The following is a 72,089-nucleotide window of genomic DNA, read 5'->3' as shown; positions in this document are numbered from 1 at the left end:
AAAAGAGAAATAATCGGCCAATTGCAGCAAATGTTACACGAACACAATGACCTCATCAAACTGTTTAAGATTTCGTTGGAACGTATGCCAACAGATGCTCATAGCATAATCATACATGCGGACAAGAGACCAACAGGAACTCATGAAAGACAATATAATACACCTACAGTTAGGAAATATCAGTTGTTGTTGTTGGAGAAAATTTGGAGTCGCGTGATATTGCCATAAAACGTAGAACTGAAAACGCACTAAAGCGGATAAGTGAGACACATCGGTCTTACGACGCAATGCAATATCCGTTCATGTTATGCCGTGGAAAAGAAGTATATCACTTAGGCTATAAGATGATAAATCCAATGAATGGTTAGTACAAAAAATGTTTGTTTGCTACTTCATATATGTAATTTAAACTTTTAGGGGTCGAGACAAATAAAAACGTCAGTTCAATGAACTTTTACGCATATCGAATGATGATTCGACAAAACTATGACAACCATTTACTGATTTATCGACGATCCAACAGTATGCAGTTAATATGTACGTTAAAGTTGAGACAGAACGACTTAATTAAATTCGATACAAGATGCGATTAATAGTTATGCGGATATTACAGATGTTGGTCGACTCACTATTTTGCCTTCGACATACATTGGCAGTCCTAGATACATGCATGAGTACTCCCAGGACGCGATGACTTACGTGCGCAATTATGGACGACCGGATTTGTTTGTAACATTTATTTGCAATCCAAAATGGCCAGATATTACGAATCTGCTGCATCCCGGCCAATCACCAAGCGATCGCCAAGACGTTACAGCGCGAGTGTTTAAACAAAAACTCAGATGTTTGATGGACTTCATTACGATACAACGTGTATATGGTACTGTTCGATGCTGGATGTACTCAGTGAAGTGGCAGAAGAGAGGTTTACCCCACGCACACATTCTGCTTTGGATGGTGGAGAAAATTACACCTGACCAAATTGATGACATAATTTCCACTGAAATTCCTGATGTTGATTTAGATCCAGAGTTGCACGAAGTGGTGATGGCCAATATGGTTCATGGCCATGCGGACAACACGATCCATCTTCGGTTTGTATGTCGGACAATAAATGCTAAAAACGCTATCCACGTGCTTTTATTTCGGAAGCTCAAACTGGAAACGATGGATACCCTCTCTATCAGCGTCGCTCACCCGCTGACAATGGCAGAACATCCATCACTCAATTGAAAGGAAAGAATTTCTTGGTTGATAACACATGGATCGTTCCATATTCGCCTATTTTGTCTAAGGAATTCAAAACACATATAAATATTGAGTATTGCAGTTCAATAAAGACGACATGGCAGAAGATATTTTGCACCGCTTGCGACTCGCGACAAGAAATTTCGAGTTGCAAATGAACGCTGACATCAACAATGAAGCATTAGTCCTTATTGAAGATTTATGTTTACTCATGAGTGGAAAACTATTGATTGAAGTTCATATGCCAGCGCCAAGTCGTCAAGCAAGGGATGTGCTGAATCGCGAATTCGGACGCGAGCGTGCTTACGATATAACTCACTTGCAACCACAAGTACAAACAAATTTTCCACTGTTGAATGAACAGCAAAGCAGTGCGTACAATCAACTAATAAATGCTGTAGATAATGGAAACGGTGGCATATTTTCTCTCAATACGCTCGGCGGGACCGGTAAAACGTTCCTATTATCTTCAATACTAGCAGCGATACGTGGTCAAAGTGGTATTGCATTAACTCTTGCATCTACCGCACACTCAGCATTAAAGCTTCCATTAAACTTGCAAATACACGAAAGTCCTGTTTGCAATATTTCAAAGCGATCAGCAATGGCACAAGTTTTAAAAAATTGTAAATTGGTCATATGGGATGAGTGCACAATGACTCACAAACGATCATTAGAAGCACTCGACCGAACAGTGAGAGATTTGCGCAATAATGATCGTTGCTTTGGAGGAGTGATGATATTGCTGGCGGACGACTTCAAACAAACACTACCCGTGATTCCAAAATCAACAGCGGCGGATGAGCTAAACGCATGTCTGAAGTCATCGTATTTGTGGAGGTTTGTTAAAACCATTTCATTGACCATCAATATGCGAGTTTTGCTGCTGCGAATCGGCAATGGACAAGTTCCGATAGATCCTTGCAGTGGATTAATATCGATTCCAACTGCGATTTGCCAATTCGATTCAAGTAAGGACGAACTAATTAGCAGTGTATATCCAAATATCGCTCAAAATTATGGTAACTACGAATGGTTAGCCGCACACGCAATTTTAGCCGCAAAAAATATTGATGCCAACGACTTGAATTGGACGATTCAAAATCAAATTCCGGGAGATCTGCGTTCTTATAAATCTATTGATCGCGTTGAAAATGAAGACGAAGTAGTAAATTACCCAGTGGAGTTCTAAAACTCTCTAGATTTGCCTGGAATGCCTCCTCATCATTTGCGTCTCAAAGTTGGGTCTGTTGGTATTACGCTACGCAATCTTTATGCTCCCAAACTGTGCAATGGTACACGACTGATTGTTACGAAGCTAATGGACAATTTAATAGTGGCTAGCATTTTGAAAGGCCCGTTCGAGGGAGAGGGTTGCTTACTTCCCCGGATTCCCTTAACTTCAACAGATTTGCCCATCCAATTCAAACGTATGCAGTTTCCAGTGAAACTTGCATTTGCGAGAACAATTAACAAGTCACAAGGGCAGTCGTTAGAAGTATGCGGCATAAACCTAGACATGTCATGCTTTTCACATGGTCAGCTCTATGTGGCGTGTTCCCGTGTTGAAAAACCGTTCTCGCTATTTATTTACGCTCCGTGACAGAAAACTAAAAATGTTGTGTATCGTGCAGCCTTAAACTGAATACTAAAATTATATATTTTTGAAGTTGTATATACAATGAAGTAGTGAAAAATCGTTAATTTTCTATTAAAAATAATACCGGTGTATTAACAATTTTTGAAATGAAATTAATAAAAAAATCTATTTTGGGCAGAACGAATTTTGCAGGGTCAGCTAATGTGGCCATATAAATCGTTCACGAGATGGTCGGGCTAGCAACTTAATGGTGCTGTGTTACCGGAGCGTACCGGATCTGTATCCGAAAAACGACCATCACATCGATAACACTCCCCAAAGCCTTCGGGGCAGGATCGCCAGATATAAAAAATAATAATTTTCTATATAATTTTTAATAATTTATTTACACTTTATTTTTTTTTTAAGATATTTTTGATGACTGAAAATATTTTCATTTTTGATAATAAACAATAAACAATCTAATAATAAAAAATTTAAAATATAACAAATTATATTTATTACAAGTACATAAATAACCCTACACAATCTTATCGCTACAACAACAACAACATAAACAAGGAATTTCTTCGGTTTCTTAATAGTTTTTCTTTTGCATTATGAACAGTCATACCCAAAAGGCAAAGCACAAGCCAGTTTCTGACCGATATTTGGGCTCTATTGCCATCGAAAAAAATGCTATCAAAAAGATCTGAGGATGCAAAGTGGCATCGAAAGAACCAAAGGCTTCATCGTCTTTCCTTTGTGCTCTTCTTTCTCTTCACTTTTAGTACACTTCTAAGCATGTTAGGACTTTCTAGTTTTCACCACGTGAAAGAGCGTCTCAAAAACTATCGAAACCAAGTGGAAACATTTTTTGTTTAGTCATAAGCCACCTTTTCATAGACCGGGTCACATATAACAAATCTACTACAACGATGCTCAGCGCCTAGGGGCAGCTTGAACGCAGACCATATGGCCACAGTAGTAAAGCGCCATCAATTACTGGACGAAGAGATTACCTGATTCCTTACCTGTGCTTTGAAGGGTTTTTAGAGCCCCAATAGAGTTGGCTGGTTGGCGAAAGGGTGCCCAAATGGCAGAGGAGGCGATGCCCGTGTACACCGATGATTCAAAAGTAATGGAAGGAGAAGGTCCGCCGTACAAGGCACTGAAAATAAACAGATCCTACAAGCTTCCAGATCACAGTAGTTTTTTTCAAGCAGAAGTAGTAGCCGTAACCCAATCAGTATACACTATATAAAAATAGCTTAAACTGTAGTCGCATCAACTTTTATATTGACACTCAAGCAGCAATTAATTCAATAATCTCGCATAGCACAACACCTAAAGTTGTGTTAAAATGTAAGCAATATCTGGAAAGAGTCGGGTTAGGTAGACGCATACATCTTTATTGTGTTCTAGATACAAATAAAAAAGCGGATGAGCTAGCCAAACAGACCATCCCTCGAAGCTTGTACCGTAGACGTCCCAATTAGATGGGGTGAGTTTAAGTGAAGGCGAGAGTTGCACATGATCTGTCGAGCAGGAAAGGCGTGTGTAGGTCTTACAACATTAGACTCACTAACTTATTCTTATCATTCAAAAGAGAGGACTGTATACTCTTGATGGCTATTCTGACTTTGTCATAAGTGTGTAAATGGCTTATTTTGTTGTATTCATGTACACAAGTGTGGCTGCTTGCTTTATTGTTGTTGTGCATTTATTTAGTAGCAGCATAGTTGTGCATAGAACTGCTAATATTCGCCACAATATGTTTAACAAAATTCTGGTAACACTATGGACTCATTCAGTCTACGAGATATTCCTGCGGACATCCCAGTTCAACCTAACCTAACCTAATATATTGCTCAATCTCCAGCATTTCCAAACAGTAATTCGGGTACATCACTAGAAATCTCTTTTCGTAATGTAGGCGGCATGCGTACCAAGTCAAAAAGTGTTCTCTTACCTACATCTCGTATGGACTACGATGTCAAGGTTATCGACGAAACATGGCACAATAGGGATTTCTTCAAGCAAAAGTTTTCGATCCAATGCTATTGCTTACCTGTCGTAAATATAGAAATCACATCAAAACCGGTCAGAAGAAGGTGGAGATATTTTTAATGTTTCTTTGCGCGAGTAAGCATTTTTTAAGAAATGAATGAAAACTAATAATGCATAAAGGAAATGCTCATTATTTGTCAATGCAAGGTGTTTCTGATAATGTGTTCATAGCTGTATATACAGTATGTTTGTTTGCTGTGAACATGCATTCCTGTTTGCCACTTTGTTTTGCATCCGCAAATAGAATTTCACCTTAAGTTAAGATAAGCGAAACTATTTATTATCATCGGTAGCGTGATCGAACAAACAATGCTGAATAAATATAAATCGACGATCAAAATAAATAAAAAAGGTAATAAAATTGTTTTACAAAGTCTTAGTCACTCATTTGAAATCAAACATTGTATTTGTAAAATGTATTACAATGTTAACAAAATTAAGAAAATATATGGTCTTAAGTATTGTACAATTCAATTATAGATAATAATAATAATAATAGTCGCTTAATAAAAAAATATAAACAACACAATAATAATCTTATATGACGAAGTGTACAGTGGGTTAAAATCAAAACAGTGCCAAACAATTATTTTAAATCTATTTCCATTTGTTTTAAATTAAAAGTTACAGCAAGATTTAAAGAAGTGTTAAAAACAAAAAAGTTTTTTACTATTTCCAATGTTTCAAAATATTGCACCTTTGGCAGAAAACGAGCTGAAATTTCCTCCTTTGTGAAATGGAAAAAAATCAGGAAGAATAAGTCTAAAGTGAAAATTACGCCGATCACTTTATTGGCGGTGGCGGCAGCGTAGGATCTATAGCATAACGGCGCCAACGCGCCATGCTTCTGCGTCCTTACTATAAATAACTTGATTTTCTCATTAAAAGAAATAATATTTAGCAAAAGTTTTGCCTATACGTATATTAAGGGAAAACGAAGTTTTGACATTTTTGGACCTCCCACGGCAACCGGTTCTACATAGTGGCGTGATATGGGGTTTCTGCTAGGACCAATGGCTGACAAGTCGAGGTAAAGCAGCTCAGTTTATAGTGGATCATTAAAAAATGTCATCCAAGGAGAAGCTTCTTGCCGAGAGATTGTGCTTCATTCCATTCTTACTCGTCGTTGACGCGATTTCTTTAAATGATTTGTGACTCCTTGCTGTGCACGCCCAAAGACCACTAACGATCGCCTATAAATAGTTTATTAATAGTATGACTCTCGTGACACAGTTTTAACGATTAGCACCAGTGCTGGCTTATTGTTGATCGCGGCAAAGAACGCCTCCGGTTTCTTTTGGTTATTTCTAAGAGGTACAATTTCCGAAGTTTAACAGTATGAAATACGAACACCAGCCTACTGCGTTCATACCTTCGTCGATTTCACTTTCTCAGAAGCTCTAGGTGTAGCTACAAGGACTTTCTGACGAATATTTTGTCGCGCCTTGCTGCCGAGCTACATCAGCGAATCACCAAAGAAACACCTTGAAACGTTAGGGCGTAACTATTCAGCTAAGCATGCCGCCCTCGAAATCATAAGGTGTCTATGTGGTTATTGAAGAAATATCAAACCGGGGGACTCTAGTTTTGATAATGATCAAGTGAGTGCGCTATTAACGTTTCAGACGCTATTTTGTAGTTTCGAATATAAGGCCAAATGATTTTTCAAACCCTTCTCGTATGTATAACGGCAACTTAACTATGTGATGAGAATCACTTCAAAGTGATATTTAAAGCCTATAGTCTCCGGGTAAAAAACTGAGCATTGCAACCCTGGTTTGAAGTAATTGTAGAATAATTTTATATATGAATCTTTCCATGTTAACTGAACTTACTAACGGCCGTTTTCGTTTTCGCGCCAAGCTAAATGAGGCTTCGCATCTCAGTTAAGTCAAGGAAAAGTGTAAACAATAGACAGTTGTTGGGCTAGTTTTCATGTATTCACAGTAGATTTTTGCGATTTGTTCTACGAAAAAATTGACAACTATCGGTTGAACCGGTGGTTGGTCCCCCTGTGTTTATGAAAACAAAAATGTCAAATGAAGCTCTCCGAAAGATTGCTATAGTCCAGGAAGTGATTTGTTTTAACAGCTTGGTGAAATCGGTGATGCAAATTCCATTGGTATCTTGAGCTGGCATTAAAAGTGTCTGTTTTTTTTTAAATAAATTTTTAACGGTTAGAAAGTGTTAAATTTCGCAAGAATTCTAATAACTGGTAGTGATTCGCATCCGTGGATTCCCCCTTCGACCACATCAGACCAATTTTCGACATGAACGAACAGTCGTAGAGTAGAAAATAAAGTAGCGCCGCCGAGGCCGTACTGTATACTCAAAGATTTAAAAATATGTATTTTTTATGAATTTAAATTTGCCGCTCAAGTAGTTTTATATTCTTAATTTCCTTCTTCTGTGAAATATTAAAGTCACTATTTCGCATAACTTGAACGAAAACTTATTTTCTCCATTAATATTTGATTCTGACCCACTGTATGATAAAAACATATGTGTATAATTAAAAATAAATAAAAAAGCTCGGTTGTGATCTGCTAGTTGGCTTTGCTTTGGTCATTGTAAACACTTTTATCGTTCTGGCATTTCTGTCTGTTTTGCTGGGTTACAACACTAACCGCGCGTTCCAGTGGACAGTGTTCCAGATCGCGTAACATGCAAATGCAACAACAACTTGATCCATATTGGTAACATTGTTATTGCATTTGCATGTTAATTTTCTATAGGGATCTGAATCAATGTCCATTGGAACGCTAGGCTATTATTACGCAGCATACATGGGCATATTGCAGTAAACAGTCAACGAATTACTAATAATTTTCTAACAATGGAATCTTTTTTACATTGCTAGTGAAAATTTATATTTCATTGCAAATGTAGGAAACGCAAGTGAAAGCTACGGATCGTGAACAACTTTTTTCGTTTTAAATTTTTTCTTCGCATATTTTGTTTTGTTTTGACAGTTGTTAATTTGCTATTCTAAATGGAAAAAATAAACTACGGTTTTTGATGTTGCGTTTTTGCCATGACGTAGTAAATGCATAGCCTTATAATTTGTTGGCGTTTTGAGTAAAAATACTACACCAGTTTGCAAATACAATGATGCTAGATCATTTGCACAAAATCCTTAACTCCCCTATAGTATTTTTTTATCATTTTTATCAAACGGTTTTACTGATTCCAATTGCATTACATGTAAAATTTAATAGCTTGCTCACAAAACGTTACGGTAAAATTTCTGTGCGCTGCTTTAAAACGCATTTCAGTTAAAAATATATACTGCTAATGCAATTTTTTTCCAATGAAAAATTTTAACTACCTCTACATTTTAACTGATTATGTAATTAAGTTAATATTAGCAGTAGATTGTTGAAAAACTACTGCAGCCGCAAACAGCGAAATAAATCTAACGTAAATGGGATGAAAAAAATTAGAGAAAGTATCAATTTTTTTGTGATGCAATTTAATTTACATTACAAATAAAATGTTACTGCTTTCTGGTGCGAACACCGCTTCACAAAAACTTCAAACAATAACTTTGTTAAGGATAATGCAATTATATTTGCTCTACCGTTGATATAGTTCAAAACTACCTTCAACTAATTTATCAATTTGCTGGTATGAATGCACTTTGAAGAAATCATTAAGTTTATAGTGGTAATGTAATTTAATTAGCATTACCAGTATAACTTAATTAATACTGTCAATTACGTTTAATTGCTTTCTGAAAAAAAAAAACAACATAGAAAAGTTCAGAAAATCTGCCGGTATGAAAAAGAGTTTCTGTAAGCAGCAAACTTTTACATATGATGCAATTCCATTTGCATTACCATTTAAACTTCGCTTACTAAAGCAAAAATAATGTGTAAACATTTTAGTTAAATTACATTGCGTTCGATTTGCATTACCAGTTAAATTTCGCTGCATAATGCAAAAATAATGTATTAAAAAACTTAGTCAAATTACATTGCGATGTTAAGAAGCATTTAACTTTTCATATTTCATTATAAGACAAAAATATTATTTAAAATTTTCCTCAGCACTAAAAGTGTGTAATTGCAATATGCCCACCTATGTTAGGCAGTAACGTTTAGGGTCTTAGTAAGTCGACGCAAAATTGCCTACATTATATCTTATCTTTTAATGATAAGCGCACACCTCTGACGCCATCAAGACTTACATATATTGCAAGTCTCAACCTTTTTGGCTTTTTCTCGAAAAATTCGGGTGCCCTAATTATTTTTTCACAAACATTTCTCAACACTCAAATATATGTCGCTCTTGTTTGCTAATAATAAAAACTTGCGATCGAATTCAACATTTTCCAGTGTCTTTTCGCAAACCTCGACGCTATGTGTACGTAAAAAATATATGAGACCGAGTTTGATTTGAACTTGCGCAATGGTCATGCCGATGCAATTGTGCGGCCCAGCGCCGAATGGCAGATAAGACATGGGAGTGTGCGTTTTACGATTTTCCACGCTGAAACGCTCTGGATCAAAATGCTCTGGCTCGGGCCAATACTAAAAGAGTGGGAGAGAAGGAAAAGAGCCGTTATAATTCCCAGTTATAAGTAGAAAAGTTGTCAGATAATATAAAAAACTCACCCGCTCGTCATGGTGTATCGCCAAATTCGATATATAGACAGGCATACCGCGTCTTGCAAAACATTCAGCATACGGACGCAGCGGGTAGGAACGTTTCTTATTGATTGGCGTGCATTCGCGCTCCAAAATTGGCACAATCGGATATTTGCGCAGCGTCTCATCCACCACCATCGCCAGATAACGCATACCCATAACTTTATCATATGTAATGTTAATGACTTGCGCGCCACCTATTGTCTGACGTATTTCCGAACGTAGACGCGCTTGTAGCAAAGGTTGCTTGGCTAGCTCGTAAAGTGCAAAACACATTGCCGATGTACATGTTTCAATGCCCTTCAGTTCAAATGTGGCCGCTTGCGCTACTAAATAATCTTCTTGATGTGTAAAATGTGAACGATCTTGATTAAGCGCTGCTTCCATCTTAAGAGTCAATAACATTTCTATGAGATCATTACGTAGCTCACCGCTACGTTTGCGCTCCTCAATTACTTGCAGCACTGTGCGGCGCAAAAAATCTGCATGCGCTGGTGCGAGAAGGTTGCGTCGCAATAACGCAACGAATTTTGGCAGGAAAAATATCGCACACAGGTCGATTACCCGTCGAAACGTTAACGTATACATTGATCTACAATGTTTGCCGAGTTCGGTTTGTTTATTGCGTAAACTGTACGAACGCAAGCCGAATGCGATGCTGGCTATGAGATCTGTATTGTAAAGTTCGCATATCTCTTTGACATTTACTACAGCGTTATGTCGATGTTTGCCATTAGCGGTTAGACGTTGAAGAAAGGACTCGAGATCACAGCCAACCTGTTAGTGGAGATCGGACGAAAAATTAGGAATACACAAGAATTTGTATCTGCTTACGCTTATTACACTGTGCAACAACTTTTTCAAATCGTTTTGGAGACGGAATGACTCAAACTTAAGGTATCTCCAACTATGTAGTAGGACTTCCAAATACATATAACAGTAGTATGCGGGGTGCGGAGAGAGACTCTGAGTAGTATTATTATGTTGCTGAGCGATTTAGAGACATATGTATCTATGTATGTCGCGTCTCATAGAAGGGCAGCGTGATGTCGGTGAAAAAAAACTGCCAAAATATTTTATCCAGCATGTTATGCGGCTGTGTAGGCACATGCAATAGGTTCCATAATTTGTGCTCAGGTGGTAAATAGTTCAACTGAGTCATATATGTAATACTCCTATATTGCTACAAAAGGCTAGGTACATTCCCTAACATCAGAGTACCGATATATTACTGTTTAAACGTTTCTGTTTTTGTATTCAATAATCGAATGTACCTAAATTCCAATTTTTTCTTGTCACACTTATGCTGCTACAATCACAAAGATTTTATAGGCTGTCTTGTTCTGATTTCGAATTCAAAACACATTGCGAGCATTTTCTATTACCAATATAGGAGTATTACATATTAGAACGGAGTCTTTCCGATACCAAGCCACCAGGAAAGGAACAGCGGCCTTACTACAGTAAATGGAGCAGCTGGGGCGGACCGTTTTTCTTCAGAATATTTAATATTAAGCCGCCGAGCCCACTTTGTCGACAGGTGATCGCACCATTAAGTTGAGTCAATGATAATCATAGATAGGAAGGATGAGTGAATAAGAGCAGTAAGCGAGTCAGAATACAGGAAAAAGTGGGTGAGCGTATGAAACCGAGAGAAGGTTGGGGCTCCCTCTCGCAGTACAAGGCCACATTAAACATTTTCCAGCGCATTGGTTCTTTACTCCACCCAATCGACTGAAAGAGTGAGGGCTTGGCTTGGACCCGTGAGGCTATGGAAACAGTTGGAAGGCTATTTGCTGACAACAGCTTTGCTGCGAGAAAACCTTGTTATTACAATACAGCAACTGTTAAAAGTACGAAGGCGATAAACCCGATTTTAAGAGTCAAATAGAAAGCAGTCCTAGGGCCGTGGGGCAGACTAGCTGCATTGACAAGGCATATGGATCGAAAGCTGTTGGAAAAAGTGAGGAAATATTGGCGGTACGCCAAAAAAATGAAAGCACGACTGTGGAAGGGGGTGATTAACCAAACACGGGTAACCTTAAGTCTCCATCGTCTTTGGCGAGTTAAAAGCAAGGTAACGTTCTTACTACGGCTGTCCTCAAGAAGATGAAGGAAGTGACGAAGCCATCTCTGACTGTGGTGCTTATTGATCTCAGCAATCCCTTTAGACAGATATGTTCATAATCATAATCAAGATTTTGCGGGACAAACCGAGTAAACGGCATCTTTCGAAGCAGCAGGTTGGTATAAAGGGATGCAGCGATAGCGTGACCTTTAATTGGCTAGAGGGAGTTGTTCTGAACCTGAAAAGGCAAAGCCCAAGCCTATTTGAAAAGATGGATAGTCCGCTGATCCACACGATCGCAGAAGTCAAGGTATTGATCCCATGAGAGGTGAAGTCAGAGCTACTTCTTTTCCAGGTTTGGTAGCCTTAACATACCAATTATTAAAAAATTTCGCAAACGCTGGAGAGCTCAGAATCAATTTTTGTGGAAGAACTTTCACTTCAACAGAACTCCACATAAACTTCGTAATTTTTATTTAGTTCCAACAACAGCAATTTCTTCCTCTCTACTGTTTCGTCCCCCCTTATTCGATGTCTTAATTGTTGCAGAGTGTTCCAAGCATTTGTTCTACAGTGTAGGAACAATTGAAAGTACCTCTTGCATTAGTGCAAACATCTGCTTGATCTTACCGCTGGTGAAGACGGGCGACATCCGCATACGTATTTCACGCCATTCTGGATTCCTAACAAAGAATAAACTATTTGCCGCCAACTTGTCTACATGCTTATCACATTTTGAAAAGCGCATCGAAAAGCTCACAAAATCTTCAACCAAAATTTGGCTGACTAAATGAAGATCGCGTATGAGCAAAGCTGGCTGATAAAATAAATATATGCCCACCACTGGTTCGTTCTTGAAAAGCGGATCAAAATAGTAATCGCGCAACAACAAGGGGAATGAAGTCTGTTCCCAAAGCACTTCTTTCAAATTTCCCAACAGATGAACGGGTTGCACAAATTTAATACGACGACGCTGCCAATAAACATATGTACGACGCGACCAAACGAACACACCGGTCAACAATGTGACGAATACGAGCAGCACACTGGTGGAGTCCACCATAGTCGATGCAACAACAACACTTCACTACACTACAATTATGTTTAAATGCACTGGTTATTTTAAGTAAAATGTAATTTGGATTGTGTTGCTTTATAAAAAATTATATATAATCTAGTAGTTTACGGTTGAACGCCCAAACTAAATGTTTAAAACAAAGAGTTCACAAAACCACGCCACAACAATTACACAAACAAAGAAGGCGAAAGCGACGAGACGAACGCGCGTTCACCTACCGGCGTTATCAAAACAAAGTAAACGACTGGTTTTATATTCTCTCTGGTTGGTTAAGTTAGACCGCATGCATGCCGTCGCGACGACGCTCCAGAACAGGCCCAACTTTTGGCGTCTCAATTCCTGTTCGCGTAGGTAGCATTGTGTTGTATCAGCTGCAAGTGTAATCTTGGGGCCTTAACTGAGCGCTGTGTTTGTTGACGAATTGTGGTGCAAAAATAATATATACATTAGGGTGCTTAAATTTTAGAGATCATTTTTTTATCTTTCTCTTACTTGAAAATCGTGTTCAATATTGAAAAGAATTATTTTTGACTTTTCACTATAACAGCTGTGTTTTTACTACGTGTATATGCATCTGTACTTAAACTTTGTATGGTCTCCTATGTGCACAACTTTATCCACACTTATGAAATAGGTGTTTATAAAATCAGTGCTTCCCAGTTTCATTATGTAGTTATTATCGACTTTTTTAATCTGTTGTTCCATCTCTAATATTGCATTGAATATAATTCCCACTTGCACAATCACCACCACACATAATGCCGAACAGTTCCAGAAATCCCGACAAGACACAATATAGTATACCGATAGGCTAAAATCAAGACATAATAAAACCTAGACAACTCTAAGTCCAGAGAGCGTATAGCCGACGCCACGGTAAAATCCCTTAATTCCATCCAAAAAACATTTACAATAGAACGAAGCACTGAACTGAATGAAAACGTTAAAATTTCAAAATGAATTGAAAAGAATAAAGAGTTGCAGCTTTTATTGCGGTGTCGACAATATACCGAGTTAAAAACTGAAGCATGTTTCATTCGACGTTTTGTGTCCGCATTTTTTAATGGTTTCTACTATTGGCCAAACACACATCCATTTATGCATTTCGATGTGCCGAATGCGAATTCTTCGAGCGATTGCCCCTAAACGCTTAAATACAAAGCACTATTATAAACGAGCCGAACCCTTGCGCATCTTGCGCAACCAATATAAAAGTGTCTTACCAAATATAAACAAAAACCAGCTGTTCTATCAATCAATTAGAACCTACAGCTTGCGCTGCCATCTAGCGTATGATATCAACTGCCAGCAATGCAGTGCAAATATTCACAATAGTGTCATAGTACAAATATATTTCTTTATGTGCTCATAATCGTTTATTTTTAATAAAATATAGCAAAAGAAAAGCTCTACGACCAAAATTGCCCAAAGCTCGCTAATAGCCCTAATCTCCATTTTTACAACCAAACCTTTGTAGATTTGGATTCCAAATAAGAGCGAAAAAGGGACCCGTACATAAAAACAGCAATTAGAAATAATATACATGATGATTGCTACTTTCTACAAATTCTGTTGGTATACGAGCCAAATTTGCTAGTTAGAAATTTATATGTTTTTATATTTTGCATTTGAATGTAGGGTTTGGCCAAAAAATCTTCATAGCTTCCGATAGAATTATAGGAAAAATATCATATTTGGCTTACTTTAAAGGTATTTTACGTACATTTAAGAATCTGTGTTAATATCTATGGTGTGTTTGAATTTAAGTAGAGATATCAGGCATAAATTATAAGAAATTAGCCTAAAATGAACTTTTAAATACTATATTATAATTTTTAACAAATTTGTTATGGAAAAATTTTTTTTTTTTCTTTACATCTAAAATAAGCTCAGAACATTTTCAACACATTTCATTCAGACAGATTTTCATTTTTCGAATTCGTTTCTGTGGAAAAAAATTTTCAAAGAAAAACCTATATTTTCAAGCAATACGCAAAAATTCCAACAGAAGCTATAAAGACTTTTTGGCCAAACCCTACATCAAACGCAAAATATCTATTTTGCAAAAGTGGGGACCTCGAAATCGGACTTAGAGCTATGGTGTCCTCAGCAGTTTTTCTTAGAATCATCTGTAGAATACGTTTTTACTATACTCCTTATGGGAAAAAATCTATCCATACAATTTGACCCTCTCTAATATATATATATATATATATATATATATATATTTAGATTTCAGTTAAGTTTATTTAAAGAATTCTATCTTCAGGCAGGACAAAAATAAATTTACCAAAAAGTGTATCACCCTAATGTTCATACTTCTCAATACCATTATTTTATTAAAAGCACCCTACATGTGGTTTTTACATTCCACGATTTAATAAAGTTTTTAAACCCACCAAAAGTTAGACCCATGTTGAAATAAGCATTAGTAGTATGGAAGTCGCGATATGAGATTTTTTTGCGATAAATTTGAATCGTTTCAACAAACGAACGCTGCACAAAAATTTCAGGAAGCCCTCATCAGCAGCTTCTAACTGATATTCGTATTGAAAAAACGCATTCGGAGGTTACGCAGTTCAATATGGTGGGTTTTTATGACCCTGGTAATGAAGGTGTAAAAAATGTATTCCAAGCAATAAATTTAGGCACTGCCTGATAAAATGGTGTAAGTTTAATCGCATTCTATGCAGTTGTTTCTGAGTGATGCGCTACTACGCAAACAGATAGATAGACCAAAATTCCAGACACTGTTGATTTTATTTTACTTATTAAATGTTTGGGAAAAATATTAAACAATGCGACAACGGCTCGACAACGGGACGAAAAAGGCGCCATCTATTTCAATTATACCTTGCAAATCTCCTAAAGCCTTTTCTACCGGGATTATTTTTGTTCAGGTGGCCTATTAATTTAGGGTCAAACTGGTACACAAGTTTGGTCAATATTTTCGGAAGAAAGGTATTGAAATAAAGATCATCTTGAGGTAATACGCCTGCCGATACTTTCCATTTGATACCTAAATCGTACCCTGGTCCAATTTTGTTCTATATATCGAGATATCGCAATAACAGTTACTCTGTGTTCGACCTCTCGTCAACAGCATTCATTTGATAAATGTTCAAGAAGGGCAATAGACCCTGGTGACTTAGCGTGTTCTAAACTTTAAGCTAAGCCCTGATGAGCACAGCGGTAAAAGTGGCAGCGATTTTTATAACGGAGTTTCTGAGTTATGCGCCCGTAAAAATACAGACCCAGAGAAAAAAATACTAATAATTGTAGAATTGGTTCTGATTAAAATGTTTAACTACGGTTTTTAATGCGCAGACAAAGATCAGCTTCAATTTTATTGTTTTTTAGATTTTTGGTCAGCAGTCCCTTTTTGCTTAGCGAAATTGGGTTTAATATCCTTAAAAGACCCGTGATTAATTTTAAACGAATTTTTTATACTCCCTTATATCTAATTTATGCTCCCTTATATCACAACCCACTGTATTATTTGTGCCAGGGCGGCAATAATAATTGATAACTTTGATTGACGGTCTTCAATAATTTCCGCTAGAGCGGTCTCTGATATTTGTTGGAGATGTTGGCCAGATTTGAATTCAAAGTGGCAGCAACTTTAATTTTAAGTAAATTTGCTAACATTTGTCATATCTCCTGTTATTTCGTCGATTTCTTTTGAACGGAAAATCAATAGAGAAATCAACAAATAAATCGGAATATCCGGACAAATAGCTTCCAAAGCTAAATAATGCTTATTCGGGGAAACTTTTAGCGTTACATCAAGTATTTTTATAATATTCGACATTTTATTCCGGTTTCGTAAACTACCTTCCGTAACGCCCCGAATATTAACTTAATCTGTCATGATAAATTTTACATATAATTAATAGCAATTATAAAGATACAGAATCGATTTCATTACAACTGTCTATTGGTTTTTCATCTACTATATCATGTAACACGCAAATAGGAACTTGAATAAATATATTCTAAGCGTTTATGTGGTAGGGTGGATAGTGTTTGCATGCCTTACCGAAGGTGCGAGGTTCAACTTACGGTCATGTAATATCAAAACACTCTACCAACTAAGTAGGGCAACCCATAGAGTGCATTTCTACCTAATTTTGGGCGGAGATTTTGACGTTAATCTTCTTGTACTTGACTCTTATACCTCTAATTTGTTGAACTAGTTATCTGCTTTTAGTCTTTCTGTAGTTAACACGTCTATTCCCACAAGATATTCTAACACAAGTACCCCAAGTCTTTTGGACTTTTTTATAGTCTTTGACCTTTCCCTGTTACGGGGTTTGACCAATTTGCATTTATATCTGATAATTCTACCTTATTTGACATAGCTGAATTGATCTACAACAAGCTAGATTCGCACTCTGCTTATAAAATGGACGTGGTTTTTAACCATATCACACGTTACGTGTATGGACAGCAAAAGTTCGGCTATATATCTCGATAGAAGTCTCGCCTTTTGGGAACTCAAATTTCTGACTATTTTAAATCCTGGAGCTGCATTTTCCTTTATCGTCGAATTCTTACTGCTCGTACAAATGATCTAATCGTACTTATAAATTTCGTCGACTAGCCTTTTTTTCGTAAACACTATACGTACCTGGAATTCTATTCCCAATTCTATAAGAAATAATTTAAGTGTATGCATAAGAATGTTATCTATAACTATTTCTCAGAAAATACTTAGGACATGCTGGACTGGCTATGTTTAAGGGTAAGATACCGACATAAAAACTAAATAACTTTATTTTGAATAGGCTTACGTTATATACATACATACTTTTTAATACATGCTTATCAGTATTTTGTATTTGTTTAATTTTGTACTACAATTCATATTTGCCTACTTTGTTGTTCTATAGAATTTCTATAATCTTGATGTACTAATAAACAAAGCAAAGATAAGCAATCAAATTTTTGTGAACCACCAGAGATCCAAGGTTTAAAACTAGTTAGCTTTAACTGTGGTTCAAGCATCCCGATTTAAAACATGAATGCCTGTATTCCACTTGTCCCCAATGTCTAGCCTCTGGTAACATATATCAAATATCACAGCGTATATTTGAAGCTCAAAAACAAACTTCTAATGAAATCTTGATAACCGCGGCTTCAGAAGTACCATGACGGAACGAAAGAGGTGACGACAGAAAAACAGTCGATATATGCTTATTTTATATGATTTGACATTTCAACTTCTTGCGCAGTAAGATTTTGACATCAGACCATCGAATTACAAAGAAATGGAAACGTGGAAACTATATGTGTATGGCCCTGCTACCACATTGTATGGTTCTGCCTTGAGAAGTGCATTGAACAGCTGTCATCCGCCCTGTTATATATAAAATTAACGGGAATATATTAAATAATTTATTGTTTTGCACAGTCTTGCTTATCTTTATTTCAGGGTTTGGATTATTTGTTGAAAAGTTTTTAATAAAATAAACTAAACTGAGAACTTAAGGCTTTGTAATAATTAGGCAAATATACTTATCAGCTAACTCAACTGGAAGGCCCTTCAATAAGTCAATCATATACATACAATGTATGTCATACATGTATAGCAGGTATGTCGTTACATTAGACTGCGTCGTAAAACAAATTGAATAAAACATTTTTTTTTAAATTATTGTATTTTCAAGTTTTAGTCTTTACTTAATTGGCTATTATTTCTCATTATATTTAGTGACTCATTATTGCAAGGACTCTTTCCTGCCAATTTGTTACAATCTAAGTCCTCAATACATAATCCTTCTAAAGACTTTACTCGACTCGGCGCCACGTATGTTTGTCCCTCCTCGAACTCCGAAGTATTTTGATGTCACTTCTAGCGGACTGGCTGTAATATTTGTTCCAAATATGAGCCAAATCGGAGCACAAATACGATTTTTTGCAATATTTCGACCCATGCGCCACCTATCGGAGTTTTTAAACGGTATTATTTAGGCTGACTTGACAGGCTGCACGGCTGCGCAGCCGTTGTGAACGAATTTTGTAATTAAAATTTAAGTAACTTTCCAATAAGCTACAACCTTGAAACTTGGAATATAGTTCACAACCCGATACCAATGCAATAATAAGAAAAAAATCGTCGCTAGGTGGCGCAAGGATCCAGATATTCACAAAAATCGTATTTGTGATCCGATTTGGCTCATATTTGGAACAAAAATTTACATACAGTCCGGTAGAAGTGACATCAAAATATTTTGGAGTTGGAGGAGGGACAAGCATACGTGGCGCAGAGTCGAGTAAAGTCTTTGGAAGGATTACGTATTGAGGACTTATATTGTAACAAATTGTCAGGAAAGAGTCCTTGTAATAATGAGTCACTAAATGAATTAAATAGAATGAGAAATAATAGGCAATTAAATAAAGACTAAAAACATGAAAATAAAATAATTTAAAAAAAATGTTTAAGGTAAACCGTTTTATTGAAAACAATACTTACATGAAATAATAATAATACTAAAAGCTAGAAAATAATTAGGTAGGTCCTGGGTACTAGTCATCACACTCCTCATCAATCTAGGGCGTTCAGCAGACAATTAAATAAAACCGTGGGACGCGTCAAATTTCTATTGATAGTCATAAGTAAGACCAACTGAACCTTAATCAGGTTATGCTACGCCTCACACTTTTAGAAATTTCACGCTCCAAACGCTTTTTTTTAATTGTATGATCAACGCCCAATATTGATGAGGAGTGTAATGACTAGTACCTATGACCTACCTAATTATTTTCTAGCTTTTAGTATTATTATTACATAATGTAAGTATTGTTTTCAATAAAACCGTTTAACTTAACAATTTTTTTAACTATTTTGTTTTATCTTATTGTTGCATTGTCATCGGGTTCTGAGCTATATTCCAAGTGTCAAGCTTGTAGCTTATCGAGAAGTTACTAAAAATTTTAATTACAAAATTCATTCACAACGGCCGGCCGTTCAAGTCAAGCTAAATAAAACCGTTTAAAAAGTCGCACCTAGGTTTGAAGGTTATGTTGAGCGGGTCTCGGAATATTTGATTAATAAACGATAATTTCGTCCTCAAAGCTGGGATTGTTATTCTTGTAAGCGCTGGTCTTTCAGATGAACAAATCACTAAAGGACGTATCAACCCCAAAGTAAAGGAAAGAGAGGAAAATAAATTAAAGTGAAGGAAGAGAATGGAAACGAAAGGAAGAAAAAAGAAAAAAAGAAGTTTTATGGTGTATTATTGTTCAATGTGGTGTAATAAGTGACCACTGCGGTTGTTGCACTTCAACAACTGGGCGAACTTTAGTATTAACTCAATTGCAAAGTATTACAATTTACATCATTAGTGTTCCTTTATTCGTTAACATAGAAAGGAAAATATCGACTGTTGAGTAGAATTTATTTCTATCTCAGCTGCTGAATAACGCTCTATTTTAGAATTAAATTAAACACACCATACCTGAGTTCAAAATCAATACATTTTGACTTAAGCTGTAGTGTTTATGAGAAAAATTTTGAGCTAGGGTGTTCTTCAGCCGAATTCTGAGATAGGGCTTTTTGAAACAAATTCTGAAATAGGGCTTTATTCAAACGTTTTCTGAGATGGACGTTTTCGAAAGGGCAGCCGATATAGGGTGATATTACACTCGGCACTCGATATATAGTACTTCAAGGAATGAAAAATCAGGAAAAATAAGGGCCCGCTGATGTCAATACTTTTGTTCAGAGTCAAAGGAATTATCCAAACAATAGCCGCATATTTTTAATAAAAGAACAAACTAATTGTTCATACACTCCTCCACTTGAAGGTACTCTCATCAACAAACCATTGAGCAATGAGAGCATTTCAAAGTTCAAATTGAGTTGACAAACAAACAACAAAAAAAACGTAGACGTAGTTACGTCTGTAGTGGAGATAAACAAAAGTGATCGTTTTGCGGTTTGCGCTGTCAGAGCGAACCACAAGCCCCCCAAATTACTCTTTTCATTGCAAAAGCGAATCGCAGAGCATTACTTACACCGGTTCCTATAAATAAATTAAAAGCTACGTTAGCGATGACAAAGAACCGGTTTTTTATGTCATATTAAGCATGTGGATATGTAGTTAGTATGTACGTAGGTTAGTTCATAGAAACATTTATTTTAAATTTATTATATAAATTTGAAGCTTTTATTATTTTGATTATTTTAGTAAAATCTTTTCTTTTTTTGTAACAAATTTCATATAAAACAAGTAAGGAAGGCTAAGTTCGGGTGTAACCGAACATTATATACTCATCTGAGAGCTTTGGAGACAAAATAAGGGAAAATCACCACTTAGGAACATGAACCTAGGGTAACCCTGGAATGTGTTTTTATGACATGGGTTTCAAATGGAAGGTATTAAAGAGCATTTTAAAAGGGAGTGCGCCATAGTTCTATGAAAGGTGTTAATGAGTATTTTAAAAGGGTGTGGGCCTTAGTTCTATAGGTGGACGCCTTTTCGAGATATCGCAATAAGGGTGGACCAGGGGTGATTATAGAATGTGTTTGTACGATATGGGTATCAAATTATTGGCATTAATGAGTATTTTAAAAGGTATAGTTGTATATGTGAAGGCGTTTTCGAGATATATACCAACATCATCTGTCGGGTACCGCTAATTGATTTATATATATATGTAATACCACTAACAGTATTCCTGCCAAGATTCCAAGGGCTTTTGATTTCGCCATGCAGAACTTTTTCATTTTCTTCTACTTGGTAGGTGTCACACCCATTTTACAAAGTTTTTTCTAAAGTTATATTTTGCGTCAATAAACCAATCCAATTACCACGTTTCATCTCTGTTTTCATATTTGGTACAGAATTATGGCATTTTTTTCAATTTTCGTTATTTCCGATATCGAAAAAGTAGGCGTGGTCATAGTCGGATTTCGGCTATTTTTTATACCAAGATAAAGTGAGTTCAGATAAGTACGTGAACTGAGTTTAGTAAAGATATATCGATTTTTGCTCAGGTTATCGTGTTAACGACCGAGCGGAAGGACAGACGGTCGACTGTCTATAAAAACTGGGCGTGGATTCAACCGATTTCGCCCATTTGCACAGAAAACTGTTATCGTCATAGAGTCTATGCACCTACCAAGTTTCACAAAGATTGGTAAATTTTTGTTCGACTTATGACTTTAAAAGTATTCTAGACGAATTAAATGAAAAAGGGCGGAGCCACGCCCATTTTGAATTTTTCGTTTATTTTTGTATTTTTTTGCACCATATCATTACAGGAGTTGAATGTTGACATAATTTACTTATATACTGCAAAGATATTAAATTTTTTGTTAAAATTTGGCTTTAATTTTTATTTTTTTTAAAGTGGGCGTGTTCGTCATCCGTTTTTGCTAATTTTGTTTTAGCACACATATAGTAATAGGAGTAACGTGCCTGCCAAATTTCATCATCATATCTTCAACGACTGCGAAATTACAGCTTGCAAAACTTTTAAATTACCTTCTTTTATAAGTGGGCGGTGCCACGCCCGTTGTCCAAAATTTTACTAACTTTCTATTTTGCGTCATAAGGTTAACGCGTCTACCAAGTTTCATCGCTTTATCCGTCTTTGGTAATGAATTATCGCACTTTTTCGGTTTTTCGAAATTTTCGATATCGAAAAAGTGGGCGTGGTTGTAGTCCGATGTCGTTCGTTTTAAACAGCGATCTGAGATGACTGCCCAGGAACTTACATACCAAATTTCATGAAGATACCTCAAAATTTACTCAAGTTATCGTGTTTACGGACGGACGGACGGACGTAGCTAAATGAATTTCTTTTTTCGCCCAGATCATTTTGATATATGGAAGTCTATATCTATCTCGATTAGTTTATGCCGTTACGAATTGCCGTTATGCGAACAAAGTTAATATACTCTGTGAGCTCTGCTCAGCTGAGTATAAAAATGAAAACAAATTATCACCCGCGCACTATTTTTGCGATTACTAAAAGTTCTTTTTCCAACACGTGAGAGAGTGCGAGTGCCTTTATTTTTGCTTATCGCCTCTACTTTGACTCTTGTAGCTTTACCTTCACGCTGCGATCGATGACGTGTTTTTTGAGCGATAATCGCTCTATATATTTTGTTTTGTCGACTCATCATTGTTTGTAATTTTAAAATGTAGTTCGTTGCCAGCATGTGAACGCTTTTGTGCGGCAAAGTAGGCTGAAATGTACCCTACACATATGAGCGTTATCAAAAAATAAAATAATTGAGTGACAAGAACATAAAAAATTTACCTTACTTAAAGTTCAATAAGCCTACCTCTTCTTTAATCAAATTTTTCAAATCGATATTATCGGGTCTTCATTGGGATTCTTATCAGATCGTCATTCGACTATTTTGGTAATACAAATTTTCGAGATTAACTATATCACTTGGGTTAGTTTTGCATTATTTATGGATAAGTTGCGTTTTCTTTTAATAGCATTTCGAAATATATTGGCGTTATTATGGCAGAAGATATCATAGTATGGATGTGACCCGAACTTCCCGATGTGCCGGAGATTTTTTGCACAATTGATGTATTATGTTGATTAAGGCAATAATGTCACACATCACTTCATGAAGAGGTGTTCTGGACTGCAAAGAGGCATTGGAAAAACTTTGCTCGGGCCGGACCATACATCTAAACTGATTCGCGTTCATAAAGGGATAGAAGATAACGAAAACGCCGATGAGTTGGCAAAGTAGGATGCAACACACGCTGAAACGACGATAGACGCCCCAACCCGTTTGGGAGAAATTAAGAGGTGACAGGAGTGGCATATGATAAATCGAGCAGGAAAGGCGTGGACAAAGGCGCGGGGCTGCACAATGGTCGGTCTTATATGGAGTTGGTGGCCATAAATACTCCAGTAGAGATATCAACGTGAAACTTTGGTCACGGCTTTACAAATATGTGAGAATTATTTTTTCAAAAAATTGGTGTGGGTGATGCTTTCATACCGACCCACAACCACACACTTTTCCCGCATGCATACAAAAAGTAAGTAGTTGTGGGGGGAAAAGTGGTAAGATGTGTCTATCGCAAATATAATGTTTAATAGGATTAAATAAAGAAATTAAAGTTATTAAAAGATCTTGCATACGTAACAATAACAAAACAACAAACACACAAAAGTTCACATTTGCATATCGTCGATTGGATAAAATAATATCGTATGTTACATGTGAGCACATATAACATACGACTATAAATTATCATGGTGACGCTATCAGAAAACTGTCGCAAAACATAGTTAGTGGCAGAAAGTGTCCGCTGATCAACAGTTTAGAATCTTAAAACTTTGGCTACCCTGCAAAAATTGTTGGATTACGTGTTCCATTTTCTTCATGTTGGAGTTCTCTAACAATACTCCTTCGCAATGCGTTTGCGGACCACCATCAGCCGATAATTGCTCGTTTTTTAACGGCCGTGATCACGACACGATGACGATCGAACAGAGTTGCCAAAAGTAAAATATTGCATACAAATAACTGATAATAAAATTTTACTATGGTAACTCTGATAAAATGCAACCGCGCGCTGGTTTTATGTATACATACTATAGTATAGAGAAATATTAGTTTCTTTATTCACGCAAATGCTAAAAAACATAAGAATATTCGTATTAAAAATATAAAAGTTGTATTGCCCCTCTTCATTTACTTTCATTTTAAATTAAATTCACTCCGATAATTTTTTCCGACACAATTCCTCTTTAGTACTTTGGCATAAGATCCTCTGTGGGTGCACCATGGAGTACTACAGTGAAAGTACTTTGGAAAGTACTTCACGTAGGTACTCTATGGAATACTCACAAACAAAGCGAGAGTGGGATCACCTACTCCTCTCCTAGGACATCGCAATGTTAATTGGAGCACATTTTTTGTATGAATACAGATTAGTTTTGGAACACTCCTATACTCCCAAAGGAGTATTCCTTACATTATTTATGGAGTACTCGCGTTTTTTGAAGGGTAATAATAAGACATAAGTCCCAACGTGAGAATCGGTGAGGAACCCAACTACAACTTTTGCTGAAATTGAAATATTTGTGCAAATAAACGCTAATAAAGGTACTGGTTAAATTTTAAATAACAAAAAAAAAAAAAAAAAACACCACAAGCTAAAGACATTAAGATTATTTCAAAATAAAGCAAAAACCTTTGACTTCAATATTAATTTTTATTTATTTCAATACAATGATATTTTATGTATTTTTAAATAGATTAAATTTGCACTTTATTTTTAACTTGCTCACACTGCAAAAGCCAACTAATACCATAACCTCACTTTTGAAGCTATTCTTAAAGAGTAAGGTTCGAATCCAACAAAAACAAATATACATTTTTAAAGCCTGTTCTAATAAGAGATACCAACGGCACATTTCGTGACAAACTTTTCACTTTGATTTTTTTATTTTTGCCCAATGGAACCGACCACTGTGGGCCGCAACATTTCTAAGATCATGTGCAAAGCCTGCGATATTAGACCCAAAAAGTGGCTTATATCTTTATTTTTTTATTTTATTTAAAATTATAGTCGACTGCTAAGATTAATAGATTCAATTACAAGAAAAGAACGTACATAAACTTACAAGCCAAGAATTAAAGGAAATTTTATAAATATACGCATTACGATTTGGGTTGTAATAAACAGAAAGTAACAATGTTATTTAAGAATTTATATAAGTGTGCCCAGTGGGGGGCCTTCGTAAGGAGCTCAGAAGGGAGCTTACAAGGTGCTCAGAAATGAGCTCTGTGCCCATAAGGGGGCTGACACGACGTGCTCATAAAGGAGCCGGATGCCCAATAGGGGGAACACGCGAACTGCATGCAATGAGGTTAATTATTTATTTATTTCATTTAAAATATCAGGCTAAACACAAGAGTATGGCAAAGAGAGAAAACTTAAGGCTCACGATGGGCATACTATGTTAAAACTGCCTTTTGACGTCACATGCTTCTAAGTTAGGTGCCTCGTCAGTAACAGCAGGTGTAGGAAGCGGGAGCTGCAGGGAGAAACGTTTGAGCACGTTCTGTGTTCGTGTCCCGCGCTCGCCAGGTCAAGGCTCCAGTTATTAGGGGTGGCAGAGTTGCCAGATCTAGAGGCAGCAATTAAGCTAAGTCCTAGAAAACTTCTAGTATTTACCAAGAGGGCGGAGTTATTCTGTAACATAAATAATGATGCCTTATTGGGATTCTTCCATTTAGTCGTTAAATAAATTCTAACATTATGGACACATTCAGTCTATGTGAGCTTTTTATTGACCGGCCAGTTCAACCTAACTTGATATACATATAATGGTGTTATTTAATAAAAAAAGCACTTCCAAAACCGATCTCGAAATATACCGGAAACCAAAAAATGACCTTAGAACAATATTTTTTGAAACACACATAACGTTTTGGTTCTCAGCCCAAACAGTCCGAGAAAATACGAACGACAAGTGCTAACATATCAAATAGTAACACTTATCCAAACACCCTAAAAACATCAATTAACGTAAAACAGTCGACAACAGTTGTTTATTGCTAGATAGTCTAGCATAATCAAACATAACCATGGCTACTGATATGCCAATCAAACAACCATAAAATCGGCCAACACCAACTGCCAACCGGCTGGTCAACGTATCAACCGCGCTATCAACCCTAACGGCGGTCAATGCCTCAATTCAATTTTCTCTCAGCTCAAAAAGTATTTAAACGGTTCGCTCCACCTAGTGACTTAAATGAAGACTTCCTTTATTTATCACTCGTTCCTAAATATGTATGTTTGTTTTGGAAAATGTGTGTTAGGGAACAGTTTTAATGATGGATAATTGTGTAAGTTCAATGCGCATGCGCAACGGTGTCCACAATAACATTTTGAACCGGAAGTTGCCGTTTTTCATGCAAATGTCATTCGCTCACAACGCCTGCACAAAAACAATTTAAATGTCAATGCCAGTGTTGGCGGGTATTATTATTATTATTTTAGTATACATGTAAATATATATTAAAGTGGTTGCATGTCACTGGCATATGTGTAAGAATAAGTCGTAGATATAATAAATAATATCCATTTGGGACAATTAATGTTTATGCCTTCATATTGATTGATAAGTAATTAAGTAATGATTAGAACGGAAAAAGTGCTGAAGCGATAAAACAAATGTTAAACAGGCAATAAAAATGTTTATCTTTTTATAGGAGTTTCTTTTAAAGGACGATACTAAAAAGGTAATTTAACGAACTTTCTGATTATGATAAATGTCATATGAATAATTTGTTTTAATATTTTCCTTTACTAATTTTAGATAGAAATGTCCTGTTTAATTTAAATAAAAAAAGACGTGAGTATCAAGTATTCGTGAATTTTAAACATCCTAAGACAACTGATGTGTTTAAGTAAACTAGAGCTCACCCAGGAGTTGAAGTTAAACCTCAACATAGGCAACTTTGCCAGACAAACATGTGACTCGCCGATAACAAATCGATAACGCACCGGTTTCAGGTTCGGTTCAGGACCCAGTTTCGGTTTTGGGTTCTGTTGTGCTTCAGTTTCGGTTCGAATTCGATTCCTTTCTTTTCCTTTCCTTTCCCTTCCTTTCCTTTCTTTTCCTTTCCGTTCCATTCCTTTCTTTTCCTTCCTTTCCTTTTCTTTTCTTTTCTTTTCTTTCCTTTCGGCTTCGGTTCCAGTTCGCGTTCGAATTCGATTCCTTTCCTTTTTCCTTTTCCGCCCGTCCGTCCGACCGTAAACACGATAACTTGAGTAAATTTTGAGGCATCTTAATGAAATTTGGTACGCAAGTTCCTGGATACCCGTCTCAGATCGCCGTTTAAAATGAACAAAATCGGACTATAACCACGCCAACTTTTTCGATATAGAAAATTTCGAAAAACCGAAAAAGTGCGATAATTCATTACCAAAGATGGATAAAGCGATGTAACTTGGTAGGTGGTTGACCTTATGACGCAGAATAGAAAATTTTTAAAATTTTGGACAATGGGCTTGGCACCACCCACTTTTAAAAGAAGGTAATTTATAAGTTTTGCAAGCTGTAGTTTGGCAGTCGTTGAAGATATCATGATGAAATTTGGCAGGAACGTTACTCCTATTACTGTATGTGTGCTAAATAAAAATTTGCAAAATCGGTTGACGAACACGCCCACTTTAAAAAAATTAAATTTAAAATTCAAATTTAAACAAAAAATGTAATATCTTTACAGTATATAAGTAACTTATGTCAACATTCAACCCCAGTAATGATGTGGTGCAACAAAATACAAAAATAAAAGAAAATTTCAAAATGGGCGTGGCTCCGCCCTTTTTAATTTAATTTGTCTAGGATACTTTTAACGCCATAAGTCGAACAAAAATTAACCAATCCTTTTGAAATTTGGTAGAGCATAGATTTTATGACGTTAACTGTTTTCTGTGAAAATGGGCGGAATCGGTTGATGCCACGCCCAGTTTTGATACACAGTCGTCCGTCTGTCCTTCCGCATGGCCGGTAGCACAATAACTTGAGCAAAAATCGACATATCTTTAAAGAACTTAGTTCACGTGCTTACTTGAACTCACTTTATCTTGGTATAAAAAATGAACGAAATCCGACTATGACCACGCCCACTTTTTCGATATCGAAAATTTCGATAAATGAAAAAAATGCCATAATTCTATACCAAATACGAAAAAAGGGATGAAACATGGTGATTGGTTTGTTTTTTTGACGTAAAATATAACTTCAGAAAAAACTTTGTAAAATTGGTGTGATACCTACCATATTAAGTAAAAGAAAATAAAAAAGTTCTGCTCGGCGAAATCAAAAGCCCTTGGAATCATGGCAGGAATACTGTTCGTGGCATAACATATATAAATAAATTAGGCAGATGATGGTCTGGGTCACCCTGGTCCGCAATTTGGTCGATATCTCCAAAAAGCCTTCACATATACAACTGAGGGTCACTCCCTTTTAACACCCTAATTAATACCTGTAATTTGATACCCATGTCATACAAACACATTATAGAGTCACCCCTGGTCCGTCTTTATGGCGATATCTCCAAAAGGCGTCCACCTATAGAACTAAGGCCTACTCCCTCCTAAAATACTCTTTAATACCTTCCATTTGAGACCTATGCCATACAAATTCCAGGGTTACCCTTGGTTCATTTTCCTACATGGTGATTTTCCCTTATTTTGTCTCCAAAGCTCTCAGCTGAGTACGTAATGTACGGTTACACCCGAACTTAGCCTTCCTTACTTGTTTTCTTTTCTTGCCTTTCCTTTCTTTCATTGCAGGTGGGCCGTTTAAGGAAGTGCTTGATTTGAACTGAAAATCAAGCTGACCGATTACTAAATGGTCTTCCGAAATATCGTTGCCACAATGAAGAGGAAAGGGGATGTTATCCATTGCTACTATGGTTGGAGAATTTAGCTTCTACAGGTATTGGAGTGTCTCATACATTTTTGATTATGCTAAGAATAGTATCATTTGGTTTACGGGGTTAAATTATATTCCGGGAAATAGATCACGGGGATCTTTTGAATGGAAATGTTTAAAGCTGGAGACATTGGTGCTTTATCGGTAACCGTATCGGTAACCTTTTAACAGCTGATTCGACCAACCTTATGAGAATCAATGCAATCGATTATTGGTGCCGCTAAGGTCGTAACCGTATCGTAGCCAACCAATTGGGTTTTGGTTTACCATCGTAACGATAAACAGCTGATTACGTTAGGGATACGGATACAGCGATACGACATACGGCACCAATGACTCCGGCTTAAGGCGGGTAGTAGTAATCTGTATTCTTCTCTTTTCCAGCAGGATCTCGAGTTTGCTAGTCAAACGCTGAACAAACACTATACTTTTGATGCGCAAAGTTATCCAGGGAAATGGTATTTTCGATTCTGAACGGAGAGGGGAAAGGGGACGCTGATTGTGAGGCTAAAGGTAAAGTTGGGGGTGAGGCTGAAAGTTTGTTTGGGATAATTTTCAAAGGCATATGTAGATGGGGAGGAGAGGTAGAAGAACAAAAGCGTACGAGAAAGGGTATTAGGACATTTCTTCTTATATTGTGAGGGAGAATTATAAAGAGAAGAAGTGGAGCGAAAAAAGAAGGGAAGAGGTTTTAGTAGAGCGAGTTGAAGAAGGGCGAGAAAAAGAGAACAGTGAGCGCAAAACTTCTTGAAATTATGTAGGTTAATCAAGGTAAGGGTAAGACATCGTTTTTTCTCAAGAATTGGACAAGGAACTTTTTTGAAAACTTATTTATCTGCTACTGGCTTGAATTTTTTTAGTTGAGTTCTTCGACCAAATCATTATAAGATACCTTTTTCCGGGAAAAGAATATGGGATAAATTTTTTTGGGAGAAAATAGCAATGAGAATTATTTGAAATTCTTTTAAAATAGTATGTTAGTATAAATAAATAAAAAAATAAATGTAGGACGCGATAACTTCCGAGGAGATTTTAGGCCGAGCTTCTATGTTAGTATAACATACACAAAAAGATTGTAAGTCAAAATGCAAGTATGCATCTGCTGAAGCCAGGGGTATAGTCAAAAATAGCCTTTGGTCAAAAATATTTAGTTTGACTTTGCTCGTGTGCATACAGTAGCGAACAGAAAAATAGCAGATTATATAAAATTTTGTCAATGCAACTCGTCCTCTTCTTATTTGCGATACTTAAAGAAAAAACTTCTTTAAAATTTGTAACTGAAATTATGCAAGCGATTACGAAAAACGTTTTTGGAAGAGTTCGCAAATTCGAGAACGTTTTACGAAAATTACGAGCATTTTATTTGGAGTTGTCTCAATTTTTTTTTCGAGTATGCAGAAAACTATGTAAACAAATATAAAAAACTTTCGAAAATACGAGATTGAAATTTTTTTGTTTTGAGTATGCAGTTTTGTAGTCCAATCAATTTTAATCTAACAAAGTATAAGTTTCAGGTCTATCAAAATTCGCATTAATTTTCGAAAATTTGTTTACCAAGTGTTTTTTTGGATTTTCCTTCATACAAAGTGTGATATATGTATATACAGCGCACACTCGATAACGTGAACTAATTCAAACCAAGGCAGTTCACGTTAACAAAAGTGTTCACATTTTGGAATGCCCAAAAAGACTAAGTAAATATATTTTTTCACATTTAAATTCACATTTTATTTTTGTTTTCATTACATATTAATTGAAAATTAAGTCATACGATGGTTTTATTTAAAAAAATCAGTCATCTTTTTTTGTAACTTCTGTTTTTCTAAAACTTGAAGCACAGCTTTCTCCCTTAACCGTCTTAGCACACACATATCATTTTGATCGACGTCTTCATGACCAGCCCATATTAACGCTTTGCTGAAAATTTCAACTGCTTCGGTCGGCTTAATTTTCTCCAGTTGCTCTGATATGCTGTCATCATCGGATTCGTCCTCTTGTTGATGATCGTCATCTGCATTGCCCTCCTCGATATCTTCGTTCCATTCAGCACTTAGCTAATGTTGCTTCACCAACACGAAACCAAGCCGCATCCAAAATATTTATAGCTGTTTTTAAGTTAATTTTTTTCAACGACTCGAGCAAATCAGACTTTGTCGCTGCTATTGAAGCTAGCAGGCTGTTTCTGTAATGCAACTTAGTGATTTTTATTTGATTCTGATCCATCGGTTGAATGAGGGGAGTAACGCTTGGTGGCATAAACATTGCCGAAATTTGCCCATTCTCTGTTGTCAGTTCAGCTTCATTTGGGTGAGAACGAGCGTTGTCGATTAGGAGGAGAGTTTTAATTGGCAAGGCTTTCTCCTTTAAAAACGATGCAACCTTAAAAAACAACCAGTTAACCTTAAAATTCGGACAAAACTGAAAAAGAATATTCACCTGTGAAACAAATGACTCATGTAACCATTGCTTGAAAATAGCCGACGTCATCCAGGCGGATTTCGAGCTCTTATAGTCGGTGGGACACTGAAAGTTTTTAAAGCAGCGTAGATTCTTCGCCTTTCCAATTACCAAAAGCTTAAGCTTGTGGGATCCAGTGGCGTTTTAACAGCATAAAAACGTGATTCGTTGCTCTAGAGCACTTACTGGCAAGTTTTTATCTCACATTCGGATAAACCAACGATAAAGAGCTCCCTTCATTTTGGGCAACTCTGAAGAACGTAGTGTTTTTCTATTTCCAGGTCCACAATATGTGTTGTTTACGCATTTTAAAATCACTTGCTTTTTCGCTTTAATGTTACAAATTTTTGATATAGCAACATTATATTCCTTTGCTAAAATCGTCACAGATGAGCCTTTTTTTAAAAAGCCGAGAATTTCAGCCTTTTGTTTTAATGTCAAGCACACGGGTTTTTAGAACTCATTTTCACCAGAAAACATAAGACTGAAATATTTTACTCCTTACATGCAATTACGAATAAAATGCCTATTTTATAATTAGGGGATTCCTCAATTTCAGAATTACTTGAGATCAATGTAAACTACATTCAAATAATTGTAACGTTTATTGTTCATGTTATAGGGCTTTTTGGGTTTGTTCACGTTTTAGAGTAGTCAATGCACAAAAATGCCTGTTCACGTTTTGGGGTGTTCACGCTTTAGAGCGTTCGAGTTATCGAGCGTGCGCTGTATATATATGTTTTAATGATTGAAAATCCGAAACACTCTTCGAAAACAAAAACTTTAAAAAATTAATGCGAATCTTGAGACAGTTGTAGGTCTACTTTGTTAGATTAAAATTTTTGCGCTACAAAACTGCACACTCAAATCAACAAAAAAAAAAAAAACAGAAAAAACCAAATAAATAGTTCGACATTTTTGAAAAATTTTCTCGTACTGTCGAATTTTTTGGAAAAATTTTTTTATATTGGTTTCCATTGCTTTAGTTACAAAATTCATAGAAGTTGTTTGTATCGAAAATAACAACAAAACATTGCCAATGCTATTTTTCTGTTCGCTGCTGTAATTGTAAAAAATGTCAAATCTAAATAATATTAAAAGAACAACCAAATAAAATTCTAAAACCCTTTGCTGCACAATTTTGTATTTATCAATGAATTCAACGGAAATCTCCATCTCTGTACTGAACGTCGTCCAAGGCAACCTCATGCGAAACTCACAACCGACTTTTAAGTAAATAAATATTTAAACGCTAAATAAGTAAATTTTCCCAAATTCGAGACATTTTAACGTTGATTTGTTATGTTTACATTGGCAAGTGATTCGTAGAAGCCAAAACACCAATGCTGCGCAAACAACAACAAACAAAATTTAGCCTTTAACGAAATGGAAACCCTTTCAAAGCCAATGCAATAATCAACAAAATGTTTGTAAAGGAATTTTCAGATTTGATGTTGATATGTGCGTATTAGTGTGCAAGTATATATGTGTGTGTGTGTGTTTGTGTTTGTGTTTGTAAACCCCTTTAATGGTGCTGCCGTTTGCGGTAATGTTGGTTTTTCGCGGCCTAATAAAAAACAACAAAACATTCCGATGTGTGAACGGCTTGCTCGGTGACTGGTGCAGGATTTTCCGGGAAATGGTCAGTGCAGCGGTCTTTTGTTAAGGCGCGCGAGTAACAATCCTTTTTTTTTTTTTTTTTTGAATATTTATTTACGTAGGCTTTGTTTTGCTTTTTCGGCGACTTCGCATGGGTGTGATGTTTGTTGTTGATTTTATTTATCCTTTTACGTCAAACTCGTACAAATACACAACCTGTCTTACATTTGTGCGGCTTTGGTGCGCTTTTGCATTAATTACTTTAGTGTGTAACATCAAAAAAAAAAAAAGTCCGTTGAAACCATAGAAAATGAAATCTTTGTTGTGGAAAACCGAACATTAAAGTCGAACAAAACCAGTGGATCGGGTTATTTGTGATGTAGGTGGTCCAATTTTTTTTACTTTTAATTAGCGGCTAGTAAAACTAGAAAATTAATACCGCTCTTGGGGAAAAGAAACGAAAGAGCGCTGAAAAAGAGTTATTCCTAACTTTTGAAATATATATAGCTGAATATATACCATCTGGGTCTGACATTTCAAACTTGGGAAGAGTATTTGGCGCCCACTCAGTGTTTATCGCCGCCATAGCTGGTAATGCTCTTCTATGTTCGGATTGCACGTATTGCCTGCCAGCTCTTCCGTGTCAGCGAAACCAATCCCCTTTGTTTATTTTGCAGTAATGGACTATTACGAACGAGATTTTGCGGTCACAATAGAGGCACAAGGCTGGGGATAGGAAGGGGAAATGGCAGAACATACTATACACGTGTAAACCGATATCTGCTGTATACTGTGTCGACTCAGAAATAAGTAGATCGTACGCTCTGCCAGATCATTGCAGTGTCTCACTTTATCAAGAAGTGTCTTGAAATGCAAAGAAGTATTGGAGAGACTTCGCTCAGGCCGGACCATACATCTGTACTGGTTTCTCGGCCAGAAACGGATAGAAGATAACGAAAAGGACGATGAGTTGGGGGATTTAGAATTTGCCCGCGACAGGTATCTATGCATGTCTTTGAGGCAAAAAAAAATACTTAAATGACTCAAGGGGTTAGATAGCGCAACACTTCCAAGAGGATGCCAGCGCAATTGTGAACCGCACCTACCCGTAGGGAATGTTTTTTGTTTAGCAGCTGACGCTCTGGCCACCCCAAGCTCCTTATCGAATTAAGGAACGGAAGCGGGATGACCTAGAAAATTCAATGTGGTCAAATTAAATTGTTCCCGCCATGATCGGGCCAATAACTTAATGTTACCGGAACGTACTGGATCTATATCCGCCAGTAGATAATCAACATCGATAGCATTCCCCAAAATATTCGGGGAGTGTCTTAATCGCCACAACAACAACAAGTCAATAAGTCAAAGTCGCGATAATGTTTCACCCCATTAACTTTACGCTATTATTCCACCATAATGTATCAAAGGATGAAAGCATTTTTTTCAATTTGTCCCTTCACGTCCTTTTATATATCTCCTGGAATTATTCTTGAGTTGCAGTATTACCTTACTTTAGATTCACCGAGAATACCGGAGTCTTGATTTTACCTCTCCGTGTCTTACAGGGGCGTAGCCAAAAAATTGCCTTAGGGGGGTTCAAAAAAAATGTTTTTTTCAGTTAAATAAATTTAAAAAAAATGTTGTCTTTAGCTTTAACATTAAAGTACGTGTATTTAGAATATGATATGAAAAAGGTTACATTAAGAACTCAAGCGCATGCGTCGGCTTTTCTTTGTCATTTCATCTAAAACCTCATCAACGGTAACAATTTGTTCACGGTGGATGCTTAGTGATGCACAGCCATTCAATCGATTTTCACTCATCGTGTTTCTCAAATAGTTTTTAATCAGCCTAAGAGTTGAAAAAGATCTCTCGTTCGTTGCCGTTGTTACTGGAAGTATACACAGGATTTTCAACAACATGTGAACATTAGGAAAAGCCACAGAATCGCATTCCTGTAATATTAATCATAGATAAATTGATAAAAAAAAACCGAAGTATGGAATATGTAGTATTCATATTTTTGAGCCTATGCATGAGATCTAACGTATACGTATAAAAAATTCAAAAGAAAGAAACTGATCGAATAGAAAAAAATTTTATTTAAAAAAGTCATATCTACACGAAAAAAACACTAATGTGTTTTTTACATTTTAAAATGTGAAAAACACATTATTTTTTCATTTATCAAATAATTTGAATTTTACATTTTTGAAATGTGTTTTTGACATGAAAAAAAATGTAATTATTACATTACAATAATGTGTTTTCCACATGGAAAATAATGTCAAATTTGCATTATATTTCAAAATAGGAAATGTGTACTTCAAAAAAATGCGGTAAATTTAACATTATTTAAATGTTAAAAATATTTGTCTTTTCATTCCGATGAATGTAATCGCTGTTGAGGCAAACGAGCAAATGCCTGAATTGCTTATAGTCACGCATGCAATAAGTTGGTTGAGTTTAAATCAATGCCGATTATGTTCGTTTAGGCAAGTTGGATCATTGAACACGATCATATTGCCGAATGTAATCGAACGTTGTTGTGTTCGATTTTTGCTGTACTCTGATATGTATGTAGATGGTCGTTAGGCAAATTTACAAGGAAACTTCTTTATGAAATTTTAGTAAAAGTTAACATGTACATTTGTATATTTAATAAATTGCAGAATTATTATGAAACAGAATATGATTAAAATATATAAGTGTTCACTTCGTACATACATATGCTTGCATATTAAAAATATAATATCACCAACAAAGTAAATACGTAGCACAATTATAAATTAATTTATTAACATAGACATAAAAACATCAAATATTTGAATTGTATCGACCTAAAAAATCAAATGATCATTATGCAAAGGGGGTTTAAACCCCCAAAACCCCCCACCGCTACGCCCCTGGTGTCTCATCAACCAATTGATCCGTCCTCGTATCTATTGTGGGATTACCACCACCATACTTCTCCGCTTTACGACTTGTTGATTTCGAGGTTATTTCTTTCTCGTTATTATGGTTTTTTTGTCGCTCACCTTAGTACCGTCCCGCTTTGTGAATACACCTAGCTTGCACACATTCTGCTTCCTAAACCCAAGTATGTCGCGTTCAGCCGATCGCCGCCTCCTTGATTCCTCCCGAAGCCTCTCCGGATTTATTTGATTTAATTAAGTGCGAGCCACCAGGCCGGATAACTTAAAAATTCAGCGATAGATGGTAGGTTTTAAATCCGAGGCAAACTCCTATAAGAAGGAAAACGGTGACCTTGCAACCGATGTCCAGAAGGTACTTAGATTATGAAGGGAACACTTCTCTGCTCTTCTAAATGAAGACATCGAAATACCGCACAGGGATGATGAACGCGATACCGAACGCAATCGATGATGATGGAAATAATGTCCCCACCCGATTTTCACGAAGTCAAAATAGCACTAATCAGATCAAAAAACAACAAGGCCGCGGGCAGTGATGGATTGCCTGCGGAGCTATTCAGAAGCGAATAATTGGTAAGGCGCATGCATCAGCTGCTTTGCAAAATCTGGTCGGACAAGTGCATGCCTAAAGATGGGAATCTAAGTGCCCTTTGCCCAGTCTACAAGAAAGTGGATCCTGCAAACTGCGCCAATCATGTGAAATCAACCACGGAGGGTTCTGCTTATTCCAAACTGGAAAAACAAGCGGAAAAGATGGGTTGATGATGAATGACGACAAACCGAAGTACGTACTGTCATCGAATAAAGAGCCAGCGCATTTGTGCCTTGGCAACCACGCCACTACCAGCAGTCATTTAGACGAAATAGAAAAAGACTTCTTATATTTGTGAGAACCGATAATAAAAAAACAACATCAGCTCTGAAATCCAGCTAAGAATCACTCTTGCCAATAAATGCTACATTCAACTGGGTAGGCAATTGAAAAGAAAATTCCTCTTTCGGCAAACGAAAATCTTGCTCTACTAGCCATCTTGCTCACAGCAGTCCAGCAATCTATTTGTCTGCATATTCGGGGAACTAAATTCCTAATGAAAGGCTCCTCTCCAAAAATTCTGTGTACACAGAGTCTTTCGCCGTGAAAACGAGGGCAGTGAAGCATATACGTGTTCTGCGCTTTCCAATACGGAGGAACAGTGTGGACAGAGTGGATCCTCCTCTATCCCACGCTTATGTAGATATTCCATAAACGCGCCGTGCTCGCTCAATATCTGTGTGAAATGGTAATTTAGTTCGCCGTATTTTCGCTCGTACCATTCCGCTTTATTCCGAACTATCATGAAGGTCCAGCACCCTTTTCTCGATTTTTACCACCATTCTTGCCACCTAATACATATTGTTCGTGTACTTGCGCTTTCCTTAGCATCTTCATGCTTATTCCAATGGTAGGCTGCTAGTATATCTTTTTGGTGGGCCATTTTAGATCCGCGCCATACTGGTGCTACATATAATATTATCGATCTGGTTAAGTTGGATAATAGCTGGCGGGTAGCTTCGCCTGGGCCACCGATGTTGGGCGATATTTGCGTTAGGGCTCCACTAACTCTAGAAACTTTCTGCCCCACCGCCCTGAAGTGCTCTTTAAAAGTTAGTTTTGAGTCAATGTTTACTCCTAGATATTTCATGACAGGCTTTGATTTTATTTGATAAACTCTTATCGTTAGGGCTAACACATTCGCTTTGAGTTCACCAAAACAACTTCTGTCTTATTACAGGCCGGAGCTATTCAGAAGCGAATAATTGGTAAGGCGCATGCATCAGCTGCTTTGCAAAATCTGGTCGGACAAGTGCATGCCTAAAGATGGGAATCTAAGTGCCCTTTGCACAGTCTACAAGAAAGTGGATCCTGCAAACTGCGCCAATCATGTGAAATCAACCACGGAGGGTTCTGCTTATTCCAAACTGGAAAAACAAGCGGAAAAGATGGGTTGATGATGAATGACGACAAACCGAAGTACGTACTGTCATCGAATAAAGAGCCAGCGCATTTGTGCCTTGGCAACCACGCCACTACCAGCAGTCATTTAGACGAAATAGAAAAAGACTTCTTATATTTGTGAGAACCGATAATAAAAAAACAACATCAGCTCTGAAATCCAGCTAAGAATCACTCTTGCCAATAAATGCTACATTCAACTGGGTAGGCAATTGAAAAGAAAATTCCTCTTTCGGCAAACGAAAATCTTGCTCTACTAGCCATCTTGCTCACAGCAGTCCAGCAATCTATTTGTCTGCATATTCGGGGAACTAAATTCCTAATGAAAGGCTCCTCTCCAAAAATTCTGTGTACACAGAGTCTTTCGCCGTGAAAACGAGGGCAGTGAAGCATATACGTGTTCTGCGCTTTCCAATACGGAGGAACAGTGTGGACAGAGTGGATCCTCCTCTATCCCACGCTTATGTAGATATTCCATTAACGCGCCGTGCTCGCTCAATATCTGTGTGAGATGGTAATTTAGTTCGCCGTATTTTCGCTCGTACCATTCCGCTTTATTCCGAACTATCATGAAGGTCCAGCACCCTTTTCTCGATTTTTACCACCATTCTTGCCACCTAACTACATATTGTACTTGCGCTTTTCTTAGCATCTTCATGCTTATTCCAATGGTAGGCTGCTAGTATATCTTTTTGGTGGGCCATTTTAGATCCGCGCCATACTGGTGCTACATATAATATTATCGATCTGGTTACGTTAGATAATAGCTGGCGGGTAGCTTTGCCTGAGCCACCGATGTTGGGCGATATTTGCGTTAGGGCTCCACTAACTCTAGAAACTTTCTGCCCCACCGCCCTGAAGTGCTCCTTAAAAGTTGGTTTTGAGTCAATGTTTACTCCTAGATATTTCATGACAGGCTTTGAATTTATTTGATAAACTCTTATCGTTAGGGCTAACACATTCGCTTTGAGTTCACCAAAACAACTTCTGTCTTATTACAGGCCATCTCCAGCCCCACATTCAAAAAAAAAGTATCACTAACAGTTTAATACCGGTTGCGTTAAAATTACATTTTTAGCAGTATCACTTTTTTAGTATCAATGTAAAGATGAATCATATAGAAATGATAGTGAAAAGTATTGGTTATTGAATTGCTGAGGAAAAATATTAATTTTACACCTCAAAATTGTCAAACTAAGACCAGTGTAATATCATCAGTATTAATATAGCAGCATAAATCATCAAATTGATCCTCAAAGATATTAGATTACAACTTAGCTTATTATTTTGATAACTAATTAATTCGATTTTATCCTCAACAATGTCAAATTGATATTCACCTAATTATTTTAATAAGCAATAGTATCAGATTGAAACTGTAAGCGCATCACTGACTGTTCGAAAAGTCGAACTTCGCTGTTCGTACGTGACTCGATAATTGTTCGGAGTTAATTATTTGTCGTTTGTTGTCGTGATCGGTAGGTGCTAAAAAAAAAAAAAAATTAAAAATTGCCTGCAGGAATTGCAACAAAACAGAAAAGGTGAGTAATATTAAGTTTTGTTGCAAAAAAAAGTGATATACAAGTGCATAAATATGTATGTATGTATATATCTTGTGTTGTGAAACTAAGTTCATATGCATGTACGCTGCAACAATAAGAGCAAAGTTGGGGAATTTTGAGCTAATGTGTCATTTTTTAAAAACGAAAATAAATACAAATTTGTTATTTGTTCTTGTTAAGCAATTTAAATTCAGGTCTAAGGAAATAATTTAGGACTTGTTTTTCGTGTAAACTAGTGTAAATGTTTTTGATAATTTCATTTTTGTTAAAAATTAGAATCAACACAATACTAACTCACATATTTTTTCAGATTGAAGAAGATTTTAATGAACTTTACCCTGAAAAACAATGCATATTAACGTCGAAATGGTGTGAAGCATTACCAAAGCTTACTGCTTACTTTGAGCACAACGTAAAGGACAAATACTACAGGAAGACGGCATACGAATTTAAAAGTATTCAAAAATACTAAAATTGTAAGCAATACTAAGCTATTGAAAACTAATATTGACACCAGTGTAACACATAAATATTCCAATAATAATTAAAAAAAAAAAATGTACTCCTGTAATGAGTCAGTAATCTGTTTCCAGACCACAAATAATAGTAGTGAAGATGATAATGATATCACTATATGTAAAGAAGTATCCTCAAAGTTTGCAAGTCTCATCCGACAAGCTTGTCAAGATATTTTAATGAAATGTTACGCAAAAGATAATTTTTGTAGAAAAGATGTCTTGTTTATAATTTTAAAAATCATTCCAGAAGAATTTCATATAAAATCAAAAAAATTCCTAGATTTTTGCTTTAATCCTTTTACCAACTTTGACACGGAATACAAGTTATTCAAAACCTTAGCAATTAGTAATTTAATTTGTAACGAAATTTAAAAATTTTTAGAAAAATATGATATATTTATATATATATATATATATTTCCAAATACATACCAGATACTCCAAAAAATAATGATGAGCACTACCAATGCTATGAAGTTGGAATTAAAGAAATTGTTTTACAAATAAACAATAAAACCGAATTCGAAAGGACCCCCTATACATATGTACCACAATGTAAAAGGAATTTGTTTTTAAGAATACAAAAATTTAAAACTGAAAATAGAATTTTCTTTTTGGGAAATGGTGGATCTTATGGAAGTATCAAAATGATACTAAAAGTGGTATCAGCTTTATAAAAAGTAAGTACCATATCAGAGCGAAAAACTATCAATTGAATAAAAAAATAATTTCAAACTGATACCAAAAAGGTATCAATTGGATACAAAAAAATTATCAAATAGATACTATGTAATGGCAGAAATAATAGGAGAGAGTATCAAGTTGATAACACATACAAAATATCAAATTTATACTTGTTAGTATCAAACCATAAAGTTCGAAAATATCAAATCGCCAATTTCGAAAATATCAATGATGATTATTTAGCATCGATCTGATACCAGCTTTTTTTTGAGTGCATAAACATATTCTAGTATATTTTCCGTATAGTACACATACCAATATTGCCCAATAAGTCTGGATTTACATTGTACATGGGGAATACATGTAGCATAACTCTAACAAAGACTACGCTTACACTTATATCTTACGCTTACATTCAGGATTCCTCCAAACCGTGAACAAAGATGCTTGTACATCAAAAATTTAAACTTAAATTACCAGACATTTTTGGCTCACTTGCTTTTGACTGTTACTTTCTACGAAAAAATCTATATTATTTTCCTTTAATTTAGCAATTTTTTTTATATGGAAAAAATAGCGTGTCCTTTAAGGTCAAAATAACCTTGAAAACTTAAGAACTGCTTTATGACATTGACTCATTTAAAAAAAGAGCACCACTACTGCTAGAGCGCACAATATGAAGGAGTTAAAAAAATAGTTAAAAACGCTCTGTTTTTTACGCACCAAAATCATAAATACGTCAAATAAAGCAAATTGCTCTTTGGCTCAATTTTCTTAACTCCGAAACCGTGCAGTTGTCACAGTGATTCCACGAAGTTGAAAACACATCGTCATTAGTATAACAACTCTTTTTTTGTAACCCCTTTTTAGAACCATAAAAATCTCCGCAAAATGATTTTTTATCGTTTTTGTTTTGCTCACACACTTTCGAGGACACATCACAGCAACAAACATCCAACTTTGTTAGGACATTTATTTTAGTTTATATTTAGTGAAAACAATTACAAATTGTATTTGTAGGTCAGTAAGTGCAGATACAAAGCAATATTTTAGGAAGTCGTAAAAAAGAGTTTTGTACACTAGTCAATAAAAGAAAAATGTAAACCAGGAAGGGTTCAAAAGTGGTGTCTAAATTTGTTTTTTCATTACCACAATTTCGGATAGAACGCTCAAGCTAGTGGCCGTCTGACTTACAAACCGATCATAAACAATAAATCTATTGAAAACGCACTTTGGCCAGTTTTGGTTACGGTTTGACGAAAAAAAAGCAATAAAGATTTTGTCAAAAAAAAAAAAAATTATATATATAGAGCGTGAAGCGTTCTGTAGGCATAGAGGAGCTAAAAAAAATGCACGAAAAGATTATTATTTAGCAAAGCAGCAAGCGAGATAGAGGCGTGTGAAGGTTGTGTGCGTATGTGACGCGCGCGCTAAAAGGGGTTAATTTGCTGTGCAGCATTGCAACGTTGATGCATTTTTTGTACTTTTTTATGCTTCACTTGGTTTTTTTCTTTTAGTGTATTTCACATTTTATGTTTGTAACGCACCAATTTCCAAATAATAATGACAATAGCGCGCGAATGGCATTGAATTGTGGGTGAACCGCTGTGAATTTGTATTTAGTGCGAAAAGTATTGAAAGTGCGCGTCTATTTTGTCCTATCATATGTGCGAGATGATTTTCAAATGGTTGTGCCTTCAAACATATTTCATGGAATATGTTTGATGCGCTCTAAAAACGTTTGATTCGTGGAAAAGTGTTTTTTTTTTTATTTTTTTTGTGGGAAAAGGAGTTGGCTCTTTATTTTTGGTTTGACTTACTTTCCATTTTATTTTCCTAAAATTTGATTGTTCACAGCTCTATAGGATCCATATAAAATCTTGGTTTGCTAGCCTATTTCAGGGTTTGCTTTTCGGTTTGACTCTCTACCTTCGAGGTTTGACTGCGTCTACGAACTTAATTGCTTTACTTTACTAATGTTATTTTCAGTTTTATATTCTATATTCGATACACACAAATATCGGTCAAGTGCAGCAGGGCTACTGCTATTGATTTAGTTGAAAAAACAAAAAAAAAAAAAATGAGGTTGATCGTCCCTCTGTCAGTGGCGGTATTGTCTATGAATGTGTATGGAACTTATTAACAAGTCCATATAGTCCCTCTTATGCAATCAATTTCCGCTTTTGACTTCAGAAACGTTACACTTTTCACCTTCAAAACTTTACGTTCGATTTAGCAATGACGCCCAACGTGGGGCGAACTAATGTGATTGTTTGTTGTCTGTGAGGGAGGTTCCTAGCCGAAAACAACATAAAATCATATGAGTAACAACATATGCTGCGGCTGATAAGGAGTACGCTCTCAGTCAGGTGAAATGAGCCGAAGGATGATTGTGTCACGTGTTTTTGCGAGAAGCTTGTTCAAACTCTGATACATTCGGCTTATGGGCTGAGCGATGATGTTGCCAGAGTATGTTCAATTTTATTTCAATCCCGCAGAAGCGCGCTGTGGTCTTGAGCTACGATATTGTGAGAAATATTCAATCAAGTATTCTTGAAAAATTATCCCCGAAATTGTTGAAAAGCTCCATACACAAATTAGAAACTCTTACTCATTAAATTGAAATTTTATCGATTTTATATTAAAGTTTTATTTGTATCAGCGAACTGTCGTTAACAAATCTATAATAACACCGATAACAAATTGTTTACACGCTGATAAGAAACCGATAGCTTTTTGAAAACAACTTTATAAGTTTTCGATGAGTATTCGACAAGAAATTTATGACTCACCCACGAAAAATTGGTGACACTCCGATAAAAAATCAATAAATTTTGGATACTATTTTACATTTAATTATCGATAATTTTTCGATAGGTTAAGAGACTCGGAGTCACTTTTGTGCAATGAGAGTGCCCTCAGTGAGTGCCATTCGTAAAATCAAACTAGTTCCCAGTAGTCTACAACGAACCACCTGCTTTCTCTGATGAACTGAAGTAGGAGTTAAATATCCACCTTCAAAACCTGTGCCAGACTTTCGAAAAACCGCGCCACCAGAAATTTTCTTCGTAGTCCTGGACATCGGCACAGAAAATAATGAATCGACTTCTCATCTTGACAGCTTCTGCAGAGCGAGCGTGTTGGTATGCGCCACTATCGGATCATCGATGTAATAGCACAATGCTCTGTGATGACAGCCGCAAGTACTCTCAATGCATATTTGTTTAGTTTGAGAAGGAATCCAGTTTCTATCCTATCGAAACATATGAGTCTTGAGACTTCGCAATCAACCCGATAACAAGTCCATTGCCATAATATTTGATTTTTCCCACGAAATAGCCCTGTGGTAGTCGTACGGAGCTGGCCCCTGTTGTTGTTGTTGTTGTAGCGATTAGTCACTTCCCGAAGGCCCTGGGGAGTGTTATCGATGTGATGGTCCTTTGTCGGATACAGATCCGATACGCTCCGGTAACACAGCACCATTAAGGTACTGGCCCGACCATCTCGGGAACGATTTATATGGCCACATTAAACCTTCAGGCCATCCCTCCCTCCCCACCCCCAAGTTCCATGAGGAGCTTGGGGTCGCCAGAGCCTCGTCTGTTAGTGAAACGGGATTCGCCGCTCGAAGGTGAGGTTGACAATTGGGTTGGAGAAGCTATATATTGCGCTACACAACCCCTTGAATCCCCCCCGAGCTGGCCCCTCGCTTATGTCTATAGAGGAACCTTTCCGTGCCATCTCATCTGCGAATTCATTCCCTTCAATATTGCTGTATCCAGGGTATAAAGGAAGACTTTGAGATGACGACATAGTCACGTTGGATTCTAATGTTTTTTAAGGCAGCCAGACAAACCGACAAAGACTGTCACATTGCTTCCTGGGACTGGTACAGCCCTGAGAAGGGTGGCTGCTCTCTCTATAGCATTACCTCCATCTGGAAGACACTGAATGAATTAGGGAGTCGGTACGATTGATTTACCTGCAAATGTTTAAGTACAATCCAAGCTCAATTCCCTTTTGCATTCGCGAACTGTCTGTGTAGATCGTAATGCTCCAATTACCTAGGCCTTCCTGTCATTCCTCCCTCAAAGGACATAACATGTTCTGCGCCTGCAAGTCAAAAGCTGCCGTGGTATAAACTGTACCTGACATTAGGTGAGTTACGGCTACTTTTAGTCATCCCCTTGCTCTATCGTTTGATACCGTCGCGTGTCCGAACTTGGTTGATTTCAACATGTTGAATTCTCCATTTTCGGCAACAAGTCAATACTCTTTTGGAAAAAATTGACAACTTTTTGATAACATATCGATAAATTTTCTATAAATAGTCGATGTCTTCGATGTTAAGTCAATAACTTTTCCGTAACAAAGCAAATACTATTCATTAAAAAATCGGCAACTTATCGATTGTGACTACGCAGATTGCTAGCTTTCCCATAAGTTAGATAATTGAAATTTAGAACGTAATTCCAGACCCAATTACTAAAAAATATAAAGGAAAAGTAGTCTGGTGGGGTTTGCCAACATTGCTATATATTAAGGTTATTCTGTAGCTCCCGGACTATCGATGTTGACCAGAGTTTAGCACCAGCAGAGAGCATAGACTAGTTGAGATGCTCTAGCCATATGACTCGCTTGTGTTTGTCTAACTACAAATTGCCTGATCGCCTCGCCATTTCCCACATATCCTACGGCAGACAGGGCTCCTCACATCGATGGCTGGCATTTCATTGTAAAGTGTCGATGCCACTGATAGATGAAATTTTCTTCGTAAAGAAAATCAAGAATTTAAAAAAGTATAGGTTAGGCAGATTATGTTTAACAAGACTGCGAACGAAAGACGGACCTTATCGTCATATTTGCCGTTATAATGCAAAGAACGCCACCACTTCAGACCCGCTCCATAGAGCAAAAAATACACGCTGTGACTTTTGGCGCAAGCATAAGAGACGAATATCAGCTGTAATTATTTATAAAAATAAATATTTATAAAAAAATAGAAAATTAAGTGAAGTGCAAGGCAATGAGGTAAATGAAGCGCCAAATGAAGTCAACACTTCCGGCGGCACAAAAGCGCAGCATGCGACCACCAGCCGTGAGCCAAATGCACAGCAGCAGCGACTCTCATGAGGCGCAAGAATCAGTGAAATATGAATAAAAATTTTTTGTTTGAAGTTTTTTTTTTTTGTTTTTGGAACTTACTTAAGCAATGAGTTGAAAGCAAAGAGCAAAATCAGCAGCAGGCGAGTGACATTTTGCATCATTGGTGGTCATCAGTTTAGCCTCATTCACACACAAACGCACACATGTGCACATACAAATTTATTCCTTTGCTCAATTATTTAAAAGGTAAATATTTTGCAAATGTTAACAAAAACAACGCGACAGGATATCAATTGAAATTATTATACCGAATTCGAGTGACTGCATAGTTTTGCAATGCTTAAGCATAAACACATGAACACACACACACATACACACACGAGCACGTAAATATTTTGGTACATTTGTTCCATTATTGGGCAAAATATTACACAGCCACCGCATGCTGGACGCGGCGGCATACCACCCCTGTGACCAACTATTACAAACTACTAGCCCTCAACTCCCTTCTCACTGCTGCGCTACCGAGCACTTCATCGAACAGATGCGCAACGCTGTTGGCGGAAAAATAAAGTCGAGTGTCTCTCGTTGACATTTCTGTTGAAGAACTAATTGAAGATCTTCAGCTGGGATTTGTTGCCATGTAATCGCTACACACTTACATATTGATAACGAAAAATCGGTAAAAGCTACAAAACATGGGTGCAAATAACGTCATCAATTCTTGTATGGTACAGAATTTATTTGAAAAGGGTGGTTCATAAAGCGGGTTTTTGTAGCACACATTTTATTGACAAAAACCAATTTCAGAAAATGGTACTTTTTTGGAAAATCTTTTTTGTTTAGTTGTAACATACGGTGAATATTACATTTCTCACTCCTACACTCATCTTCCTCTCTTCTTTTTTCAATTTCATTTCTTCTTCTAAATCTAAGCTTATGCCTCTTTATATCTATTTTCCTCTCCCTTTCCTCCTCTAGCTCCCTGGCCACCACCCTCTCAATCTTCCCTTTCCCCACCATTTGGTTCTGCTTCAGTCTTCAGCTGTCCCTCTGTGTATTTATTGAAATTACAATTAAATAATACCCCTATGTAAATTTTGGGCAGACATATGTTAGTTTAAGACTTCAATTATGATTATCAGTCTAGTAGATCGGCTGTTTAGTTCGAAGAAAAGTCGGAGCTTTAATTCTACATTGTAAGGAAAGACAGAAATGCAGTGACAGCGGACCTCCAAATTAAAATGATATACAACCCTTCTCGATACAAAATCCCGACGTTATTTCAAGAAAATTGCTTCAATTTTCAAACTTATTTTACAGACGCCGAAGGTCCTGGGTTCAAGTCCCGGGCATTGCAGTATCAACAATTTTTAAAAACAATTATACCTTTCATGAAAATGAAATGTATGTTTGTAACGTTGAGAAATATAGAAGATAGACTCACCATTAAGTATACCGAATTGATTAGGACGACGAACAGAGTTGATATAGCCATGTCCATCTGTCCGTCCGTCCGTATGTCCGTTTGTCCGTTCGTTTGTCTGTTTGAACGCAAACTAGTCCCTCAAATTTTGAGATATCTCAATGAAATTTGGCACAAGGATGTATTTTTGTATTATATTAGACATTTGTCGGATCCGGTAGGATCGGACCACTATAACATACATATATCTCCTATACAACCGATCGTTCAGATAAGACGATTTTGGTCATTCCTTCCGCAATTTAGAAAGTATAAACGTGAAACTCGGTGATATATATTCTAATATATCGTAGAAGATATCCTGAAAAAATCACTTTGATCGGAGCTATATATAGTTATATCCCATACAACCGATCGTTCAGATAGAAAGATTTTTGGCAATTTCGCCCTTAATTTAGAAAGTATAAACGTGAAACTCGGATATATATTCTAATATATTACAGAAGATTTTCTGTAAAAATCATTTCGATCGGATAGTATATATCCCATACAACCGATCGTTCAGAAAAGGGGTTTTTTGCCATTTTTTTACATTTATCTTAAAATTGTTTAGGTATGTACATCTGTTCACTATATTTTTTATGTTATACAGCGCATTATTTGGAGATTATGAATGGGATAAGATTATTGTTCAGCCCCATTCATGAAAGGTATGAAGTCTTCGGCACAGCCGAACACAGTCCTATCCTTACTTGTTTTTATTTAGAAAACTGTTTTTCTAAGCGGAGTCGCCCGCCTCGGCAGTTGTTTTGGCAAAAACTCCAATTTCAAGCATACAAAATTTCCCGGCGAAAATTCATCTACCTTTCAGCTACCGTTCGGAGTTGCCATAGAGCATGTAGGTCTCGACATGCCAACCCTAGGCAACTGTAGGATCATTTCGGTACTGCTTCGGGACTATTAAGAGAAAGTTTTAGTATCACTGCGGCATTATTTTTATTCAGAATCATTCTCAGACTCTTTAAGTAGCTCAGAGTTATGCCTAAAATAATCCCGAAGAAATCCTCCTGCAAAGCTCCAATCACCTTAGTGATGATTCCCACCGAAATGTGAAGCAAATAACCTGATCGGATGCTCACGTGTGGAAATATTAAGCATTTGTGTAAGAAACCTCAGTCAATATCTTAAAAAAAAAAAAACTGGGTGAAGCCAATACAACACTGCGCATCAAATTCGAATTTTTAGAAGTGTACCACTAATGAACCACCCTTTTGATGAATATAGTTTGGCATGCGAATCAATAACGATTGTCGATAATTTTCCCAGTTTTGATGTGGAAAAGTTGCAAAAAAAAATTATGGAAAAAATACTCATTTGAAACGCTGAATTATTTCATTCAGTTGCGCTCAGCTGTCCTTTACTGGTAGACGAGCTCTTATGGTTGCTCATTGCAGTGCCTGGTCGCTGATGATACGGCATGACGTGGGTTGAGTGAGAGCGGATCAATCGCATGTTTAGTAGGGGTCAATTTGCCACATTAGATGCGCATTGCATTTGGATGGTAGCTAATAATTTGCAGAAAATATGTGAATTTGTGATGTGAAAATCACCCTCGATAGATCTCTTGAGTATTTAAGGTGTGGGATTAAATTTGTATTTGTGAGTTACTTGCAGTTCGATGTACATATTGTTGAAGGATTTCTGATTGTTTCACATAGTAAGATGCATTTGACTCTGGAATTTCAGACTCTAATTTTTGCATCCACGTGGTCGTGCTATTCATGAATAGAGATGGCTGAAAGTTCGCATCGAATACCGAACTAAGCACAAGATTCTAATATTTCTCACAACAATTTGGGTCACCATCCTTCTACATTTTTTGTTGGGAGGACTTTGTTCCACTGGTTTTAAAATTCCAAAAGAGGTCTAAGGCAGAACAAGATTCCAACTTTTATATTTCCATAACTTATTGGTCAAGAAAATAGCAAAGCTTCTCACCAGAAGCCTGTGATGGCGAGGCTGTGACTTCTCTAGAAACCAACATCGTCTGAAAAGCTTCAGAGTTATTCCGGTATTCTCCTAATCTCTGCAGTAGCAGTCACGCGCATGAGATATACAAGACTGCAGCAGAGCAAATGTGCTTTAAATGTAGAGAGGTTCAATACCTAGGTTGAAGGCAACGACCGTGGTAAAGGTACCCCAGCGGATTAGGGGCTTAGAATATACCCGCGGCCGGTACGCTTGTCGTAAGGGGGACTTAAATACCAAATTTATTCAAGGGAGTGTGTAGCGAATCCCTTTCAAGGGGTTGTCAGTGCAATATATAGCTTCTCCAACCCAATTGTCAACCTCGTATACCGGTGGCGAACCCTGGTTCTTTGACAGCCGAAGCTCTGACGACCCCAAGTGCCTTATGGATCTAGGGGGTGGGGGCAGTATGGCCTAGAAGGTTTCATGTGGTCATACCAAATCGTTCCCGAGATGGTCGGGCTCGTACCTTAATGGTGCTTGTTACCGGAACGTACCGGATCTGCATCCGTAAAAGGACCGTCAACATCGATAACACTCCCCAAGGCCTTCGGAGAGTGTCCTTATCGCGACAACAACAACAACAACCGTGGAAAAGGAAAGGCGAGGGAATAGGAAGATAGCGGGGAAAGTAATATGGGGAGATATTTAGAGAGACAGAGGGAAGGAGAGTGTGAAAAGGAGATGGATATGGAGGTAAAGATAACGTTGAACGAAGACGACGTTGAAGATGAATATTGAGTCGGTAATGGATATGGAAGTGATAGATAGAAAAGAAGATGGATATAAAAATGGAATAAGGGATGGGTATGGAAATGAAAATATGGATTGAGATGGCTAACGATATGATTTAAAGCAATAATTTCACATAGCACAGCATCTTAAATTGTTTGAGAGTATAAGCAATCCCTGGAAAGAGTCGAGACAGGGAGAAGCATACATATATATTGGGTCTCAGTTCATATGAAAATAGATGGAAAAGAAAAAGTGGACGTGCTAGCTAAAAAAACGCATCCCTCGAATCTTTCTCCTTAAACGTTTGGATTTGGCAAGATTAAGAGAGAGTGGAAGTTGCACATGATCGACTAAGCTGGAAAGGCGTGGATCCAAGCGCAAGGCTGTATAGTTCAATGTCGAAGATCAAGTGTAGCTCTAACGACCTGAGACTAACAGAGTTATTCTTGTAGAAGGAAATGATCGTGCTCGTGCCCTCCGCTTGCTAGGCTTAGACTCCAGCCATAAGAAGTGACACAGCTGTCAGATCTAGAAACAGCAAGTGCCATAGGTGCTAGAAAGCTTCTTGCATATGCCAAGAGGACCAAAATATTTTATAACATAATTCCTGGCTTTTGACAGAGGTTTTCAGTTTGGCCGTTTAACGAATTTCCGATAACACTTTGGACTCATTCAGTCTATCTGTGGTCCTCATGAACCATCCCGTTTAACCTAGCCCATTCTTAGACTTGGAGCTAGAGCAAGATTTGGAGTTAGAGGGAGAAAAGATGCAATGCGTAAATAAAAGGTAAAGGGAGATTAATTGGGCAACACCGGAGAAACGAAAACCCAAAAGGTTATATTCATTTAATCTCATGTCCCCAAGCTCAAACGCAAAAACAGTGATAATTCTCAGCAAACAATCAATAACCAAGTTTTATTTATACCAGCTATGGAAATACGCGCTGTGTTTCCCACTAATTTTTGTAGTTCAAACAACAATGACTCTTGAATCATTAATCACTCGCTATGAATCAATAGCGCACTCACGTACACAAATATATGAAAGTACACAAACATACGCAGGCAATGCTCGCAAAGTCAAAAAGTATTATTATCCCTCATATCAGAGTGATTAGTGTAATAAGCCTCTGCGATGAACACATTCTCCGATTTCGATTTTAAAATTGTAATGGTGCAAAATAAAAACAGAAAATTAAGAAATCACAACATTTATCCTCATGTCATTCACGCCAAAAGGGGCTCGAGTTTAAACACACAAACACATGCGTGAATGCAATAAGTATTGTTGCACACTGGCATAAGAACACTATTGTTCGCCCTAATGACAGGGTGGATGCCAATTTCGTATTTCAATTCACGAAACACAATTCAATAGAAGACGAGACAGAAGCAAAAATTAAACGGAGAAATGGATAAAAAGGATGTCATTACAAAAAACCATTGCAGCCCTAGTTATAGAACTGACACACACACACACATGCACATGCATATGGTTAAGGATAGTGCGTATTGTGTCTTGCGTATAAATAAGAACAACAAACGGAAAATTGGTTAACGGCAAAGCGAGTGCCAAATGAAATGTAATAAAATATTGTATGTGAAATAAATAAAATAAAAAACCTAGAGGAGGCTGAAAATAATTGAATTGCAAAACGAAATTGCACGTGTATTAGTAGTGGTGCATGGGTTTGTGTGAATGAGGAAGAATAACATGCAGGATGCAATGTACAACAATAAATTATAAAAGTGCCACAACTAAGCAAAGATATCCTCATTGGGGGTTACCTATCGGCCTCGAATTTGTACCTGCATTAAGGCACATAGAGTTTGAGGAAACCTGCCTCTGTAAGCAATGGCTAGGTCATCAGCATATTCCACAATCTTCCCGCTGCCCTATCTAGTATCTCTTAATAATTAGTTTACCGGTAGTTTCCATAGATGAGGGGAAAGTACACCATCCTGGGGCTTGGACCTTGTGATAGAGCGTGTTATATCAACCTTCTCCAATGAAGAAAGTACTTTCCTTCCCTTTAGTAGTTGATCAATCAGTCTCACTTGGGGTTTTTTTAACATCCAGATACGTTAAAGCATTGTTATCGGCATCTGGATTTATATTACTGAATGCTCCTTCAATGTCTAGGTAGGCCACAAGACGATAAACCTTTTCGAACAAGGATTTTTCGATAGTAGAGACTAGGCAGTGTAACGCAGTCTCGACAGATTTCCTTTGGTATATGCGTGTTAATTGCCAGATATGAAGTTCCTATTAATAGCGGTAGTGAGGAAATTGCTAATTCGCCTCTCTAGGGTAGAAGGACGAAAGACTTATATGACTGCAGTCCTTCGGCTCCTCATGAGGGTTTTCCCTGCCTGAGGAATGAATATGACGATGACACTCTTCAATGCACACGGAATATAGTTTAGAGCCAAGCAAGCGGTATGTAGGTGCCGCAGCCAGTTGGCTGATATCTCCAAAGAGTAGAAAATATGAGCGGGACAATTCCGTCTGGTCCAGCAGCCTTAAAAGGTTTAAAGTTTTTATCTACCCACACAGAGAACGAAAATCGACACTGATGATGGCACAACACCGAAACTGGTTTGTCTCGAAACCAAATTTGACAAGGGACGACGGATAATCGTTCCAATATACACGCCCACCCATGTACTTGTGAAAGCAAAATCCGACATCACCACCATCCAACAAATGCGATGGACGAAGCAAGTAAAGAGACAATTAAAAATTGTGAAGTTTACTTGAGTGCCAATGTAAATAAGCGCAGTTTCGGGTTTGGATTTGTGATGGTACAGAGACTTCATCGCCAAGTAGTGTCGCTCACACATGTTTGACAAACGACTCGCTGCTATCCGCATAAAATCAAAATAAGAGCGCTGCTCCCGCCATGATATAAAAGACGTTCTTGGCGTTTTTTACGCGGGTGTTCAAAAGGTATTTTTGGCCCCACAGTCAAAAATTTCAGCCTCCGCCCGAATGGACAGAGGCTGATCGATTTCACGCTGCTTGTAATACGGTCATAGCCAACACCAGATTCAAGCATAAAGATATATATCCAGCCACATGGCTGCCCCCTGATCAAGATACATGTAACAAGATCGCCCACGCTGAGATAGACGCACGGCATGTCTCCAGTGCCTTATATTTACACACGATGCAGGACCCCCTAGAAGGAGACGCTGCAAACAGCGTCAGCTATAGCGGAGTCATTTTACTTAGTATCGCATATAAGCTCTTTTCAAGCTTATTATGCGAAACTTTAAAGCCCACCGTGAATTGGTTGATTTAGACAAACGCAGACCAGATTTTCCCCATGCTACAAGTTTTGGAAGTCCCGAGAAAAAAGAATTGGCACACATCATCTCTTCGTCGATTTTAAAGGAGCTACCTACATACATACCGCTATGTCTGAATTTGGTTTCCCTGCAAAGCTGATATGGCTGTGCAAAATTACGTTGAGCAACACCACCATACTGAAAGAGAAAGACTGGTAAACTCAACCGAAATAAGGGTCAATTCAACCGAAATTTCTGTCAATTTTTATCCATCTCAACAAGATGTTGAATCAATTGCGCACAAATCGTTGATTCGTAAATGACCGTTTTAGTAGTCAAATGAACAAAAAAAGTTGTTGCGACAGCTTTGTACGAAAGTACCTATGTTGCCATATAAATAAATAAATGTAAGGCGCGATAACCTCCGAAGAGATTTTAGGCCGAGCTTCTTTTCCAATTTGCGCCGTGCTCCTCTTGATTTTCCCTAGAAATTGGCCGGACGGGACCTACATATTGTATGCCGACTCCGAACGGCATCCGCAAGGAAGATGAGTTTTCACTGAGAACTTTTCATGACAGAAGTACACTCGGGGGCGCTTGTCAAACACTGCCGAGGAGCGACCCCGCTTAGAAAAATTTTCTTCTAATTGAAAAACCTTATTTCTAAAATTTTGATGTTGCTTTGCCCGGGGTGCGAACCCAGCGAACCCAGGGCATACGGTGTGGCAGGCGGAGCACGCTACCATCACACCACGGTGGCACTTACTAACCGAACGTCAATTGGGCTACATCAAATATGCTGGCACACATTTAACATTATACACTTTATTACTTTGTTTTATTAAACACACTTTCACCAAATTTTATATTTTATAATTTATTTAGTTTATAGTTTTGAACTTCGCTTTGCAAATAGAAATGAAAATAGTAGTCACAAAACTGATTCTCAATTCTTTCAGTTGCAGCTCAGCTCATTCTCAATTTCTTCTCTCGCAGATAGTTGCCACACTTGATTGGTTCGAACAAAACTTGCAGTATAAATGTTTGACATAACATTTTAAATAGAGAACTTGTAAGTTATAGAAAAGTAAAGAATCAAATCGCTAGAAGGTAATTCACCACTGCAGTAACTTTACATGTAATTCGGCAAGTTTAATTTTCGTAACACTTTAAGTTGAAACGATTCCAAAACAAATCAAACTTTTATGTTGTCGGAAACATCAACATTAAAATGACGTAAGTGGAAATTTGTAAAAACTTGAACAAAATGTTACTAACTTTGGAAAACAACAACAACAAGAGGGCGCAATTTTGCATTTCGCTTGTAGGAGAAGTTGCAAAATTGTACCCAATAAATAGGTGTCCCGGTATCGCATAAGTTTTTGCAGTGTTATGCGCATTAAATTCAAAAAAGGTTTTTTTTATTTTGTATTGATAACTGAAAAACTAGTTTTTCGTTGTTTTCCTAATTTGTGTGTTTTTTCGATTTGGTGGTTTTCTTATTTTGGTGTTTTTTTTTAAACAAGTGACACCATTGTCATAAGTACAAAGTAGAGAGCGCAGTGAGCGTAAAATTCTCTTTGAAATTTGCACATGCATTGACTGTTGTTCGCTGTTGAAATGGCCTGTAAGATCAGTTGTGTTAACAAAAAAATCAGTTAGATTGATTAGGAATCTGTCAATTTTACAGAATTTTGTTAACTTAAGAGCGACAATTTCTCTTCTGTTGAAATGACTAAACTAATTTGTTCGTTTAACAAAGAACTCGGTCGAATTAACCATAATTCGATCAATTTCACCGAATCTCCGCTAAGTCAAGAACAACAGAACCGATTTTTTGATTTTACTAGCACCATTTCTTTCCATGCAGCTCATTCTGTTTCGAGGCTTGACACTAAACGAGGTTTCTGAGGTCTTGACCCCCTATCGTGCGATTTCTTTAATTTGATGTTGGAGAAAATTATACTAGCTGCAGAACAAAAGTCATTCTCTAAATGTAACTTATCGCACCCGTACTTCTATATGGAGCAGAAAATGGAGTATGGTAACATCAGATGAAGTAACTATGGGAGTGTGATGGGAGGTGATCCTTCGCCTAAAAAGGTATTTTAATCCCAACCCGCCTACGGAAGCAGAGGCAGAGGCACCCGCTCTTTGCTGGAAGGACCAGCTAGAAAACGATTTAAATTCCCTTGGTATTACCAATTGCGACTGGCGCGACTTGTTGAAACGACAATTAAGAAAGTAAGTTAGTTTTAGGTTTTATTGCATTTAAAATATAATAAAGTTAAACACCCATCGCAAAGAAGAAACTATAAAACGCCCTTCGAAAAAAAATGTTAAAAATCAATACAAATGTTGAGAGGCCTATAACTTTTACTTTGACAGTCCAAAATTGATTGGGCTACTGAAATGCATACTTAAAAAGATTCAGAAAACCCTAACTAAAAGTTCGAAATTTTCGTAAAATTCTTTCGAATTTTTTCGAAAGCGTTTTTGAGATTAGTTTGCATAGTTTCAGTTACAAAATTCATGGGTGATTTTTTCCTAATTATCGAAAATAAAAATAGATAAATTTAGTTCACGAAAATTTATAAAACTATCCACTGCTATTGTTGTGCCTGCTGGTGTAAATTGGTTTTTCGGAAGCAGCTGATAGTTTTGAGAAGTTAAAAGCAGTTTTTTAAGAAAGATTGTTATTTTAATGCTCAATACCGAAGCCTCAAGGCTTACGAAAAGGATTAAGAAGTCAAAGAGTAAAAAACCAAACTATAAAAAACTGTTTTTAAGTTCTTTAAAATATTTAACACTTTCCGCGGAAAATCAGCAAATCTAAGAAATGAAAGTGATTCTTGTCCTTGAAAGCATCATAAATTTACTATTAAGCGTTGAATAATCTTACGTTTCGCCTACAAATTACAGCTAAAAACATAAAAAATCTTACTAACGTAGAAAATTGCAAAATACTTCGCAATTTACACAGAAACAAAAAATTCCTTTCTTTTGTCACTTGTTCCCACACAAAATGTTAAAAAATTCAACAAATGAAAAAAGGATGAGAAAGGAGTAAGGTAGGTATAAAATACAAGAGTTGCATGCATCAATGAATCCTTTCTTTTTACCACTTTTACTGCGTCATTATGCTGTTGTTGTCCCAAAAAAAAAAAAAAAAGAGGGAGCTCAAAACAAAATGTTGCAAAAAAATACACAACAACCTAACCAAGGCCATAGACAAACATTACGAAGTGCAAACAACGTCACTCACCTTTCGAAATTTTTGTAAATTTACGACACTCTATACATTGCTTGTCACGAAATCCTTTCGAAACAACGTTCAAGACTTTCATCTTACCAGCTGAATGATTTGTTGTGTTTTTGTTGTATTTTGTTTATTTAACTGTGCGAAGGAGTTGTTGCATGAATGAAGGCAAAAAGGCATTTACAACAAAATTTGCAATCACTTCGCATGAAAGCGTTCAAGTGTTTTGTTTGTATTACAGCGATTGCTGTTGTTGTTGTTGTTATTGCCGCCACCGCTGCTATTATAATGCTGTCACGCAAAATGTAAACAAATGGCAGGATTATATAAACAAAGCGGTAGCACGAAAGAACAACAAAAGTTACAAAAAAATAAAACAAGTAATATACGTAAAAAAATGTACAATGTTGAAAGAGTAAAATTAGACGCAAGGATTTAAGGAGTTCATACATAAATCTATATGGATATAGGTATGTAGGCGTAAGATGAGCAAGAAGCACCGAATAACGCTTAATAGTCGCGAAATATACCGCAACAGATGTACTATACCTACTTACATATTTATAGAGGCACACAGTGGCTCTCGCTGTTGATATTGCCATATACAAATTGATTTGCGGGAATGGCCTTCAAAAGGGTTTAGCAAGTTTTGATTCGGTAACGTGTAATAGTGTCAATGGAACTAGCGTCAATAGACATTTAATCGCCTTTGAAAAAGAACTAATCTCAATGATATTAATTTTATTAGGGAGATAAATTACAGACATCTGACTGATAAGCCTATACCGCCCAGGGGCTTAAGGAGTAATCTCCGTAAATATTATGACGAAATACGGCACCAGAGAACAAAGGTGTATGAAGCTAAAAAGCACAAGCAGGTCCTCAATGAAATCCACAAACAGGCGTCGACCCTCTATGCCAGGAATTGCCCGGTGAATCCAGTACTTAAAGAACAATACCCAAAACTAGCAGAGGAGGAACGCCCTCTTCCTAGGGAAACGCGCGTCACCCTAGCCCAACTTAGATCTGGGTATTGTAACAGGTTAAACTCTTACCTGGCCAGAATCAACCCCGACATACAAAATGCATTCCCTGCTTTCAACGTGTCCCCTAGACTGGGTCGAAAAAAAAGTTGTTAATGTCCGCCCCTAAATTTAAAGATTATGTTGAGAGGGTTTTTGAAAAATTTTTTTAAATTTTTTTGATCCTTCGAAATACAGCCGAAAAGGTTTTTTCGTTGGAACTTGGTTATTTGACGTCCGATTTTTAAAATTGATACGTCATTATTTTGATCTTGAGAAGCTTCACATTTCCGTTTAATGTCTTTTTAAGGTATGAAGTCGTTTTCACATGATTAGGTCAGCTAACAAAATTTTTGGAGGAAAAACTGCAGGATTTGTATTGAAAAGTTAATATAGATATGCCAAATATCATGAATAGGGGAAGTGAAAGTATATAAGTGAGTCAAACCTGTTGTTTCGTATTTTTAATATTAACACTATGCTACAAAATCAACTTTTTTTCTCGGTATTGGACAAAACCCACTTTTTCGTAGAGATTGAGGCTTAAGTAAACAAAGTATTATCTCCGTTTTTCGAACTTAGCCTATATTTAGGCCGTGACCTAATTAATTTCCTACCGGGTAGCCACCCTCGACTTAATTATTTTTTCGTTTGTCAGCAAGCAACGGCTAACTTCCAATCGTCCTCTTGATCCAGCATTTTCTTTCGTTAAGAGAGAAAATTAGAGGGTTCGGTGGCGATTTGGAGGTTGCCGTCGGCACTGATTTAGTTTGCGAGTCAGCAAGTCACCAGCTGTTCCTGCGTTTGCCGAGTTTTTTCATCGTTGGATATTCAAATTACAATCAAAACATAAGTTCCTAAAATCCTCTAATTGTGATAATCCATATTGACGAAATAAAGACTGATTTTAATTTTTATACACATTTCTATGTATAAACACTAACTATCGAGTTTTTATTTCTTTCATGCAAAACACAATTGATTTCATTCCCGCCAATTGTGTCCAGCTTCCAAAAAATAGATATCGGCTTACGAAGTTCGAAATTCTGCATTTCGAAATTTTATTTTATTTTTTTGTTAACGCGTTCAGCAAATTGAAAAAGTAAAAATGTGGGCGTTGTCCACTCTTTTCCCTTACTAGAAGGGCTGGATTCTTTTTTTTTTGAGAAATTTAGTATAACAGCTGTTATACGAGGTGAAAAGTCATAAGTCAGAATCTGACTGTATTCATAAGTCATTCACTTAAATTCTCTTTGCAAAAGCGAATAAATGTCAGACTTTGTTATGGACACCAGCACCGCACTTTGGACTAAAAGGCGCATAAATTTTGATTTCAAATATAAGTTGTCTATTGGGATAAGATTTTTAACGTTTTAATGCTATTAGTTATCAAAATAAAAAAAGCGACGCAGGCTAAAATTTAGAATAAAAAATTTCGCGATTTTAATTCCAAATTTTCTATCAATTTTATGATACAATATTAAGCTATTCTTTCGTAATAATTTCCAAAGTTTAAAAAAAAGCGCCTTTGCTAATATTTTGCACATTTTGGAAATTAATGCTACAAGGCTAAACATTTTGGTTTAAATCTTAAACCTTTTGGTAAATATACATATGTATATAATCAAACTTTTCTTGGTTTTAAATGCAGATCTTGCAAAGTTTAAAATATTTGCAAAGTTTTAAAACATTTTCGTTTAAATTTTGGTCAAGAAAGTTTCCATTTTTCAAACTTCTGGACTAAAATTTAAACCCAAATGTATTAAAACTTGGGTTTATACGCTCATAATTTTTTATATAGACCAAAACAGTTTAAAAACGCTGTACGGATAAAACTTTTCATCGAAATTATATTTTTCAAGTATCTGGACTTAAATTAAAACCACAATATATTAGAAATTGCTTAAAAATATTTAGTGGTTTTGAAAGTAGTATAAAAAACTTAAAGCAAGCAAACTTTACTTGCTTGGTGTAAAAAATAAACTTAAATTTTTACCGTGTAGTAAATATCTCGTATCATAACATGTAATGAAAATTTGGAATTAAAAGTTGCGCGATTTTTTATTCCATTTTTTTTTTGCCTGCGGCGCTTTTTATGTAGATTAAACCGAATAAAAATATATAAATTTGGCCGACTGAACGCCATATATGGATCTTCTAACAACCGCAACGCACAGTCTTATTTCTACCAGCTCCTATTTGCGAGGGCGGCGTTAAATATTCTTGAAGCGAACTAGAATCAATTGACATTACTTTTCTTTCAAATTTCGAATTAGTGTCATAGACAGTATATCTCTTTCAAAAGCGAATTAATGTCAATTGACGTTGGTTCCGTATGAGTTAATCGGGGATTGCCCGTATTGCTTTAAATGTATGGAAACATTTATTTCAAGCAATTTTATAATTTATTTAATAATTTGGGAAAAATTTTTAAACCACGTGACATAAGGACGTACAAGGCGAAAGCTGTTTCGATTATACCTTGTAAATTTCTTCGAAGCCTTTTCTCCCAGGAGTGGGATTCGAACCCGCACTCCTACGATAGTTGAAATTGTTACAAACGCATTCAACCACGTCATGCCTCAGTTGTTGTAAAGTTTTTCCCAATTGCCTTCTTTTGTATATATTATTCTTCTACACACCACATACTTCGTATGTAATTATGTGTTGAAGTTATGCATGTTGGTAAGGCGGTTTCAGAGAAACTTGACCATTGACACTTTTACACGTCACCTCCAGTTTTATCAAAAATTACTTCATTACAATTCGATGAGTTGATGGTCTGCAGAGAACTTCAAAATTGAAAAAAAAAACGCGAATACGGAGCTTTAGACTTCGTAATCAACCCGGTAAGTCTAAAATCACCCAAAAGTCGTTGCACAAAGTTTCCGGCCTCGTTTGCTTCCATTTCGGGACTTTCGCATCAGCGACCAAGAAATAAAATGGTGTTCCGTGTACTCCTATATAAAGAAACCAAGTGAAATTACAAACAGTAAAGACTCTTGAAAACTATTCAATTTGAGCTATTCTAGAGCAACAGACAACCATACAAGAATAGCCTAGGATATTACATGAGAATTGTTAAGAAAGCAAAATGAGCACGCTTGATGAAGTTTTGCTTATCTTGTTAATTAAACAAACAATCTCTAAGATTGTAAAAATTCTCTCGAACGAAAAGCATTACCCATCCCATTTAAGCAAATACGACGGATCAAGGACAGAAAGCTCTGCAGCTTTTTTCAAGGGCTCTTTCCAGTGAATAGCTTTAGATAAATGAATCTAAGAGAGATAACTGTAGGTCGTCGCCTACCTCTAGGCAAATAAAGATCTACTCAAATAGTCAAATGGCCGTCGAAACCTTCGAGGAGTGCCTCTATTGCTATAAAAAGAAGAACAAGCGTGTATGGCCAAGAAGGTTTAATGTGGTCATATAAATCGTTCCCGAGATGGTCGGCCTAGTACCTTAATGGTGCTTTGTTACCGGAACGTACCTGATATACATATATCCGGAAAAGGACCATCAACATCGGTAACACTTGCCAAAGCCTTCGGGGAGTATCTTTATCGTTAATACAACAACAACAACAGAGCATTTCCTCTCGCACGTGTCATTTAAGCATCTCTTGTAGACTGAACGGTTAAGCGCCAATTGAGTAAGTAAAGTGTAGACTGAAGGGAAAAAGCTGGTTAAACAAACGAAACTCTGGGTAAATTCAACTGAAATTTTTGTCAGTTTGTATCCATCGCAAATAGCTGTTAAATCAAGTTTACACAAATTATTGATTTTTAGTTGACTGTTTCAACAGTTAAATCAACAACAAAAATGTAAGCATATGTAAGCTAGAACTATGTTAACTTAAAAATTATTGCCGTCATCTTAAGAATCAAAATAAAAACTCTCAAAATAACAAATTTTCTATAACATTAAAATAACAAGGAGGGCTGTTGATATGACAGAAGTTTCTATGGCGTTATGGTCATAACAACAAACCGCCATGAGCGTAAGTTTCTCTTCGAAATTTTCTGATGATTTGCATAATATTGACAGTTACTCGCTTTCTAAACAGCCAATTAAATCAGTTCTTTTAACAGATTGATTCAGAATCTGATTTTCTTTACAGAATATTGTTAACTTGAGACAACGAGTTTCTCTTCCGTTGAGATGACTAAACAAATTTGTTCTATTTTTGACAATTTTTAGGAATCTCTGTTAACGCAAGAACAACTAACACAATACATTCATTTGCTTGCATTGTTGTTTTTGTTGTAGCGGTAAAGCCACTCCTCGAAGGTACAGGGGGGGGGGGGGGGGGTATTATCGATGTTGGTGATTATTTACCGTATATAAATTCAGTACGTTCCGGTAACAAACACCATTTAGGTACTAGCCCGACCATCTAGAGAGCGATGGAATATGACCACATTGAATCTTTTAGGTCATCTCGCCCCCCACCATCAATTTCCATGAGGAACTTCAGGTCTCCTGAGCCTCGCTTGATAAATATTTGTTTTATACATGCATATTTGTAACAGAATTCGTCTCGCGTAGGTGGAGTTGACAATTGGGTTGCGGAAGCTGTGAATTGGGCCTATCGGCCCTTTGAATCCCATTTTACTACCGTTATTTTTTCCGTAATACATAAAAACTCGCTTATCTATTCGTCAGTATAAAGAATCCAATTTTACTTTCTCAAAATCATACACACTCATTTAAAAATATCCTTTCTAGCGCATACACACATTTACTTATACACAAAATTCCCTTGTCTGTGCTCGCTCCGCATGACTGTAATACTAATTACCTGCCAAAATCACCTAAATTGACAAAGTGACAGCGCGCAAAGTAAACAGACTAAAAGGATTAAGATTGAAATAAGGATCAAAATCCAACTGACTTGATCGGACGGCCAAAGGCAAAGGGGTATCGCCTACTTTTAAAATAAACAAAAACCTGTGAGCCAAATATTTTTGTGCGAAAATCAGCAATTACATTGTTTGAGAAAAGGGCGTTTTGTAGCCTATGACCTAACGGAGAGCCGCTGAGAGAGTGAACGGATTAGCTGACAAACAGAGATGTTGACATTGATACGAAATTATTGCAGTGACAAGATCATGCGGCTGATGTCGTTCGCCTTAAGCTGACTCTCGATCTGCCTAAAATTTCTCACTTAACACGTTTGTGGAAGAATTAGTGTAAAGAGTTAATAACAAATTTTAATTGTAACTCACACAGACGTCAACAATAATCCTTTAGTTGCAATAGTATTGAGAAGGATCATCAAGGACATGTAGGCGTTTCGGTCAGTCGGCGGGTACCACCGAATATTTGTATACGCTACACCCATTAACTAGAATTTTGTGGTATTTTATTGTTGGCTTTGTATGCCTTTTTAATCAAATTCCGCATTTTACTCAAGGACGTGTTAATTTAATCCTTTCCTTAAATGACATTTTGTGCGTTATTCGTAGAAGATTGACGGGCGTTTCGATATATTTATATATGTATGTATATTTGTTTGTTTTTCATGTAGATACATTAGTCTAAATTGGTTAAAACAAAACATAACACCTACAAAAGGAAACATAACGGTAAATAACGTTAACTGTACTCGAAAGAATTAGCAATATGATAATCTGTTGAACGGTGTTATTTGACAGCATAGGTTCGAATAAGGTTCTTTAACTTGGTATTTGAGCAAACCTCTGGTAGCACTATGCCATTATTTAGTCTATATGAGTTCCTCAAGGAAAAGCCAGTTCAACCGAACCTAACCTGATAAGTCCTGAAGATGTAAGTTGCTGTTCTACATGGACGTAGTCGCACAAAAACCATTCAACATCTATAAAAAGGTACTGGAAACCAAACTTAAACCAATCCAAGTTCTGAACTGGCTCAGAGAAGTAAGAAGTAGAGAAAAATGTATAGAGAAGGAAACATATCAAAGTGTTCGAATATTTCAAGCGAATATTTCAAAGAGCAAGCAGACAGTCAAGACGAAGAGCGAGAGGAAATGAGAAAGTGGGGGAAGCAATGAGTCGGGCACGAATAGTGATGAAATATTTTAGGATGAAAACACCGACAGGGATGAGAAGGAGCAAAAGAAATATTAGCAAAAATACATGAAATAAAGAATACTTGGCAGGATTAACCTTCGAGAGATTTAGGACGGGCTTAACTTCCAATTCGCGTTGTGCTCCTTTTTAATTTTTGTTACAAATTGGCGAGACGGGATCTACATATTTTATGCCGACTCCCAACTTTTTTCTTAAATTCCGAAGTTAATTTTCCTGGATCAATACCACCACACCACGGCGACCGCCAGAAGGCTACATGGGGTTTGATAGCATTTTCAGGTCAGCAGGTCAAATCCAATTTTTTTCGTGTCAAATCAAACTCTCTCAATTCAAATGAAACCTTTTTCAAATCGAATGCAAATTTTTTCATTTCAAATGAAACTTTTTTCATTCCAAGTGAAACTTTTTTCAAATGAAATGAAATTTTTTTCATTCCAAGTGAAACTTTTTTCAAATGAAATGAAACTCTTTCATTTCAAATGAATCTCTTTTATACTCAGCGTGCTTTGCACACAGAGTATATTAACTTTGATTGGATAATGGTTGGTTTTACAGGTATAAAGGAATCGAGATAGATATAGACTTCCATATATCAAAATCATCAATATCGAAAAAAAATTTGATTGAGCCATGTCCGTCCGTCCGTCCGTCTCTCCGTTAACACGACAACTTGAGTAAATTTTGAGGTATATTTATGAAATTTGGTGTGTAGGTTCCTGGAAACTTGTCTCAGACCGCTGTTTAAAATGAACGAGATCGGACTAAAACCACGTCCACTTTTTCGATATCGAGAATTTCGAAAAACCGAAAAAGTGGGATAATTCATTACCAAAGGCGGAAAAAGCGATGAAACGATGGGTTGAACTTATGACACAGAATAGAAGACTAGTAAAATCTTGGACAATGGGCGTGGCACCGCCCACTTTTAAAAGAAGATAATTCAAAAGTTTTGCAAGCTGTAATTTGGCAGTGGTTGAAGATATCATGATAAAACTTGGCAGGAACATTACTCCTATTTCTATGTTTGTTCTAAATAAAAATTTGCAAATTCGGTTGACGAACACGTCCACTTTAAAAAAATTTTTTTTTTAAGTCAAATTTTAACAAAAAATTTAATATTTTTACAGTATATAAGAAAATTATGTCAACATTCAACTTCAGTAATAATATGGTGCAACAAAATATAAAAATAATAGAAAATTTCAAAATGGGCGTGGCTCTGCCCTTTTTCATTTAATTTGTCTAGAATACTTTCAGTGGCATAAGTCGAACCAAAATTTATCAATACTTGTGAAATTTGGTAGGGGCATAGACTCTATGACAATAACTATTTTCTGTGAAAATGGGCGAAATCGGTTGAAGCCGCACCCAGTTTTTATACACAGTCGACCGTCTGTCCTTCCGCTCGGCCGCTAACACGAAAACTTGAGCAAAAATCGATATATCTTTACAAAACTTAGTTCACGTACTTACCTGAACTCACTTTATCTTGGTATAAAAAATTAACGAAATCCGACTATGGTCATAGTTCGATAGTTCGATATTCGATATCGAAAATTACGAAATATGAAAAAAATGCCATAATTCTATATCAAATATGAAAAAAGGGATGAAACATGGTAACTGGATTGGTTTTTTGACACAAAATATAACTTTAGAAAAGACTTTGTAAAATGGGTGTGACACCTTCCATATTAAGTAGAAGAAAATGAAAAAGTTTTGCAGGGCGATATAAAAAACTCTTGAAACCTTGGCAGGAATACTGTTCGTGATATGATATATATAAGTAAATTAGCGGTATCCGACAGATGATGTTCTGGCTCACCCTGGTCCACATTTTGGTCGATATCTGAAAAACGCCTTCACATATACAACTACCACCACTCCCTTTTAAAACCCTCATTAATAATTAATTAATTAATTAAGTGGCGGCCACCGTGGTGTGATGGTAGCGTGCTCCGCCTATCACACCGCCTTGGGTTCAACTCCCGGGCAAAGCAACATCAAAATTTTAGAAATAAGATTTTTCAATTAGAAGAAAATTTTTCTAAGCGGGGTCGCCCCTCGGCAGTGTCTGGCAAGTGCTCCGATTGTATTTCTGGCATGAAAAGCTCTCAGTGAAAACTCATCTGTCTTGCAGATGCCTGTCGGAGTCGGCATAAAAAACATGTAGGTCCCGTCCGGCCAATTTGTAGGGAAAAATCAAGAGGAACACGACGCAAATTGGAAGAGAAGCTCGGCCTTAGAACTCTTCGGAGGTTATCGCGCCTTACATTTATTTTATTTTTTTTTTAATACCTTTAATTTGATACCCATATCATACAAACACATTCTAGAGTCACTCCTGGTCCACCTTTATGGCGATATCACGAAAAGGCGTCCACCTATAGAACTAAGCCCCACGCCCTTTTAAAATACTCTTTAATACCTTCCATTTGATACCCATGCCATATAAACAAATTCCAGGGCTACCCTTGGTTCATTTTCCTACATTGTGGTTTTTCCTTATTTTGTCTCCAAAGCTCTCAGCTGAGTATGTAATGTTCGGTTACACCCGAACTTAACCTTCCTTACTTGTTAATAATAATGTATGCTATATACGTAAGCATTTGGTGAAATCTTAAGGCTCTAGCTGTTAAAGTGGGGCAGTCATTACGAAAATCTTCTTACCTCATCGTTGCATAAGGTTAATTTCAAGTTGGGAGCCCCTAAGTCCTCCTTTGAAAAATTATTACGCCCGAAAATCTGGCCAACAAATGTTACAGTGAAGCCTTTTCAGAATTTTCGCAAGTCTCTGCGAAAACTATCTCGGACGTAGCTAGTACCAACCACACGCTCATTAATCATGGTAATAGCACTAGTGCTATAAATAATAAGTTGTTAAGTATTTATTTTCAAAAGATCTCGGGAATGCGTACAAAAGCTAGTGACGTGTTTTTAACTTCGGCTCGCTGTGAGTTTGATGTTTATGTTATTGTGGAAACATGGTTGAACAGCAACTTCGCGGATGTTGAGTTCTTCGATCCTAATATCTATAATATATATCGAAAAGATAGAGACGCAAATAAAACAAATTGCTTGAGAGGTGGAGGCGTTTTAATTGCGGCGAATCGGATGTTCCGTTCTTTTTCAGTCCATTTAGAAAATGATGATTCTCTCCTCGACCAGTTGTGTGTATGCATCTTTGGAAGTCTCAGTAAATTATTCATTTGTACTTCTTACATTCCACCTTCCAGCCCCGATTCTTTGTATGCTGTTCATATAAACAATATTGTCAATCTTTATGAGAATAACGAAGAGTGTCATTTTTGTATTTTGGGTGATTTTAACCTCAATAAAATTGTATGGTCAAATTTACTTGATAATGGTATCTTAACACCAACAAGGGTGAATAGCTCGCACGAAATAAATTTTATAGATAGTCTTTTCAGTATTAACTTAACCCAAATTAATTCATATTACAATGAGCTTAATAATATTTTAGATCTTATCTTTATAGATGAAAACTTGATTTTTAGTGTTTCGGAGGCCACTTTCCCTATATACAGGTGCGATATGCACCATGTCCCACTTTCCTTAACTCTGGAATTTTTTAATTTTGTTTCAGGCCCGAGTATAATCTCCACTGCAAAGTTTGATTTTCGTGCCGCCGCTTTTAATGCTTTAAATGAAAAAAATTTGGATTTAAATTGGAGATCAATTTTCGCCTCTAAAAGCGTAGCGGAATTTTACGATGCCTTTCTTCTTAATATACTCGAAATTTTCTCTGATAATCTACCCTTACTTCCCGCGAGAATTCATAAACTTCCGTGGTATACGAAAAATCTAAAAAAGCTTAAGAATCTTAGAAATAAACATCTTAAACTCTATAAATCTTCGAAGGATGTCTCTCATAAAGAAAAATATATTTATTATAGTAAAAGCTTTAATGTACTTGACAAATTTTTATACAAGCAATATATTTCTCGGTATGAAGTAGAGATGAAGGAAAACCCTAAGGCGTTCTGGAGATATATACGATCTAAAAAAGGTTGCTCTAATATCCCAAATTGTATGTCCTACGGCGGTATAACTTCTGAGAGCTTATTGGATACTGTTAATCTTTTCGCAGATTTCTTTAAATCAAACTTCGTAACTAGCAACTCTGCTAATAATTTTTCTGCCGATGTCGAACAATTGGTTGACTTCGGATGCATGTTAGTCTCAGAGGAAGACATTATGAAAGGCATCCTAGCTCTGGAAACGTCGATAAAATGCGATACTGACGGGCTTTCGTCGTTTATTCTAAAGAAATGTAGCACGTCGGTTTGCGTCCCATTAAGTTACATTTTCAATTTTTCCCTAGCAAGAGGTGAGTTTGTTGATAGGTGGAAAATAGCCTCGATTACTCCTATCTTTAAATCTGGCAACAAAAACATAGTAACTAACTACAGACCCATCTCTAAACTGCCCACTGCTCTAAGCTCTTTGAAAAAGTGGTAAAAGAGAAGCTAGCCTTTGTAATAAAAGGCTTCATTGATGAGTGTCAACACGGGTTTCTCAGTGGTCGCTCCACAGTTACGAACCTAGCCTCATTTTCTCATTTTTGCATTTCGTCGTTCAAAAATGGGCATCAAGTTGATGTTGTATATACTGACTTCGCGAAGGCATTTGATACTGTCACCCACAGCATACTATTGGGCAAGCTTGAACTATTGGGTTTCCATTCTACCTTTTTACGTTGGATTGGATCCTATCTCACTATTAGAACCTCGTTCGTCGAAATTGAGAACACCAAGTCTTATTCATTCATTGCCACACCTGGGGTACCTCAGGGTAGTATTCTCAGGCCAATTTTATTTCTTTTTTTTATAAGTGATATAGGAACCTGCTTTAGGAGATCAAAATACCTGCCCTACGCAGATGATCTAAAAGTTTTTAGAACAATTTCGAGCATGTCAGATGTGTGTCTTTTACAAGATGATCTAAATAGAATGTTTCTTTATGACGCTTTCGAGAAATCTCAATATGATTAATACCGCGTATTTAATTGCTGATGATAATCTCTCTAGCGTCAGGGAATTCGTTAATCTTGGAGTAATGTTTGACTCTGGTTTCACCTTCGCGAATCATATTAGCTCCATTCTACCTAAAGCCTATTCCAATTTGGCTTTCCTGTGGCGATATGGGCGAGCTTTCAAAGATCCATACACCAGAAAAATTTTATATAATTCTTTAGTTCTCTCAAAGCTGGAATATGCTTCCATAATTTGGAACCCAATTTATTCCTCTCATTCTCAAAGACTGGAAAGAGTACAGAAAAGTTTCACTCGATTCGCACTCTAACCGCTTAATGTTTTAGAACCATTACCTTCTTACCGCGCCCGCTGTGCCCTCATAAACATGAAGTCGCTTGCGGCCAGACGTTATATTCAATCTCTGCTGTTTTTGTATGATCTTATATGAGGTTGGGTTGCCTGTCCGGAACTACTAGCGCAAGTTGGCTTCAATGTCCCGAGCAGAACACTTCGTGCCCAATATCCGTTCCACGTGAAAGTTATCGGAGCTAATTATCACAATTTTGATCCTATCTCTACGGCCCTCAGTGAATATAACAGTATCTTTTTTAGCCTTGAGCTTGACTTCGCACTCCCGAGAGCGTCTTTTAGCGCTAAACTTTACTCGTATTATGTATAAAATAAATTTATTAGCATTTAAGTTGAATGAATGTAAATCTAGTCTGTAAGATTAATGAAATCATAGACTAATAAATGAAATGAAATGTAAATGAAATATATACGGCGATCTCACCAATTTTTTCAGACAACGATCCAAATTTTATCAAGATGTCTCGAAAATTGAGGGACTAGTTTGCATACAAACAGACAGACGGACAGACGGACATGGCTAAATCAACTCAGCTCTTCATCCTGATTATTTCGGTATACTTCTTGTCCTTTAAGGATTTGAAATTTGATATTCGTGACAAACTTAATACACCATTTAATTTTCATGAAAGGTATGTATAAAAAATTTATCGTGACAGTTAAACTCGAATAATTTTGGTATTCAAATTGATTTGTTCTTATCATTTGAAGGGACTTATAAGTACCAAACTGAGTTATTCTTTTGTAAGTTATAAATACTCGTAACTATGTATATGCATATGTATCCGCAAATTACAACTAAATCCCTAAAGATATGTGGGTTCATGTAATCGATGGGAAAAACTTTGCAGCGTTCGTAAAATCTCTCTTAACCCTTTCATATTGATTTACTTCAGTTTATATAGCGATTTTCGTTTTTCCATGCGTCTGTCAATTTGACTTAATTTATAGCTTCAAAATCTTAGCGTTAAAATGTCATTCGAAATATAGCATACGCACAGTCTACATCTTTCAAAGACATTGATAAGAGCTCTGCGTATACCTAAAACAAATAAATCGCGCCCAACGCACGGCTTGGCTTTGGCAAATTTACTAAAAAAAAACGAATGAATTTATTTGCGCTTATTGCTTAGCTTATTTGCCGAATAATAAGCATTTTATGAGCGTTTAACGCAAAACCATTGCATATGTAATACAAAAACATTCATATATACACACATACTTTTATAGGAAAATATGTGGGAACTAAGTGACTCGTTTACTGACGATTTGTGCACTTGGTTGGTTGTGAGGTGCCACAAAAAATTGATGCACACCGTCTGATTAATACGCGTATTAGAGGTTTTTTATGGGCTTGCCATATGAACTTACAAATATACATACAAACATGCATTCTTAGCTGGAGCACAAGTGTGTACTTGCGCTTAAGTTCGCCCTCGTGAAAGTTGTCCTTGAAATACTACGCACGCAACCCTTTCACTAGACGCAATCATCCCCAAAAACAAGTTCAAAAATTTGTTGTCACCCCTTTTCCACCAACAATACACAGACATACTCGTACATATATATAGACACATATCCTGTGAGTAGAAGTAAGTGTAGCACAAGTTTTGCTATAATGCCATCGATAGCGAAGAATAATGTGTGCGGAGAAAATGAGTTAAACTACTTATATACCCAGTAGCACCCAAGAGTATACATTGATACGTATTCAAAACTTGTAAATTCAAAATAGTTGTGCATTTTAATATTTGATTTGCCTTACTGACATCCAACCACCAACAGGGAAAGTTCAGGTTAAAGGACCCCCCCTCATAGAAATCAAAACATTGTAAAGGATAGTGAGCACTTCTTTCTATACACATAAATGACAGCGGCTATGCTTTTAGCTGAGATAACTTAGACAGTAGAATATGAATTTGTCGTGTGTTTGAGCCCCATGTTGGGCGCCAATACTATGAAGTTAAGACTGAAACGTATCCGTTTGTTTGGGTGGAGAGAAGTGGTACTAAACAGATATATTTAAAGCTTAGATAACTAAGACACCAAAGCATGAAACACTTAAATTCAGAATTGTGTGTTCGACCCCATGTTGGGCGCTTTTCTCTGAAATTTAGAGTGATATGTATCTGATTGTTAAGTGCAAGCAAGCGGCTACGCATGCAGCCTAGCTAACTCAGTAAGTAGAATATGCAACTTTTTAAATCAGCATTACGGTTCGAGGAGCCGCATTAGCCACCATGGTTAATAGCCCGTTAGTAGCCAGGCACGTTGCATATAAAGGTTCGGCTGTCTGAATTGTTGGAAGCAGAAAGTTTACCGAATTTGTTTCCTCTTCAGTAATGATGCTTGCGGATCTTCTGTTCCCCTACAATTAGGCTTTACTAAATCATTGAGACCACCTCCCTACAATCTAATTTTTATTTAATAAACATGCTAACTAAACGAACTGACTTTCTGATATGTCGCATGATATTCGTTTCATGGTGAGAGTGGTTTACCTGGTTAGCTGTTATGCCAATAAACTAGCGGGTAAGGCCACTGAATAGACAAAGTAAAGCGAGCTGAAAAACATTGCTCTTCCTTTTGCTGCAAACGGAGACTCTCGTATCTGTTTTCGCACAAAAAGCTTATACCAGATGAGCAATGCATCACGCATGTGAGGTGTACAAACTTGACCTCACATTAACGAGGAGTCGATTATTTTCTTATTTAACTTTAATCGTTTTCCTTAGGTGCATTGTCGTTTAAAAGGTTCACTGTCTCTTGGCAGGGCACAGCATGGTAGTCCCAACAAATTATTTCTGTCCGTCTTGCAGAAAACATAAGTCGAGCGATTTCTTTGTAGATACTCCCATCTGGCTGAGATACGTATGGAATGCTTGAACAGGA

The 72,089-nt window shown here is 36.7% G+C and overlaps 1 protein-coding gene and 1 pseudogene across 1 annotated transcript; both read right to left on the bottom strand.

The window, feature by feature from the left end:
- Positions 1 to 5,280: 5,280 nt before the first annotated feature.
- Cyp6v1 (Cytochrome P450 6v1) lies at positions 5,281 to 12,964 on the bottom strand. The gene is made up of 3 exons (XM_067785273.1): positions 12,210 to 12,964; positions 9,514 to 10,323; positions 5,281 to 9,429 (listed from the first exon to the last, which is right to left on the bottom strand). The coding sequence occupies exons 1-3, from the start codon at positions 12,675 to 12,677 to the stop codon at positions 9,151 to 9,153; spliced, it is 1,557 nt and encodes a 518-aa protein (XP_067641374.1). The 5' UTR covers positions 12,678 to 12,964; the 3' UTR covers positions 5,281 to 9,150.
- Positions 12,965 to 31,184: 18,220 nt separating this feature from the next.
- Positions 31,185 to 38,830, bottom strand: LOC137248812 (jerky protein homolog-like; annotated as a pseudogene).
- Between the last annotated feature and the right edge of the window lie 33,259 nt (positions 38,831 to 72,089).

Source organism: Eurosta solidaginis, chromosome 4, assembly GCF_040869045.1.
Source record: "Eurosta solidaginis isolate ZX-2024a chromosome 4, ASM4086904v1, whole genome shotgun sequence".
NCBI lineage: Eukaryota > Metazoa > Arthropoda > Insecta > Diptera > Tephritidae > Eurosta > Eurosta solidaginis.
Note: the sequence above shows the minus strand (reverse complement) of the source record. Positions and strands in the feature narration are given on the sequence as shown.

Bases quoted from the DNA above. Each gene is read 5' to 3' on its own strand.
- Cyp6v1 (XM_067785273.1), bottom strand. From the start codon at position 12,677: ATGGTGGACTCCACCAGTGTGCTGCTCGTATTCGTCACATTGTTGACC. The intron at 10,324-12,209 runs GTACTTTCAATT...CTCCACTAACAG, and splicing joins TGTTTGCACTAATGCAAGAG to GTTGGCTGTGATCTCGAGTC. The intron at 9,430-9,513 runs GTGAGTTTTTTA...CCACTCTTTTAG, and splicing joins CGATACACCATGACGAGCGG to TATTGGCCCGAGCCAGAGCA.